Raw genomic sequence first — 72,089 nt, forward strand, 5'->3', positions numbered from 1 at the left:
ATAACTGATGAGTATCTGAGGGATCGTCTCTCCATCTATGAACCTGCCCAATTACTTAAATCAGCAGGAGAGACCCTTTTGAAGATTCCCCCTCTGCTAGGAACTTGTCTATCTGGCATGTGGAAGAGGCCTTCTCCTATGTGGCTCCCAGGAGATGCATTTGGCCTCTGCTCTCTCATATTTAGGAAAATGGCAAAAACCCCTATCTTCCATCAAGCTTTAATTGTTAGCTGAACTGATTTGAATGGCAGTGGTTTTAATTTTGATTGTTTTTAATTGTATTGTTTTATGTTTATGCTTTATAATCTGTATTTTAATTGTTGTAAGCCACTTTGAGTGTTATATGACTAAAAGGTTAAATTAAAATAATTTATCCTGCATACTTTGCTACCTACTCGCAATGCTCAGACAACACACCTAACCAGATTAGTTAAAAATCTAGCCGCTGTATGCATACAACTTGCTAAATTTGCCTAGTTTTTTTTCTGCTTCAGCCCAGTGTGACTATAAATCTAGGCTTTCCAGACTCTCAACTCCTTATTTTGAAAAGGGCTTATTTGGCAACAGACTGTCAGACATGACGTGGCTAAAATAAACACTATATTGTGGACAAGATTGAAGTTACTCATAACAGCACACTTGCCTACTGAAGTACATAGCAATCACCATTTTATATAGGTTTATGCTCCTAGGTTTAAACCCTAGGCTTTTTGTTCCCATACAGTTTTCCAAAATTATTTGGCTATTCTTTTCAAGGTCACAAAAAGTGGATAGGATCTGTTGATATAACATTTCTCTCAAGCCTAGGGACTACTGGTTCCTGCTTTACCAGTTTTATTCCTGACACTCTTCTGACACTTCCCTCCAAAGGTCAGTTGGAGCAATGGAGTGCGGGGTGGCAAGGGCCTTGGAGTACAGGGTGGTGAGGGCAACTGTGTCTGGAACTGGGCTGGGGAAGCTGAGACTTCTAGGGGCAGCTTTGCACTGTGCTGCAGCGCAGGGGCTTCTTGGAGCCTCAGAGCACCCAGAAGCCCCTGAGCTGCAGTGTGGTAAGCAGCCCCAGAGCCGTGTGGTTCTAGGGCTGCTTGCTGCCCTGCAAGGCAGGGTATAGGGCGAACAAAAGGGCAGAGATGGAGGGGAGATAGGCAGGTGGGGGGAGTTGAGCCCCCTTGTGATTATAAGTACAGGCAGGCTGCCAAACAACTGAATTTTGATCATGTGACCATAGGGCCGCTGCAGCAGCCGTAACTTTGGGGACCAGTTGTAAGTCCATTTTTTCAGCACTGCTGTATCTTCGAACAATTACTGAACAAATGGTCGTAAGTCGAGGACTACCTGTATATAATATATAAAATATTATATTAGAAATACTAGAAAATATGTATATTATAATATTTAATATAATAATAAATATATTTATAGTATTATAAAATATATAAATAATATAAAAGAGAGAGTCAGTTTGGTGTAGTGATTAAGGTGCTAGGCTAGAAACCAGGAAACTGAGTTCTAGGCCTCCCTTAGTCATGAAAGTTGGCTGGTTGACTTTGAGCCAGTTGCTCTCTCTCTGCCCAACCTACCTCACAGGGCTGTTGTGGGGAAAATAGGAGGAGGAAGGAGTATTAGGTATGTTTACTGTCTTGAGTTACATGTAAAAAAAGGTGGGATAAAAGTCTAACAACAACTAGTTATACCTCACTCTTTCTTTGAGGAAATAAGTGTTACAGCTCTGCCATGATAGCCAGACAGTGGAGCATTTTGGAGTAATTAAAGTGACTCATCTTTCTCTTTTGGTGGCCTTTTGGATGTTGATGTGAGGTTTCAGCTGACTTCTGACTCAGTAAACAAAACTCTTTCTGAGTCAGAAGGGGAAACAGAAACTTAACAGGTAGAAACCGGGAAAGCAAAATCCAGAAGTGACTCAGCAGCACGGGAGAAGTTACAGACGCTCATTGGCCAGTCTTTGGAGGAGGATTTGAATCCTCCAATCAGCGCTCAGGAAAGGCGTGCAGAAAAGCGCATGAAGGAGAAGGCAGCCTGATAGGCTGCAGAGGGGAATAGGCGCACAAGGGATCAGCATAAAAGGCAGACATGTGAAGAGCAAGCTGCCGGAGACAACCGATCCTTCGAGCTCACAGCCCCAGTGGAACTGTCCTTACCTGCATCGGAAACCTCATCTGTAGCTGGAGGGTAATCAGTGCCTGCGTTTCCTATCGTAGAGGACCTGTATCCTGCACACGCTGCCACAGAGGATATTCTCCCTGCCAAATCCAGCAACCTCAGCCTCACGTCCAGCTTTGGACCTTGCCACCACCATTCTGTGCATTTCACGTGTGTTCCCAGCCTTGTTCCTAGCTGTCAGCCGAGCCCAGGATCTCCAGTCCAGTTTCATCATGTTCCAAGCTTCCAGCCTTGCCCAGAATCTCCAGTCCAGTTTTCGTCATGCTCCAAGCCCCCAGCCTTGCCCAGGATCTCCAGTCCAGTTTTATCGTGCTTCCAGCTTCCAGCCTTGCCCAAGATTTCCAGTCCAGTCTAGTCGTGTTTCGGTCGCTCAGCCTTGTTCAGGAACTTCAGACCAATCTTTCATTCTCTGGATTCTCAACCTTGTCCAGGATCTGCAGTCCAGTCCAGTTGTGTTTCAAGCTCCCAGCCTAGTCAAGAGCCTCCAGCCCAGTCTAGTTGTGCACCAAGCTCCCAGCCTAGCCCAGAATCTCCAGCCAAGTCCAGCCTTGTTTCAAGTTATCAGCCTTGTCCTGAGTCTTCAGCCCAGTGTACCCAGTCCAGCCTGAATTGCCCAGTTCAATCCAGTCCTGCCTCCAGAGCCAAGCCTTGTCCGGTGGTTCCAGTTCAGTCTCACTTAGCCTCCAGTGCCGGCCTAGTTCAGGTAGCGTTTCAGATCGTGGACACTTGCCTCCAGTACCAGTTCTGCCACGTACCCTAGCTATGTCCAGTTTCCCAGCTCCAGTCAATGAATCTTGCCTGTTTTGCCACAGTCTCCTGCAACCTTGCTGGTTCTCCTGTTGTTGCCTGGGTGGTCTACCCAGCCTACCTCATTTATCACAAGGACTTATTATTGTAAATAGTTGTATTAATAAAGAGTGGTTTTGATAATTACCCTGTCTGGCCACCTCATAGTCTGAACAGGACAGTTGAGGCATATGCTATTGTTACAGTGCCAAGCTTGTAACCAGCAAACCATATAGATCCTTTCATCCCTTCCTCACAGAGCACTTGGATACAATTGTCTTGGACTATAACTGAGCTACCATGTGTCAAGGGTCAGGATTCTATTCTGGTAGTAGTTGATTTCTTTTCTAAGATGTATCATTTCATGTCATCCGTCCATCCCTGATCGTGCTTCATTCAATGTGCTTTACAAAACCATGATTTTGCCCAATCATATAATTTCTGAAAGTGGCCCACAATTTGTGGCAGATTTTTGAAAGCAGTTTCAACTGCTGAAAGTTCTATTTCAATTAATTTTCCCCCTGTCCATGCCCGTCATCCACAGTCAGATAGAGAAACAGAGAGAATTAAAAGCCACTTTTTAACCATATCTTTGTTGCTATGTGAACTGCCAACTGGACAACTGGCCTGATGTGGCTGAGCTTGTTTATAATAAGTCAGCTCATGTATCCATTCAGGTCGATCACACCTACCACCTGCACTTGCTGCCAAATGTTTCCTAGCCTTGCCTCCATTCCAAAGGCATCCTGTTATCTCTTGGAACTTCAAGCTACTTAATTGCTCCTCAAGGATTTATTAGATTGTGCTAAGAAGACCTCCTATTGGAAACCACATCTGGCCTTCTACCATATTTCTACCTTCCACACAACATCTAAAAAGCTGGATACCACATTTATCAGACCAGTTCCTATAATTGCATCAATCAATTCCATGGTCTTTCATCTGCAGCCTTCAGCCACAGTGGAAGTGCATCTGATTTCCCACTGTCCCACTTGGAATGACCTCCTTATCTACTTCTGTCCCACAACAGAGGAAGATGAATTCAAGATGGAACATATTTACATTTTCAGTGCAGGAGGGCAGACTGGAATATTTGATTTATTGAAAGGTCACTGGACATACATAGGAAGTAGCAGAAACTGTGCATGCCACATGTTTCCTTCAGCAGTTCAATCTGTAATACTCTCACAGACTCAAGTTACCTGACTGGTCACACAATTAGACTTTTGTTCTTGCCAGCAGTTCTTAGGGGAAGGGGGACTTGTTTGGGGAGGGAGGCATTCATACAACTAACAAGAGAGAGACAGAGACAGACCAACCAAAGATGTGAGGGAGAGTTCTGGAATGAAGGAAGTTCCTCATGAAGTTGTGAAAAGACTGAAATGCCATTTTTCCTGCTTTCTGATATTGGGAGGTTGGAAGAGTAGAGAAGCCAAAAGAGAGGGACAATGAGATCTCACCAGTTTCAGCTGAAGAAGATATGAAATTTTCCTCTCTCATCCTCAGAAGAAAGGAGAAGCACAGAGGACTGAAGGGAAGACATGTAATTGACTTTGTACAACAAGGAGATAGGATATAATGTTGTCCAGACATCCATGATCAAGAGTAGGCAAACAACCCCAGAGCCATGCGGTTCTGGGGCTGCTTGCCGCCCTGCAAGGCAGGGTGCAGGGCAGCCAAAAGGACAGAGATGGGGGAGAGATAAATGTGGAGGGGAGGAGTTGGAAGCAGTCCCTTACCTTACTGGAGGCTCAGGGTTGGGAGGGACCAAGCCTGGAATGACTCAGATTGGAGTGGGTCCTTGGCTAATGACCGGTGGAATTCACTTAAACAATGGCAATGGGGAGTGTTGGGATTGTTGTAGCTAAGCAATGCAGTCACGTGACATTGCACTTTATGACTACATCGCTTAGTGATGGAAATTCTGGTCCCAATTGTGGTTGTAAGCTGAGGAGTATCTCTATATAATATAGTTGGTGTGGCAGCATTTTCCCTGTACCCAAGAAAAAGGGAAAGGGAAAGGGTCTTGTCTAAAGATCACCTATCTCAGCCTGTGTGTGTGTGTGTGTGTGTGTGTGTGTGTGTCCTGCTATTGTGGAGTACACACTCGATCTGTTAGAGGAGATTTTCCTGTCCTACCCCAAGAAGTCAGCTTGGGGGAGTTTTCGAGATGCAAAATGGTGGCTGGAAGAGGGTCATAGGGTAAGAAATACTGTAGCTTATGTGATAAAGTAACTCACACCCTTATTACCATACGGCTGGTTTATCCAATGTGCTCCATATGGAGCTGCCTTTGAGACCACCCACATACTTGCTTGTTGTTTATTCGTTTAGTCGCTTCCGACTCTTCGTGACTTCATGGACCAGCCCACGCCAGAGCTTCCTGTCGGTCGTCAACATCCCCAGCTCCCCCAGGGACGAGTCCGTCACCTCTAGAATATCATCCATCCATCTTGCCCTTGGTCGGCCCCTCTTCCTTTTGCCTTCCACTCTCCCTAGCATCAGCATCTTCTCCAGGGTGTCCTGTCTTCTCATTATGTGGCCAAAGTATTTCAGTTTTGCCTTTAATATCATTCCCTCAAGTGAGCAGTCTGGCTTTATTTCCTGGAGGATGGACTGGTTTGATCTTCTTGCAGTCCAAGGCACTCTCAGGATTTTCCTCCAACACCACAGTTCAAAAGCATCGATCTTCCTTCGCTCAGCCTTCCTTATGGTCCAGCTCTCGCAGCCATATGTTACTACAGGGAACACCATTGCTTTAACTATGCGGGCCTTTGTTGTCAGTGTGATGTCTCTGCTCTTAACTATTTTATCGAGATTTCTCATTGCTCTTCTCCCAAGGATTAAGCGTCTTCTGATTTCCTGACTGCAGTCAGCATCTGCAGTAATCTTTGCACCTAGGAATACAAAGTCTTTCACTGCTTCTACATTTTCTCCCTCTATTTGCCAGTTATCAATCAAGCTGGTTGCCATAATCTTGGTTTTTTTGAGGTTAAGCTGCAAGCCAGCTTTTGCACTTTCTTCTTTCACCTTCATCATAAGGCTCCTCAGTTCCTCTTCACTTTCAGCCATCAAAGTGGTATCATCTGCATATCTGAGATTGTTAATGTTTCTTCCAGAGATTTTAACTCCAGCCTTGGATTCCTCAAGACCAGCTTGTCGCATGATGTGTTCTGCATACAAGTTGAATAGGTAGGGTGAGAGTATACAGCCCTGCCGTACTCCTTTCCCAATCTTAAACCAGTCCGTTGTTCCGTGGTCTGTTCTTACTGTTGCTACTTGGTCGTTATACAGATTCTTCAGGAGGCATACAAGATGACTTGGTATCCCCATACTACTAAGAACTTGCCACAATTTGTTATGGTCCACACAGTCAAAGGCTTTAGAATAGTCAATAAAACAGAAATAGATGTTTTTCTGAAACTCCCTGGCTTTTTCCATTATCCAGTGGATATTGGCAATTTGGTCTCTAGTTCCTCTGCCTTTTCTAAACCCAGCCTGTACATCTGGCAATTCTCGCTCCATGAACTGCTGAAGTCTACCTTGCAGGATCTTGAGCATTACCTTACTGGCATGTGAAATGAGTGCCACTGTTCGATAGTTTGAACATTCTTTCGTGTTTCCCTTTTTTGGTATGGGGATATAAGTTGATTTTTTCCAATCTGATGGCCATTCTTGTGTTTTCCAAATTTGCTGGCATATAGCATGCATTACCTTGACAGCATCATCTTGCAAGATTTTGAACAGTTCAGCTGGGATGCCGTCTTCTCCTGCTGCCTTGTTATTAGCAATGCTTCTTAAGGCCCACTCAACCTCACTCTTCAGGATGTCTGGCTCTAGCTCACTGACCACACCGTCAAAGCTATCCCCAATATTGTTATCCTTCCTATACAGGTCTTCTGTATATTCTTGCCACCTTTTCTTGATCTCTTCTTCTTCTGTTAGGTCCTTGCCATCTTTGTTTTTGATCATACCCATTTTTGCCTGGAATTTACCTCCAATGTTTCTAATTTTCTGGAAGAGGTCTCTTGTCCTTCCTATTCTATTGTCTTCTTCCACTTCCACGCATTGCTTGTTTAAAAATAATTCCTTATCTCTTCTGGCTAACCTCTGGAATTTTGCATTTAATTGGGCATATCTCCCCCTATCACTGTTGCCTTTTGCTTTCCTTCTTTCTTGGGCTACTTCTAGTGTCTCAGCAGACAGCCATTTTGCCTTCTTGGTTTTCTCTTTCTTTGGGATGTATTTTGTTGCCGCCTCCTGAACAATGCTGCCAACTTCTGTCCAGAGTTCTTCCGGGACCCTATCTACTAAGTCCAGTCCCTTAAATCTATTCTTCACCTCCACTGCATATTCCTGAGGAATATTCGTGAGCTCATATCTAGCTGATCTGTGGGTCTTCCCTAATCTCTTGAGTCTGATCCTAAATTGTGCAAGAAGAAGTTCATGGTCTGAACTACAGTCAGCTCCAGGCCTAGTTTTTACCGACTGTACAGATGTCCGCCACCTTTGGCTGCAAAGGATGTAATCAATCTGATTTCGGTGTTGTCCATCTGGTGAAGTCCATGTGTAAAGCCGTCTCTTAGGTTGTTGGAAGAGAGTGTTTGTTATGCAGAGTGAGTTGTCTTGGCAAAATTCTATCAGCCTATGTCCTGCTTCGTTTTGTTCTCCCAGGCCATACTTACCTGTAATTCGAGGTGTCATTTGACTGCCCACCTTAGCATTCCAGTCTCCTGTGATGAAAATAACATCTCTTTTAGGCGTGTTGTCCAGTAGGTGCTGCAGATCCTCATAGAACTGCTCTACTTCAGCTTCTTCAGCATTTGTGGTTGGGGCGTATATTTGGATCACTGTGATGTTAGATGGCTTGCCCTGAATTCGAATTGAGATCATTCTGTCGTTTTTGGGGTTGTATCCAAGCACTGCTTTAGCCACTTTACTATTAATTATGAAGGCTACTCCATTTCTTCTGTGGTCCTCTTGTCCACAGTAGTAGATCTGGTGGTCATTTGATGTGAAGTGGCCCATTCCAGTCCATTTCAGTTCACTGACGCCCAGAATGTCTATCTTTAATCTTGACATCTCACCAATAACTACATCCAATTTGCCCTGGCTCATAGATCTTACATTCCAGGTTCCAATGGTGTGTTGATCCTTAGAACATCGGATTCGCCGTTCACCGCCAGCACCGTCGGCCGCTAGCCGTCCTTTCGGCTTTGAGCTAGCTGCGTCATCACGACTGGGGCTAGTTGAACTCATCCTCTGTTCCTCCCCAGTAGCATTTTGACCATCTTCCGACCTGGGGGTCTCATCTTCCGATGGTATACCGACATATCTCTGGTTGTACTGATCCATTTAGTTTTCACGGCAAGAATACTGGGGTGGGTTGCCATTACCTTCCCCAGGGATCGCATTTAGTCTGACCTCTCTGTCATGACCTTCCCGTCTTGGGTGGCCCTTCACGGTTTAGCTCATGGCATCATTGAGGTGCTCAAGCTCCAGCACCACGACAAGGTAACGATCCTTTGCGGAGCACATACTTGCTACTATGAATATATTGCGCCTACAGTATGAGCCCCACACTAACCTCTAGTAAGCTTCTGAGTACAATTCAAATATAAAACCTGAAGTATTTCCAAGACCATATTCGCCAACTAAAATTGATCCATCCCGTTGTTTGTCCTGGGAGAAACTGCTGATAGTTCGCCAGTTCCATGAGATACTGTATATGCTATCTTGTAGGCAATGCTTTTTTTTGGCAGTGCCTGTATTTTGGAACTGACTCCCACTTCAAGTGAGGTTGGCCCACCAGTTTTTTTTTAAAGAATTTTATTGAGTTTAAAGCAAAGATAAAAACTACACAAAAGCAACTACCGAAAACTACAAAAAGAAAAAAAAAGAAAAACTAAAAAAGTGAAACACAAGAAAAAAGGATTTTGAAGATTACATAGAAAGGTGCCTTCTGACTTTCAACAGGAAGAATATACAACGATTTCCATGCTCAATCCCTTACTCTGTATCAAACCAAGATCACATTATTTCTATAAATCCTTCTGTTAACACATATACAAATCACTAATGCAATTGCTCCTTCCCCTTATAACAACATTTATTTAATTGTTTCCTTCCCACCACTATTCTATATATTTCTGTCCATTATAATAAAAATCAAATTGTAAAAACATATAAATTGTCTTTTATTATCGGAAGGTCGGCGGTTCGAAACCGCGCGGCGGGGTGAGCTCCCGTTGCTCGTCCCAGCTTCTGCACACCAAGCAGTTCGAAAACATGCAAATGTGAGTAGATTAATTGGTACCGCTTCGGCGGGAAGGTAACGGCGTTCCGTGAGTCATGCTGGCCACATGACCCGGAAGTGTCCTATGGACAACGCCGGCTCCAAGGCTTTGAAACGGAGATGAGCACCGCCCCCTAGAGTCGGACTCGACTGGACTTTACGTCAAGGGAAACCTTTACCTTTACCTTACAGCAATCTTAATCCTATTAAACCTAAAAAACCAAGCAGTTGTTATTATACCTTATGAATACCTTATAAATCTTACAAATCAAACAAACCTTTAAAAAACCAATAAATCTTAGTCCAAATCATTAAAGAGAAATGAACTCGTAATAGCCTCATTATCAATCCAATTACACATTCTTAATTTTACCCCACCTCAAAGTATACCAAAGCATTTACATATCTCCCTATTATACTCAAGACTGCCCCCCTTAAAAACTCAGACTTCTCAGCAAAATTTTCTTTGCAAAAATCAAACAGCCCAACTGTCCCCCTTAAAAACTCAAACTTGTCAACAAAAAAAACTCCCACAAAGCAGATTCTCTTCTCTCCCATGACAATCTCCCAGAAAGCTATAACAATCCCTCAGAAAAGCTCTCCTTGTAATCTGCAGCTCAGACTGTCACTTCAACCCCTTCACTTCAGTCTTGTTGTCTCTGTCCTTATCAAAATCTTCATCTTCCTCCATAACAACTTCAGCCAGATGACACAGCTTAGAAATAATTTCTTCCCCAAAGTCCTGAATAGTCTGCAGAATATGTTGACAGCACTCCAAAAAGATGTCTTTGAAGGACTACTCAGGCTCATAACAGGACTCTGAAAAGTCCTCTTTGAAATCTAGGTTGGCCCCCAAGTTTTAGCCTTCTAGGTACTATTGAAAAAGTTGTTCCAGAGAGCCTGTAGTGATGCATGACGCCTAGGATGGATGATTTTAAATATGGTTTTATTGATTTTAAAATTATATAATTTTAATTATTACTGATGGTGATTTGTTTTTCTGTCTTCATTACTATAAACCACCAAGAGGATTGACTATTTAGATATGAAATTGAAACTGAACATCAGTTTGACAATTATCACTAGAATTAAGTTTGCACTCCTTAAGGCTACTTAAGCACTAGGGTTCAGTGGAGACTCCCTTGTGAAGAAATACAGTAAGAAGAAAATCTTCAAAGATCCCCTTCCATTTTGTTCCTAAAATGGAGCCAAACTTCCAGAGCAGTTTTTCAAGTGGCAAAGAGGTCTATGTCAGCTCTTCAAGGCAGTCCAGACCAGGAAACCAAAACTAAGAATACTAATACTACCTGTACTGTAAGGTTACAGTAACAGAATTTTGCAAGTCTGAAAGCGCTTCCCTATTTTACCTCTCTAACCTACAGGTAGTCCTCATTTACTGACCAGTCACTTAAAGGCCATTTGAAGTTATGACAGTACCCCCAAAGTAGATTTCCAACTGGGCCCAAGATTACGACCCTCACAAGGCCTCTGCAATCATGAGCCTGGACTCACTTAACAAGTATTACGACTTACACCCTAAAATCTGGGCTCAATTGTGGTTGTTAAGTGAGGACTACCTGTATAAGCAAATCAAAGATAAAAATGGGTTGTTCCTACAGTTATATATTGTATATAAATATACACAATCAATATAAATTTACACAAACCAATACAGAGTTTCCTAGGAGTGAGTCTTGGGGGGAGGGAATGTTTAAATACCAACATGCATAGAATGACATGGCATTTAACACTTAGTCATTGATCAGATCTAATACAGGAGAAGTATAAGTCCTGATAATATTCCTCAATGTATCATTGCAAAATAAAAAATATCATAGGGATCAAATCTGCTTTATAGAGGAAAATTGTTACCATAGAACTTGGCACATGCTGTACTTGCATTTCTTGGTTTGAAAGCAATTTTGTTTGCTTTCTGTGTCAAGGTTCAATCAAGTCTCTTTAGGCCAGGCATATGTGGAAAAGGTCAGTAGTGTGGTCAGCTTCACCTTTAATATTACTGAGTTGCATTTCCTCTAATGCCCTTTATGGAGGAGGCACAGTTTTCCACAGCTGAGTAGCAATAATGTGGAACAGACTCAAAACATGACTTTCAACATGAAGTCATTCAGACTAAGTAATAAACATATTTACAAAGGTATAATATCCCTTGAACTCAATTAAATTTACTTCTGTGTAAATAAATACGTATGAGTTTGCATTGTATTCTCTACAGTAACTGCATTCTAGCTCAAGAAGTAAGCTTGCTCCAGTGAAGTATCACTATTTTCCTATTAATATAATTGTCCTCTCTCACTGCTGCAAGCAATAGGGAAAACATAATAAAGACGTATAAACCCAAAGACCTCCTTATTATTTTCTTTCTAGTGCAGAGCAACCTGTTTTCAAGCAGATCCTAGTACATTGTATATCTTCACAGTCAGAACTCTCGCATAAATGCATTTTCCTTTCAAAAGCAGAAATTAGGGAGAAAGGATATAAGATGCAGCTGCAAAGCACCAATATAATTTATCAGACAAAGCCTATGAGGATGCAATAGCAGGTCTGCTATCAAAGGGGAAAAAAACCTTCCGGCATTTTACATCCCTTAATCCCAATGACAGCCTGTTTCTGCAGATACCCTGCAGTTCATGAATCACTGGCTATAGCATACAAAATCCCTATTTAGGTAATTACAATACAATACACAAATCTGCACTTTGGCTAATGTCACTGAAAAATATTCCAAGCAATCTTTTCCTTGAAATAACATAGCAACCTACCAGTTTCGTGCAATCTTGACCATGCCTCTGAGAACAATCTCATACAGCGGAGAGGTAGCCGAATACAATTTTGTCAGGCATGTACTTCGTACTACTCTATGCATTTCACATTCAGATAAATGGAACATGCTTAACATGGTAGCCTGAGAAGCCCACTGGTGGCAATGGACAAGGTTGTCCTCTGAACTGGTATTTCCTAATTGGCGAAATAAAAAAAAGTAGACTGAATAAGGCTGAAAAATTTAGGATGATGCTCAAACTGAAAAGGGTTCATTCCTCACTTTGGACGTACAGTTCAATGAAGTTCTGATCCATTATATTGCGCTATTAGTATTCTGGTCTGTTGGTTTGCTTTGCAGTGGTTTAAAAATGATTAAAAGTTTATTTTCTTACATCTTAGCAGCAGATGAATGTTTCCTTGATTTGCATAGGTTGGAATGTAATTGTAATTTTTCCTTGCTGGGGCCAAAGCATCACTGTAAAGCTGCCTAGGTAACTTCTGGTGTTACTTCTCTTGTGTAGCATCTAGCAAATATAACTTGGCAAGCCTGATTGCTGTTTCGCCTCCATCTTCTTTAGCTGTCTTGGTGTTGGTCCTAGTGCCCACCACCACTGCCAGAGCAGCCAACACTGTAGGACTCAGGGAAAAATTCTAGGTTGTGAAGACAGCGCTGCCTTTGCTGGCTGCATCCGAAACCTAGAGAAAGCAGGAAGCCCCTTTCCCCCAGGGATTTTGTGAAGGCTGGGTTCAGTGCCTTCAGCGTCCAGAGTTTCTTTACCAATCCAAAGCAGTAGTTACTCAGGAAAGTTTGGTAAATACCAGTTTGTGATATCCATTGCCTCTCTTTTCAAATAGGGCTTTTTAAGCAGTCTTCAGCACTTCTCTTACGCAAATTGCATCATAAACTGTACTGGGCACTTTTGTATAATCTTTAGAAACCCATGTTTGTTAACAAGCAAACACTGATTTTTAAAAACTGGATTTTTGAATGGCAAAAGAGAAGACCAACAAACTTTGTTTAGTGCTGGCATCTGTATTGAATGAATTGTGCTTTGACAGGCTGGATACCTCACTTTAAAATAAATTCCAGTTACTGACTCACGTAAGGGCTAATATTAAATCTATAGTGACTTGAGTAAGCAATCACACCATACTATCGAATACCTACTGTTTATGTCTGGCATATTTGAGATCCTTGATGATAAACCTAACTTAATAAGAATAACAATTGTGTACTAACAAGGCAGTACTAATGCCCTGGCTTGGAATAAAATAGTTTCCTAAATATTTATATCCTTATCTTGCTAACACAATAACCTAGAAACTAGAAAGGGCTCAGGCACAGAATGTGATGCTTGATTTTTGTCCCAAATTGTATATTCCACATCTCTATCTTCCAACATTATTCTCTTTGACCTAGGAAAAATTCTAGATCAGTGTTTCTCAAACTTGGCAACTTGAAGATGTATGGGCTTCAGCTCCCAGAATTCCTCAGCCAGCCAGCTAGCCAGCCTCGGCTCTGGGTGTCCACACATCTTGAAGTTGCCAAGGTTGGGAAACACTGTTCTAGATTATATCGCTTCAGTCTAGGGCAATAACCTTCTAGAATCTTTTTCAATGGCAATGAAGGTTTTCCAGTTCCTCCACCACAGTTCTACCAGTTTATAATTTAATTGCACTAGTTCTATAAATTTTACCCTGCTTATCTGCTTTAATCATTCCTTTTGCTAACTCAGCCTTCTGTTTGCCCTAATGAGCTCTCAGTCACACTCACATAATACAAATGAAATTAGCAATGGCTTTACTTGGCAGTCCCTCTGGGGATACATTGTCCTTCCCTAAAGAAGTAAAAGTCAGCTTAAATCTCCTTGAGTAGAACTTGCTAGATTTTATCAGTCTATATCACTGATGTTTATACAATGGCAGTTTAAGCACTTGTGAGTTTTCATCCACCACTTTACTGTTCTGCATTATTCTGTTACATTGTGCTCTAAACTGTTATCTTAACTGTCTTTATTCAAAGACTGAACCTTTAGTACATCTGGTCACCATCATTTCCATAGGTCTTGAGATCAACCATTCACAGAGTCACTTTTTTCTTGATTGACTTCTCAGCCCCTTAGGTGAGTCAGTGCTGGTTACAGGTATGTCTCCTTCCATTTGTATTCTTGATCTTGCCTAATTATTTGCCATCATTATGGACTCAGAGGGAAATTAGGAAAGGCTATCACTGTTTCTCTGTACTCCTGTCATCGCTCACATTCAGAGACAGTGAGTAAATAGGCAATGGTTGTAAAATGGTGAAGTTGGACAACCTTCATAAGCACCCAACAATGCTAGTCATTTAATGAATGTCCATGTTTGCCTCAAGTTGCCAGGAGCTTGACAACTCAAAACATGAATATTCAGATTCTTCAGAGAAATTCCAACATGGCAAGGGTAGGAATCCCTGCAGCAAAATCAACTTTCTACAGGTATCTGAGTTGTTTGTTAATTCTCAAATACAAGCAGTTTGTGATCTATGTTATATTTGTTTTTCCCTCCTTTCAAAGCTTGGAGAAATGAAATGGCCCAACACGATACTTCCTTAAAAATCAGGAAATACCCAAGTTTCTTTTCCTCATCTCAGCCCTTCTCACTGGTGATGATCAAAGCCATAAGAACAGATTTCCTTCACATGCAAACGTTAGCTAGAGAGATGAGATTTTCATCTGGTCACAGCAGGGAAGGGAAGGTTAAATTCCCTCAACATACCTTCTCTGATTCCATGATGCATACAGTTTGCATTTTTAAGCACCTGCTGCATCTTCGTTAGATGCAGAAACAGTGCATTAAATCTAATCTCCGTATTAGTTACACAAAGCATTCAGTTTGGGACAGGTTACTTTAAAGAAGGTCTCCATTTAGAGCAACCTCCCTTATACCTCTGATCTTCAAAAATGGACATCCAACCTAATGTCCATCAGAACTTGTAGCAACAACTGTTGCTTGGCATCAGTGGTTTCCATCTCTAATTATACTAGCCTATAGCATTGTAAGGACCTAAAATAATCTACTTTTTCTTTGTTAGAATTCCGTGCTCACTAATACTAATATTTGTGGCATAGAAATATGCTTGCAATTGTGTGTATTATATAGCTCTCAATAGTTTCTGTCAGAGCCCACTATTCACAGAACCCACAAAATCTGAAGTGCCTCAGGAAGCAAATGTTTCTTCCTCACCATCCTCCTACAGATCCCCAAATGCCGCCAGGAATTTGGCCATAACCACATAATGGCACAGGAGCCTATTGTGATACGTTAAGTGATTTCACAAAATGAGACTGAAAGGTAAATCAAAGATGGGCTTAGCCGGATTGTGGAGCAGAAGGACAAAAAGAAAAGAAAAAAAAAGCCTTCACCCAGTTGTCATTAGCAAAGGAGGGGACACTCTTAGAGAGTCTGAGGAGGTCAATAAATCACCACCCTTATCTTGCAAACAGAGCTTGCGACTTCAAAAATTAGCTCATTTATTCTGCACAATTAAATTTATTGAAGTGTGACAGAAAAAGTTTAACAAGCATTGAAGCAGAAAGCCAGCAACAACGGAGGCAAGCATCTGAGTGAAAGGCACAATTAGTTGATTTTCATTTTATTTATCAATATAATTATTGAATTGTATTTATCATATTTCACAGATTTTGACTATTATTGCTTGCTGAACTCAGGGGAAAAGTATTAGCTTGAAATTGGTTTGCCCTTTTTTTTAGCTTCATTTAATATGATTATAGGGTAACTAATAAAAGAAAACTTCTCTAAAATACCTCACAATTTTGCTTTCAATGAGTGGCACATTGTTTGGCTCAGATATCAAGTCATTGTCTTGTAAAATAAGTAAACAGAATATGAAATGCGAATAAATTTCCTAAAAGGAGATTCAACATGTGTCAAATCAGTGCCAACTGTGCTGTTTATGTGAGTGGCTTTTCTTTTAAACTTTAATATATTTCACTTGTACTTCAGTAATACCTACCTAAAAGTCTCTTGGTGGTTCATAGTTTTGAGTAAGCATTGTAAGATTGCCATCAGACAGATTTAAAATAAGATAGAACAAATTGTTATAGATAAGCATTCCTGTTGACCTTATTAGAATATATTATAATGTAGTAATACTGACATCCTTTATTTCTTTACTACGTTTTTTCTGGAGGGGTGTGTGTGTGTGTGTGTGATTGTGAACTCTTGATACTCCTAGAAATTAAGAAAAGAGGGTAGTTCAAGGTGCAGAGGAGCCAATCCCTCCTCTCCTTGCTGAAGGGAATTTGCTGATTGATTTTTTTTCCCTTTGCTTGAAATGTACCAATTGCTGAAATCTCAGTCTCTTCAGATTTCACATTCAGTGAAATCCAGTGAAAAATATGAGAGATTCCTGAGAAATTGTATTACTCTCACAGACAATATTTCGGTTTTCTTCCTAATTGCTACAGCATTCATGAGCAGTGGCAGATCAGCAGCATCCCAATTTGCTTCAAGTTCACTTTTGATGAAATCTGACAACTACTGTAATTGAAAAGGATATCACTGGGCAGCCTTCTCTTACTCTGGCATCTGCCACAGGAGCTGGACTACTATCCCCATCACTTCCAGCCAACAGCCATCTGAATGGGGAATTATGGGAGCTGCAGCCCAAATAGCTGGCAGGCAGAGTCTGGTTGGAAACGGCTGCCAGTGTTATCCAGAACTACTGCTGTGTGGGAGGCCACAGATACTTTATAGGAAAGCAGTTACTGCTGCACATTTTTCAGGGGTCTTTCCCTATTTATCAGTCTATGTTGGAGCTAGTCATTATAAAAACTTGAAGATCAGCTTGTCTGGGAAGAATTCTGACAAGTCCTTCTTGATCAGTTATGTTTTTCTCTCATTTTACTTAACTTCTGGAATAAATTTGCACCTGTAGGCATGCCCATTCACCTTCATCATCCACAAAACTATTCCTTAGTGCCTATTACCTTGCAACTTAATGATTCTATCTCTAGACCTTTTTTGCATAATAATTTAATTCTATTTCATTATTGATTGATTGATTGATTGATTGATTATGTGCCATCAAGTCATTTTCGACTCCTAGCAACCACATAGATTGATTTTCTCCATGACGATCTGTCCCTAAAGTGGTCTTTCAGGTGTTCCAAAACTGTACCCATTGCCACTGGAACAGAGTCCATCCACCTTGCTGCTGGTCATGCTCTTTTCTTCTCTTTCCTTCCACCATTCCCAGCATTAGAGCCTTTTCCAGAGAGCTTCTCGTAATGTGCCTGAAGTAGGATAATTTGAATTTAGTCAATTTATTTAACTTATTTGTAGCCCATATATTATCCAGAAAATCTCATCCAGTAGTTTTGTTGGGACACGCTGAAATGCAACAGAACAGCACCATTATCCAAATTAAGCATTATTTAAGGGAGTTGCAGATGGAAGATGCACATGTGGTTGGGGAATGTATGAAGATCTGCAATGTGGCCATGAAGGACAGAACTGAAGTTAAGCTAGCATCATTTGCATTTCAATGTGGGAGTAAGGTCCACTGAGCACAGTGGAATTGGAAGTGAGTTTCAAGAGCAAGTTTTCAGTTAAGGAGACAGCCCCTGTAAGTTGCTATCAAGATTTTCTAAGGAACAGCTCTGTGTGGACAGGATCCCCCTTTAATTAATTAATTAATTAATTAATTCAATTTGTATACTGCCTAACAAATCTGAGTGGATCACAAAAGAATTATAATTGATGCAATAAAGAAATCAGGAGATTTGTGGAATATTGGGTTTTATCTTCTTTAGATCAGGACTAAGTGGTTTTCTGTGATTTTTTTTTCTTTCTACCATGAGATTTTACCTTCCAAGTGAGATGCATTTTCATCTTGAGTACTAAAGCCTTCTGTACCCAATGACCCCCCAAATGATAAAGTGGGGAGGGCTTTAATCCCCAGCACTGGCAGATTCTGAAGAATTCAAAGACTGAAAGCCTCCCAGGTTGTGGGTGGGTGGGTAACTGGTTGCTAGAGAGGAGGAAGAAAGGGCAGACCAATGTGTGAACCCAGTTACAGGACGGAGAAAGCAGTAAGTGAAAATATTGGAAGTACATATACAACTGTGTAATCTAAATATACTTGCCTTGCTTTTATCTATGTTAAAAAGCTGAATACGACATTATATGATACTGCTTTACATTTATATACAGCTTTCAAACAGTCAAAGCACTTCATTTATCATTATTTGATTACTGTCCTTAAAAGATTAGTGTTTGTGTAGCCATCCCACCTGCTCTTCCCTCCCTGAAACCTCATTCTTAGGGTCAGATTGCTCTATGCTTCTCTGTGCACAGAGAAAAATACTGTCTATTTAACCATGCTCTGAGAGATCCAACAACCAGATACTTTTAATTAAAATGACAAAAGCAGCATCATGCCATCATGCAAGCTTTGCACATTTTGTAGATGCAAATGATGTCATGATATATATACAAAAGATACAATGGAGGATCTATCTGTTTCTCCACTGCCAGTTGCTAACTCTGAAAGTTTCAAACACGGGAGTTGGGAAGGAGAAGGATAAAGGAAAAACCTCACCCAATGGCATTATCCAGTCCACAGAGACATTTTGGGTGGAAATATGACCTATGGAGCAATAAAAGTTTCCTATTCCTGCCTTGGGATGACTTCGTAAAGTAAGTGAAACTTTGTCCAGCCCATACTGCGGATGGGGGCTTTGAGACAAAGGAGAGCCTAAGACCACCTATTCAAATTACTACAGTTGTGAAATTTGAGTAGAGATATCTTGATTTGTTGTTCTCTTTCCTAGCTATTCCCTAAACCAATTATCATGTATAGTGAACAGTGTTTTCCTTCCATTTATACAAGTCGAGGAAATTAGGTCAAATGGAGGTAGACGTACTTGACTTTTTCAGACTGTTTGTCTGATTGCAAATAGGTCACTTTGTCCTAACCTCCATTTCCATTTGACAGAATTTAATTTCTCTACACAAGGGAAGTGTACCATTTTTGTAACCTTCAGGTGAAACTAAGAATGGGTATTTCTCTTCAGAGTATACAGGAGTGATGACAATTATTCACTTACAGTAAACAGTAATCAAGTGGTGAACTTGTGCAAAATGGTATGTAGTTAAGTCCAAAAAGAAACATGAATATTGCTTCTGGTAACTGAAATAACAGAATTAAAAATGCATATATTTGATTGATTGATCAAAAATATGTCCCTTATGGTGGATGGACAGGTTTAAAGAACTGTGTTCTGCACAGAAGCAGATAGTCTGTTCATATCAAGAGACAGCATATTCACACTAATTACTCAAGATTGAGGCAAATAAATAATTACAGCAGGGGGCAAGATATATTGGCAATACTTTTTCCTAATGGAATAAATGGAGCTAAATGGAGCTTTTGATAGTTCAGAATGGGGATTTAGCCTTAGTTTGATTTTTGTTGTCACAGAAATATCCTTTTTCTTCATGATCTTTTCTACATTTATCATTGCCTTCCTCCCTAGGCTTAATATCCTTTTTACTTCTCTAGTACACTGTCTATATTTATCCAAGAAAACAAAACTATCTATTTCCTTCACTTTGTCACATCAATTATAAGTTCATTAAGTAGTTTAGTGGCTGTCATTACTTTTGCCTTCTTAATATTTAACAGCTTTAAACCAGCTTTATCTGTTTTTATTTTCCTAACAATGAGCTCTTTTAAGTCCCTTTTACTTTCAACTAACAAAATTGTGTTGTCTGTATATTGTTAGTATTTAGATTTCTAATTTCTATTTCAGTTGTCAACTTTTCCAATCCAGCTATTTTTCTAATAGATTAGATAACTGGTAGCATCTATCCTTTCCCTATTGTGAATCACTGTTTCTCCTAATTCAGTTCTTAGAGTAGTTTTTTATTCACTATAGAAGTTCCTCTAAAGAATAATCAGGTGTTCTGGCTCACTACAATATGTTGCATAATAATCAAGGGCCTTGATCTAGTCAATAAAATAAAAGTAAACATTAAATTCTCTTTCTGTTATCTACCTTAAAGTTAGCTATATAGTCTTATATTTCTGCTTTTTCTGAAATCTACCTATTAATTGGTCATTTTCCTTTCCACATATGGCTTTTTTCTTTGTAAGTTCTTAAGCAAAACTTTGCTGATATGAGGAATTAGTGGAGTGGTTGAATAATTTGCAATTTTTCTTGCAATTTCCTTTTTTGGTACAGGTATGCACACGCATCTTTACCAATCTTTTAAGTGGTGCAAACCTCTTCCGTATTTGTTGATATAGAACTGTCAGCACTTTTACTGCCTCTTTTCCTGAAATGTTAAACAGTCCAGTTGGTATTTCACCTGTGCCTGGTATTTTTCTGTTTGTGAGCTAGTTTATTACCTCTCATATTTCACTTCCTAGTGGGAAAAAAAGTGCTATTCAATTCCAAGGCCTCTTCCAGGTATGAAGCTCTATATCCATGATTGGTTGGCTTGTTAGTAGAGTCCAACCTGCTTTCAGTCCCTCTTCACCTCTACCCTTTCAACCTTACAGCAAGGGTGAGCTTAATAGGTACTCAATATCTGTCTGCTGTCTATCTGCCTTTCTGATTGGATATATGTAATCTCCAAGAGTCCATTTCAATTCATGGGAATTTTGGGCTATTGATCTTTGCAGATCTGGGCTGCAAAATCCTGAGAGACACTACATGGCAGCAAAGCGTTAAAGTTTTCTGTGTATTTTTGTCACCATCTAATGGTCATCCTGATTTTTGTAACCCAGTTATGGTAACCCTAATTTCATAGAGACAAAAAGACAGAGTAAACATTGTATATTTCTACCTTCCTTATAAAAAAAAACACTCTGTAATGTTATCACTTTTTAAATGGTTTTACCTTCTATTATATGAATAGTAGCAGTTTTAATTGAACTTCTCTGTTAGGGGAAGGCTTATTAGTATACCTGCTATATCATCTACCCAGATAACTAGTAGATAAAAGAGGACATCAGTGGCATATCTAGTCCAGCCTTTATACTGGGCATCCAGATGTCTATGGGAAATCTACTAGAAAATTTTGTTGTTTTGTTGTTGCTCTGATATGAAAGTTTATGTTGCCACAGTCAAGTAATTAATCAATGAAAACTCGTAATTAATCAACTAGGGTTCTTTTCATCAGGCGATGGCTTTAGAATTAGCATATTTCTATTGGTAGTTTCCTACATACGTCTCATTTTCCATAAATTTTCTAGGCCACGAACAATGCTGCCGATCTCCACAAAACTCTAAAAGGGATTGAATGTTGCCAGATTCTCATTTGTAGTCCTGATGTTTCACAGTAGTAGGTCTTCAAGCTGTCAATTCTCCTGCACTGTATCATCATGGGGCAAAAGTTGCAGTCATGGGGGTTGGACAGTAATTAAGCTTCCTGGGTGAGAGCTGGGAAATTCTTGTGAGGCTTCTCTTGGAAGGTGCTAAGGGGTTTGAATTGTCTAAGCAAGCTGTAGAGGAGATGCATGAAGAAGCAGAGGGCAAGTGCAGCGCTATTATCATTTATCATGAGGCACTAATATACAGAATATATATATACTCAGAAGAGTAGTACAGAGTTGCGAGAAGACCCTAGCTTCCCACTTCTGACAGGATTATACCTAAGGAGACTTGAACGGTTTGGGTTTGGGTCCTAAAAGTATTAGGGGGAGCACAGAAAACGTTGACTGGCAAGGAGAGAAGTGGAGAAAGGCAGCAATGGGAACTAGGGGCTCAAGGAAGGAGAAGGTAGGAAGGCATGGGAGATACTTACACTTCCTCTGACAAACTTGGTGACACATTATGGTGTAGGGACTATTCACTGGGCCAAACCTGGTGTATAGCAATGGTTCTGGATGTAGATAACAACAGTATTTTCTAGTGTTGAGAAAATGGATTATGGATTGTCAGATTATTATATTTCTGGACTATGGGATGCTGCTTTATGCTGTGTCTGTCTAGTTGTCCAGCTAGCCCAGTCTTTCCTGTTCTGACTGGCAAGAGCAGTTTTTCCCATCAGTTCCTGTTTGAGCCTTTTTACTGGAGAGGCTGGGCACGCAAACTGCACGCATTGCAAGATTTGCTCTACTACCTAAGACAGTCCTTCCCTACTTGGTTAACATATTATAATCAAATAAATTGCCCTCCATTTAATTAGGCCGCAGTTCTATAAGCAGCTAATTGTTTTTAATGTAAACAGGTACAAATCCAAGACGCAAGCAACTTTTCAGAAGATTTTGTTCTTTTCTTAAAGAAAACTATCAATCATCTGAACCAACTTTTGTTCAGAAGGATTGTTTATTGATATGTAAATGTATGTAGATCAGATATTTTAATTGATTAAAACCTTTTATGATTAATTGATTTAGGCTGCAATTCTATAATACATTTACCTGGGATAAAATCCCATTGAATTAATTGGAACTGGGTTTGAGCAATGCATAGGTCTGTCAGATTTCTGTAACTAAATCATAGCCAAAATAGCTTTTTTTGTGTTCACACACTCACCAGTAGATTTGATTTATTTCTTTCCCCAGATTCTTTACAAACTTTCAGCTGTGGGGGTCAAAAGATTCTGGCAGTTACAAAATGCAACATAGAAGCAAAATAAAACAGCATAATTTAGAATAAATATTATTTTCAATGGAATGTTCCCCCCTTCCTCTAACACCCACATACACACAAGAGACACAAACTCTCACATGCTTATTTTTAGATCAATAGTAAAACAGAAGAAGCTTCAACATTTTTCACATGTCTCCACTGCTCTGGTGATTTAATATATTTCTTTAATTTGTTTTATAACCTTACAAAAAAGTTGTTCTTTTGAGACTGTCTCCTATCCTATGTTTTGCATATATTATTTGCTGTAAAAGATTAATGAGCTAGCAGAAGCAATTTCTAATGGATTCCCTTGCAAAGTGTTCTTGGCATTAAGGACGGGGAAAAAGAAAGTTATGAAATGCAAACCTTTTTAAACAATTTCTCTTCCCCTTACTTTGCCAGTCAGATAGAATGTGCTAACTAATTCAGTACATGGACCTCAAATGTATTTGTCAAACTTTTGTGGAAAACTTACCATTTTCAGGAGTTACCCAAATAGCCCTGTACATATTTCCAAGGTAAGAGCAGTAAAAAAAAAAAGTGCTTCCAATCTGGCCTGCAAAAATGGAGAAGATCACTAGGTGGCATTAAGTAGATCTTCTTGCATCTATGTCCATTCAGATATTTTTAATGCAGATCTTGGAGCCTTAAATAAAGGCACCTTCTTCAGACCTTCTGTAAAGTTCTGACACAGTTGACTCAATAAAATTCTGACTCATGCATCCAGATAAAATGCAGATTTCAGTTATTGATGATGTGTACAGATGTTAAGCAAAAAGCCACGACTAAAAAAGTTCTCACACAGCTCCCTGATAAAAGACAAATAGGCACGTCCAAACCTCCTCCACACTCCCCCCACCTTTCTCTTAACAGTCCAGCATTCCACTCCTGGCTGGCTGGTACGACCTTGGATTTCTTCTCACTCTCAACAACTCCCCCCTCCCCCCGGAGCTTGAGATTTGTTGCTTCAATGGCAGAGAACACAATCAACAGATCTAACAACATCTTTGATTGTGGGCTCTGACACCTTCTTTGTATGGTTTGGGATGAAGTCCTCTGAATACCGCTAGGGCAATTAGCAAAATTTGAGGATATTACCTATTTCTAGTTTACCCTAGAAGTACATAATCCGGGTACTCGAAGATTATACCATTATCTCACTTCTTGTTGACAGAAACTATATAAAGCAATTCTCCTCCCAAGTATTAAAAGGAGATGAAAGATGAAGGAGTGGCATAATTAACCAAGGTAAATTAATCTTTTCCATTCCTCAAGCCAACTGACGCTCTGCATGAAAAGATGGGAGGAAGCTGTTGCTAAAGTTGGCAGGCAAGGAAAATGGTGGGAAGTGATAAACAAAACCCATGCAAATCCTAGAGGAAGTTGGCAGATTTTTTTTTAATAAGGACTCAAAATAAGGAGAATTCTGGGGGACACAGCAATATTTATTGGTTATTATTTATTTGATAGGTATCTTGCATTTCCATTAAAAATTTTGCCCACAATAGTGAGTGATAAGATACCATAAAAATTATAATGAAGATCTTAAAATTCATTAAACTTCTTTAAAGAAGAACATAGTAGTGCTCACTGAATTAAAACCTAATTCAGTAACTGTTCACTGGAATGCCAAACCCTGTCTAAATAAAATGTTTCCTTGCTGGCAGAAGGAATTATAACTGCCTTATGGCATGTCATATATAGAACTGTTTCCAATTGTCATACTGCAATAGAAAAGCTTATAAACTGGAAAACTCAGGTGTTTTTACTGCCAGATCCAAAAGGGAGCCTATTATAGAACTTAGCGAAAGGTAGTGAGTTTTAAAGCAGTGATTCTCAATGTGGGCCATATGCCCCCCTCCAGGGGGCCATGTCATATTTCTAGGGGGCCACAGTAAGTTTCTGAGGGGGTCACCCAAACGTAACTGCCAGGCATATGGTCAATTTGTCACAATCCTCACATCTCATTCTTTGTGCTAATTTCAGCAGCTTAAATATTGAAAATTACTACAGTTTACAATAAATATCTATCCGCTAACAGTGACTATGGGGGAAGGGCTGTCACAGAGGAAAATGAGGCTCAGAAGGGGGCCATAAGCAAAACAAGGTTGGGAACCCCTGTGTTAAAGATGATGCGTTAAACTTGAACAGGGATACTTATCACTGAAATCCCTATTCAGCAAAGGGCATTCTTTGAGCCCTAACAGTCCAACCTACATTACACAAGCATTGTGAGGATACAGAACGGAGATCATGATTTCTTCCTTCATTCCTGAGAAGAAAGATGAGATAAAAACTGAATTATAATCATCATAATCACTTTAAAATATGAAATAAAGCTGTGACAATTTATCTAAATGAATATGTTTCTGTCTTCCCAACTTCTTCTGGAGAAGTTCAAAGTTTGAAGGCTATAAATAAGCCCAATTTGTGGCAATCACTGTGCCAACCTGTTGTATGAAAGGAACAAACAAGACTGATTTCTCATGCTGCAGATTTTGAGCACTGTCAAGGACTGCTAAGTTGGAAATCTGACATGCATGGAACAGCTTTTATTCCTATGCTAACAAATAATAAGAGTACAGGTCAGCCTGGGATGAGAGGATGGCTCCTCCTGGATGGGATACCAACTGCTTGGACTTTGGGATGTTCCTAGGCAGTCAACTGGCAGGAGTGGCCAAGGATGCCCAACTCCATAATACAATATTTGCACATTTTCCTGGGAAAGGAAGATTTGGCCATGGAGATTTATCAAAAAATGTTCACCTATGTTATTGCCATACCTTGTACTTGAGACTGCCCCTGAAAAATATTAGGAAATTACAACTAGTGAAAAATGTTGTGGCCAGATTCTTGACAAGTAGACAAGTAATATCATACCTAGATCAATTTCTTGCTTCTATATTGTTTCCTAGACCAGTTCAGGGTGCTTATTTTTACCTATGGTGCCCTAATATTTTAAAGCCAGAATATTTAAAGAAATGTCTTTCCTCAAATCAACTTGTTCATAATCTGTAGTTGTTACCTGAGTTCTGTTATATATTCCCCCTCCTAGTGATGTTAGATCTGTAGTTCATTGAGACAGGGTCTTATCTGCATTGGCATCCTTATTATGAAATGTGTTCCCTAAGGAGATTAAATTGGTCCTCTTTCTTATGCTTTAGGCAGTCAGTGAAAAGTGTTCTGTTTCAGTGAACTTTGAATGGTTTCAATATGGTTCTTTAGTTACACTGAATATATTTGCTGCTGTGTGAATTTATTTCTGAAATATGTGAATTTTTATTTTTATTTATAATTTAGTCAATTGTGTATCCACTTGAGCATCTGGTAGATGGAAAGGCAATTCATAAACAGGACTATAAATAAATTATAAATAATAAAATGGAAATGCCTAATTCTGCTCTCTTTTATTGCTACACTGCTTCTCCCATGTTGAGGCAGCTTGGAAAATTAATAAAATACAATAATAAAATCCAATTAAAAATGAAACTACAGATCATTTCACTAAAATTGCAATGCAAACACATCCAATTAAAGCAAGGTCATAATCAGCCGGTACTACATTAGCTTCCAAATATCTTTCTAACAAAGGTGGGTTTTGTTTTACATGGTTTTTGGATAACTGTGTATTGTGCACAAAATGAATTGACACCTGAAAATTCATCCTGCAGTCTAGCAATAGCAATTGAGGTGACCCTTCTGCAGTCACAGACAAACTGAAATGCCCCCATCTCCAAAGAGAAGACAAAGGGAAATGTAATTTGCATAACGTTTGCATGTGCTGATTTATATGTAGATGTGCAAAGTTAGAAATAATGACTATAATTTGAATAGAAATGAAATGCTAGCATGTGTATTCAGCCCTCTATCCAGGTACTAATAAAATCACAGAATGTAAGGGACCTTAGAAATAATCTAGTCCAGTCCCCTGCCCGGTGCAAGAATTCACTGCTACAATTAACAGATGGTAATCCACCTCTGTTTAAAAACCTTCTGTGGAAGAGAGTTCATCACCTCCCAAGACAGTCTGTTCGATTGTTGAGCAGCTCCTACTGTTAGAAACAACTTTCTGATGTCCAACTGAAATCTGCTTCCTTGCAGTTTAAACCCATTGTTTCTAATCTTTTCTTCTGAAACAGCTCCAACATTCTTCTACATGATAGTCTGCCAGATATTTAAGATAGCTTTCATGTATTCCCACAGTCTTCTCCAGGCTAACCATATCCAACAGTTCCAATCATTTCTTATGCTTTTCATTCCAGAGCTGTTATCATCTTGGTTGTTCTCTTTTGGACATGCTCCAGTTTGTCAATAACCATTCAGAATTATTTGCCCAAATCTGGACACAATTATCTAGGTGTGATCTTGCCAACTCAGAACAGAGAAGAATGATCTTGACATTATATTTCTGTTGATGCAGCCTAAGATTGCAGCAGCAGCAGCAGCAGCAGCAGCTGCTGCTGCTGCTGCTGCTTCTTCTTTTGCAGCTGCATCACACTGTTGGCTTATGTTCAGCTTGCTATCCACCAAGAACCTTTCTTGCATTACTCCTGCCCAGTATGGCATCCATCCACCCAACCCCCCACCTGCCATCACTTACTTATGTCTTTTATTTTTCCTACCGAAATGCAGGGCTTGACATACGTCCCTGTAGAAATTCATCTTGCTGGTTTTCACCTAACATTCCAATTTCAAGTTTCTCTGAATCTTGATACTATCATTTAAGGGGTTTACTGTCTCCTCTGTTTTTGTGTTGTCTACAAAGTTGATAATATTTTTTTAACGTCACATCCAAGTCATTTATAAATATATTGAACAACAACAAGGCCAAGAATGGCACTTCTGTCCAGGCTGATGAGGAGTCATTGACATACACTCATTGGATACAACCATTCAACTACTTCTGTATGCAAGCATAGTCCAACCCGGATTTTGCCATCTTTTTTTTTTGTTATAAAATTTCACAGGAGATTTTTATTGAGTACTTTGCTGAAGTCATAGTACCCTAGGTACACTGCATTCCTGGGGACAACTATCACTATCAAAAAAGTTGACCAGATTGGTTTAGCATGGGTTATTCTTAATATACCTGTGCTGGCTCCTGTGAAGCAATGCTTCCCCCACCCCCACCCCCACCCCAATGCTCATAAACTAACTGCTTAATAATTATTCCAGAAATTATTTCTTAACAGTAAGGTAGATTACAGCGCCCTCTAGTGCCTCAGTAAGGTAAAAGTCATTAACACTGTAATTGAACACTCTCTCCAGCCTTTTTATCTCTGGTATGGCCAATTATTATTTTGCCTGGTATCAACCTCAAGCTGACTGGTTTGTACTTACTCAAGCTTAAGATTAACTTTTCGAATAAAAAGATTATCTCCTAACAAACCTTTGGAAATTAAATTACACATTCATCCTTGCAACGAAAAGATTTAACTCCTAACTGCTTTGGGTTGAATTTCTTAGACTCAGTGTTCCTCTAACATTGCCCTTTCTTCAAATCTTCATTGTCTACTACTCTTGGGATGGATATTATTTTATTTTAAAAAGTGGCATACATTTTTCAGGAGATAAGAGAGACCAGGAGTTTTACTCAATCTGGGGGCAGATATTTTCTGTGCAGGTGTGTTTAATATTTGACTTACTTTCTACAGCTGATAGTTCCTAGTTTTCTTGCAGTTTCTATAAAATATGGGGCAGCTTGATACAGCACTAAGGTTTTTTTGTTTGAATTTTACCTAAGAGAGGCTTTCTACAACAAAGAAATGTGGAATCTCTTGGTGACTCTCATTATTTTTGAAAATTATTAACTTGGTAATTTGGCTTTTTATATATAATTTGTTAAATTGAGATTTAAAGAATTTTGTTTTTTTTATTGCTTTTTTATTAAAGTGATTTTTTGAGGAATATAAAACTCTTTTTGTTGAATCTGCAGACTGGAGTTCTGATCTATTTGCTTTCACTTTCCCATGGAAATGCTGTTTGTTATTACTTTCTATTTTCCTGATTGACCATACCAGAGATAAAAAGGCTGGAGAGAGTGTTCAATTACAGTGTTAATGACTTTACCTTCCTGAGGCACTAGAGGGCGCCATAATCTACCTTACTGTTAAGAAATATGGAGGAAATTAATTTGATATTTAAAGATCTCTACAATGCTGTTATTCAAGTCTTGGAGCATTTCTCAGAATTTGTGGAGTCCAAATTGTCATAAGAATTAAGAGAAACTGATAAGGCTGAAAACTACCTTAAGAGTAAAGTGGTTTCTCCAAAGAAAAAGATGAGAATTGGTGACTTATGTTTGAATAGTCAAAGGAAAATTGAGTTGTTGAAAGTTGAAGATAAGAAGACAAAAGTTGCCACCACACCATGATCAAGAAAGAGAATTAAACTCTAGAGGCTGGAAGATTTTGGACAAATATCTGGGCTTTTTAAAGCAGGTTTTAGAATTGACAAGAAGAAAGCTCTGTAGGTAATACTGAGACATGTAAATGCCTTGGTTTACTTTGAAGTGGGATAATTGTCTAAACGTGTTTGTCAGGATGGTTTCTTAAAGGTTTGGATAAATGGTTATGCTGTTTTGAAAATTCTTACATTTTTGGTAGATGCCTAGGTTATTGTTTAAATGTGGTTATCAGCATGGTTTTTTAAGGGTTTAGAAAAATGTTTATGCTGTTTGGATAATTTCTATATTTTTGGTTAATGTTAGTTAAGTTGGCAGATAGGAGCAAATTAATAGTGAAGAAGGGTAGCATTCGTTGCTATATTAGGTTCCAAATTATGTTTGAAGGGTTTTATTTGCTTTCTTTAATTGGGAGAGTAACTTTGTTTTAGAAGGGAATGTAACAATGAGAATTTAAATGCTTTATAGAAATAATGTTTACTATAATACGAATTGGAGTAAGAGATTTATATTGATTTATGTATATCTTTGTTATAGAAAGTTGGAAGTCACTTTGTAGTAGTTTGTTTTGTCTTTTTTCACACCTTTTTAGTTCTGTTTCGTTTTCTTTGTAGGCTTCTTTGTTTCAATCTTTTTAGTTTTTATGTATATTTTGAAAATGCTTTAATAAAGTTTTCTAAAAGAAAAAACCAAATAAAATCCTTGTGGTTTCATATTGGGAACACTTTTGAATCCAGAACACTGTAAATATGTTATTGTAGGAGTGAAGTTGTAATTTTTGGACTGAAAAGTATTTGAAAGGTATGCATTACACATGATTCCAGAAAAACGCTTTGGGCAGAAACAACTGACCATGTCTCACCAGGATTTTCTTCCTGCTTCTTTTTGTGAAAATCCTCAAACTGGTTTGAGGAATGATTACTTCTGCTAATGCTGAAAGCAGGCTAGCAATTGCAAAGGTGTACCGTAGGTCTTCCACAGAGAATTTTCAAGGTGATTAATAAGATTGGTCCAGCTGATCTCAGTATTCACATGGAGAACTCTGTCTAGAGATATGTAATCTCTAAGGTAACCAGATCCCAAGCCATGCAGGGCTTCTCAGATAGTGTTACACAAATATAACTGAAGAATTTCCTACTGTAACAAGAGAAACACTACAGGGCATGTCCTTTCTATGGCTCCTTCTGGTTAGAGAGTAGACAACCATCATTCTGCATTAGATGGATGCCTCTGGTTGACATCCCTGAATATAATTCTGGGTTCACAGGAAGGCAGTCCTGATGGATGTCACAAGATTCTGATGACTTGCTTAACTCCACTGTGTTTGGCTTATTTAAAAAGTTGCTGGCTGGCAGAGCAGGAGAGAACAAAGTGAGCAGGTGTGCTAGGCAGTCTCTGTAGACCGCTAAGCACTTGGGGAAGCCTCCACTTAGATATGCGAAGTAGAACACTCTTTTTCAGAGGTGAACTGTCTGGATACAGAGCTTTGTTTTGCTGTTTCTTTATTTCCAGTAGCAGCTAGTAATCAAATGAAAGATGTTTCTTGTGTTCATATTTTACTTTTTCTCTAGATGCTCAAGGAGGTGAGCATAGTATCCCCTTCCCGTTTTATCCTTACAACAGTCCTATGAAGTAATTTAGATTGAGTAGGTATTTGAACCTGGATCTCCCCAGTCAGTCCAATGCTTTAACCCAGGGCTTTGCAATCTGAGACCTTAGCCTGCCACAATAGCTGAGCTATAGCAGTATCCTTTCCATGTGACATAATGGAAACATTATTAAATACATAAGAAATCCTTATGGTAACTCTATGTTTGTCAGCCTTTCCAGGTCAGGAAACAAGAGTTGCTAGGAGTCTTAGATTGTTTAAAGCAGTAAAGGTATTGCAAGATAATCTTTACAGCTTGCCAAAGCCCATCTCTACATTCACCTATGCCTGACATAATCAAGGCAGAGTTGGTTTGAATTTCCTTCTCGTGCTTTCTACTTTCCCGGGACTCAGGTATCTTTTCTGTAATGGCTTGGCATTCCCCTCCCCTTCTCTGAGTCAAACCCACACTCCATCACAGTGTTGTACATTTAATGTACATGAAACTCAATTTAAAGTATATCATATCTATTTTTATCCTGGTCCTGCCTAGTTTTTGGGATATGGGCTCCAGCCTGTCACTCAAAGATCAAGTACAGTTCTTGAGCCTTCAATATTTTGTACCCCTCTTCATAGGTATCTGCAGGGAAGGCAAGTGATGAAATGTTTCATGATATCCTATGCAAACCCCACAACTTAGGTATTTGCATCCAGTGTCAAGTATGTAAGGGCAAGATGCATTGTGAAGTCCCCACATGCGTGTCATTTTCCAATCATTTTGGGTTACTGGGAATGCCTATGCCCCTGCTTTAATTAGTACCCTATATTTAAACCCTATATTACAGATCTTGATTGTACTATATGAGAAGAGCCATCGAATTATAAGGGAGGCATTTTACAGAGGGAATATTTCTCCGGGGGTTTTATTTTCCTTCCCTTAACAATGTTTTACATATCCAAAGAACTGAAGAATGCAAGGCTTGCCTTATTCCTGTTCATAAACCTACCAATTGGTGTCCTAGGTGGGAGAAAGTTTGTGTGGTTGTGTGTGTGTGTGTGTGTGTGTAAACATGAAGATTTTTTGTACATTCCAGAAATGGATGCATTGGAAGCTGATTCATGTACAAGTAGACAATTTCTCCTTCTATCCCAGGATTTCCTCCTCTGATGGGTAGATGGGGTCCCACTGGCATGACTGGAGATGCCAGGATCTAAATCAGAGAACTTTGGCATATACGGTATGTGCCAGATGTACCACAGAGATCACTGGGACCCCAGAACTCTAAATAAGACTTGTACAGTAATACAGGCATCACTGAATTGCCCATGGTACTGGTACAGTGTTTATTTTATACATTTATGTATTTAACCTGATTTAGATGCGGTGTACACCGCTCAGAGTCAGTAATGATTGGAGTGGTCTACATGCCAAGTAAGTAAATAAAACTAACACCACAACTGCCAGTCAAGCTTTTGCTGGCAAAAGAATCCCATAATTTCCAGCAACAGCATCTGGTAATTTAAATATGAGCTGGGCATGCTTTTTCTTCTAGAACAGAGGAGACCGAATCATGGCAAGCCTGGATAATCCTTGTAAGAAAGCCACTGCAGCTGGAAAGTACAGTGATGTAGATTATCCATACTGCATACTAGCAGAGAAAGGGTAGAGAATGTGATGCAGCAAGTAATGAACTCATTTTTCAGATACAAGCATGTAGTTGTTATATCTGTGATCATCAGCTTTAACATATGTAAAGCATAACCAGCCTTCTCACATGCATCTGTGCTAGTAGACTGAAAACATGATTGCTTCTTGAAGGGAAACAATCATAGACAACGCTTTTAAAAGAAATGCATGGTACAAGGAACAGATGATAAAGGGGACAGATAATTTTTATTTTTCAGAAATTGGAGCAATGCCTTATCCTTGGACAGATACCCTTTTGTTCCAAATACACACCGATGCTAAAGACATAAAATATAAAAATAAATCAAGATCCACACTAAGCATTGTTTATACCCTTATGTCTTGCTGTTTGTATAACTGTTGGAATGTTACTAAGCACCATAAAAAAGAGAGAGAGAGAGATCTGAGAAAGAGACAAGACAACAAAACATTATGAGGAATGGGCAGCTGGCAGTTCTTCACAAAGAAGAAAAACCAAATGTGGGTGGACAATGTCTGCAAATATATCTTTTCTCTTTCATAAAACAAAATGTGTATCTAGTGGCACATTCCTTCATTACATCATTTAAAACATCAAAACTATAATTTCAAACGGGATTAAAAATAATAAAATGAAGATTTAGATTAATTAGTTGATTAATAAGAGAAAAGGAAAGAGTATTTCATGTTGAATGAACTATTAACATTCCAAGAGTATTTTTTTCAAGACAAGGGGTTCTCCTTTATTACATTTGGTATGATAATTTTATTTTGCCACCGCCCATCTCCCCCCAAAAGAGGGACTCTGGGCAGTTTACAAACATACATATATATGTACACACACACACACACACACCATCTAGAAAAATGGATAATGCATCTGGTTTCTGGGCTTAGTTCGCACACCACACAAAGCAATACCTAGGTTTTGACTTCAAGGTCTATGCACAACCAGCCATTATGTATTATAAATCATGATTTATGGCTTACTGTATTGCATGAATCCACCAATTGTGGTTTATTCAATATATCAGGTCATAGTGTGATACATGAATGCAGTCTGAATCTCATCACAACAGGAAGTGATTCAGCACCTAAACAGCACTGAGTTGGCCCTAGTCAATGGACAACATGAGAAGCATCTGTAACTGAACAGCCTCTGAATGTAGAGGACAAGGTAATTTTCAAAGAGCATTGTCACCAAATGTTGAGCTCCCCCATCACAAACATCTGAGTAAGTTAATCCCAAGAGATGGAGAACCTTACTATTTGGGAGCACTGAGGGCCGCAGAGGGAGTAGGACCAAATCATACCTGTTGGTAAGTCTGGTTTTGGGAAGAATTTGGGGTATTATTTTTAAAATTGTGATATGCTTAATTTAAGGCTTACAAATAAAAAAACAAAACCAGTCACTGGGGCAATCCAACCAGCAAGAACACACACCAAATGAGCTTGACCACTTTCTCTTTCTCTTTCTCTTTCTCATCTCATCTACTCTATCATCCAGATTGTGGTAAGAATATAATGTGCACAGGACAATCACACTTATTGGTCCAAACTCCTTTGGGGGAAGATGAGACTAAAATAATTATTATAATTTATTTTATTCCACATATCTTAATGTTTGTTTTTGAAACAAGTAGTTTATTTATAAAACAGTACATTGCATTCACAGATAAAGCCATGAAGTACTCAAGTCCAAGCAAGGGTAAATCCATTCCCTATGTTCTGTCATATTGCTAAGGTCATACTGTATTTTATTCACTCTTGGTTTACAGTCTATTACTTGTAGTTTTAAAGAGTTCCTCTGTTATTGGAGCTGGGTCCCTGGCACTGTCATAGCATGTCCTTCCACACATCAGTGCTGGCACTTCACGCACACTAACTTGGAAGAGATGTGGTTTCAGTGCAACATCTTCCATACAGCAGTCAGCTATTGGCAAAAACAGTCCACAGTGGCTTTAGGTAAGTCATAGTTCTTCCCTGGGGTTCAAAACCTTAGGAGCATTGATACCTTGTTTACATCAGCAGGGAATATTGTTTGCAAGACAGTTATTCCAGAGATATTTGCTGAATAATAAAAGCTTTAAAAGGGATTCTTTAAATACTTTTTTTTTAAATGCTTGGGCATTATTTCCATTCACTATACAAGTCTGAAGTGAGCTTGCTCAATAGTTTATCAACCTGAAATGAAGCAGCAGTGAACAGAAGCTCTGGTGAATCAGTGCTAGGAATGGGTGATTCCTCCAAGGCTCTTCTTGCATTGGCTTGGGATTTTTCCAGGACTGATGAAGAGCCCATCTTCTCTATAGGTTAGAACAAACTAAAGGAATTCCCTGCATACAGTTTTCTCATTAGCATCTGCTATTATTGAGCTATCTTTGTAATGCTGAAAACAGAGAAATTCAGGCCTCTAGTATTTACTTAGGGAGAAGGGGCAGACTATTAGCAGTTCCTCTTTAACTAAAGAAGTGAGGACACAAGAATCTGTGTCATTCAAGTAACTGAAAATATTTCTTCTGGGTTCAAGAAAGAGAAATCATAAACCACATTAAAAAATAATCATTGATGAGTAATTCTAAATAATTCTAACCTCCAACCCTCCTATAATTTGATTTTTGTAGCTTAAAAAAAGTGCATTATTCTTCAACATGTCTCAGGCACAGGACCTGTTCTAGAAGGGAACAAACAACATCCTGTTCTTGTCAAAAAACTTAACCCTTCAGTCTTCTACACCAGGGCCTTTCCAGCTGTGTTCCACAGAACTCTACCTGGAGAGATTGAGGCAAAAAAAAAAAACCTCATTCAAATGCACCAGGGACATCCCTAACAATTCTTCTAAGATACAGCAGAAAGGGGGGAAATGGTGGTCATAATCATTACCTAGGAAAATGATTAGCTGGGTAGCATTCTTCTGTGAAAAAATTACCATGGCCGCCATTTTGTGGATGCCTGCCCTCCCTTCTTCAAAGTCTTCCTGCTCCAATCCTGCCTCCCTCCCCCTTCCCCCAAGCAAGGTCAACCAGGAGGGTTTGGGTGGACAGGGAAGACGTTTCTCTCTAGGCGGCAATTCGTAATCATCCCCTTTGTTATGGACTGGCAACCATTAACTGGCAATGGACACATTTCATTTTATGGCCAATTTTCAATCACTACAGCTCTTGATGAGAGGCCTGGAAATTTATTAATTTTTAAACTAATTCTGTGGTCTGAAAAAGTTTGAAAAGCCCCGTGCTACAATAGTTCCATCTCACATGACCAGGCAGCCATTCAAAGTGATGCTACTGCTTGGACATCCTGAACTTTGGCTGTGCCACTGGAGAGAAAAACCAGCCCCACCTGTTACTTCAGCCCCATGTGGGAAAGAGCCCCCAACCTAGGAAGTCAGGGACTTCCATCTTACTGCTAATCTGCCAGCCAAAACAGATACTTATTACCCTATTTTAAATACTCACAGGACTGGACTCCAAGCTTCTTTCTACAGGACAATCAATATACTTTATACTTTACAAGAAATACACATTTCCCAATTTCCAAAGCCATTTCCCAGAAAGGTGTGAAGCATTGTTCCCTTCCCTGATTCCATTCAAATCTGTTGGATTTCAATGCTCATGGTCCCTCAAACAGCAAAAATTGTTACTACCTAAGGATCAAGACAGCTGGAAAACCAACATATCTCAAAGACATCAAGTTGGAGAAGAATGGTATAAAAAATCTGTTTCTTTACAATAGTGTATTTTCACACATGGCAAAGCTGCAGTATGGAAGAACATGCTGACAAAATATCCCTGAATGTTCTCCTCTTGATGCAAATGTCAAGCCTGATTGGTGAGCACATTATGTACGCATTACAGTACATGTTAAGGCTGACATCCTCCCAGCCCAGCTGCCTTCATCCTCTTGCAGAAAAGAAAGAAATGCCAAGTTATTCCACAAAGCTTAATACTTCCTTCAGGTAAAGGCACCAGGCCAGAAGCATGGCATTTTTTTGTTTCCATTTCTTCTATTCGTTTTTTTTTTAAAAATATTGCTTTTCTGTTGTGGATGCTGTTGTTCCTGTTGTAAAACTCAAGTGTTGATCAAGACGAAGAGCTTGGCAGCCTTCCCACAACTCTCAGCATGTGGGAATAGCAAGTAACAAAGTGTTAACACCTGCCAACTGTTGGTTAGGTGTAAATATCTTTGTTAACAACAAACACTGCTGCTGGCAGTCATTGGAGCAAAGCAGCAAATCTGTTCTCTTCTCCAATCTGGGAAACACCAAAGGATGACAACAAAAAGCTATCTAATTGCTCGATTAAGATGTCTCAGACTGAGGAACTGTTGATCTAGAACACTGCATCATTGACAAACACTTCTCTCATGGTTATGCAGAATTGTTAGAGGCCCAGCTACACTACTAACATCTCATAAGTGCCAGCACCCCTCTGCTGAAGTTGCAGTGGTGAATTTTTTTACAGAACCAAGTGCATGATACAGCACTGACCCTGGTGGGAAAAAAATAGGAGAAATGTTATTTTGGCTATTAAGGTGGCAAAAATAAAGTAAACATGCAAAGCATAAAGTAATGAATGCTCAGTGCTCAATGATTCTTTCAGTTGTAATCTTTATAAGGCTCTTCTCTGTCCTCGCCTTTAGGACATCTCGGCAGTGTTAAAGCCCCCCTTATTCCAGCCTGAGATATGAATGCAATACTGTTGTCCATTCTTTGATTATGATTAATGCATATACTGAAAGAAGTTTTCAGGCCAAGCTACTTGCTACCAAGTAGTTCCCTAGCACCTATATTTCAATTTTATGGATTCTGGTAAGGGTATCAGCATAGATACAGTGAAGAAGCTATAAGAATAGGGAGATAAGATGGAACAGTTTTAATATAATTCCCAATGTTTAGCAATGTCTGAATGGAGATCTCTGGAACATTCTCCCTATTCCTTGATTAGGCTCCTACTATTAGGCATTACATTTCAGGTGCCTAATGAAGATTTATCTTTTCATTCAGGTCTTCCCCTGTAGGGTTACTGGGCAAAGCCTCCACTGCCATCAAACAGTAGCCATAAATCCATGTGGTAAAATTCGTATCAAACACAAATGCTTCAAAGTATTGGGTATGGGGAGGAGGCTACCATGGAAGCCCTTATTGTCACTGTTGTTCTTATTTTGTTCATCTTTAAGTACTTAACTAGAAGTGCCAACATCTCTTTTTTCTGTCTGTATGTGTTCTAGCTTACCTAGCATCACTTGGTAAGAAAATGGCTGCAATTAGAAACTGCTTAGTTAATATGAAGCACTTTCCATATTAAGCTTCCATACACTGATTTTGATACTGGAGACTGAAGAGAAGAACCCCTAAAATTAGTATTCTAGAAGTATGTGTTTCTATACACGTAATATAAATGTAAGAGCATCTGAGATACTTCTCTATAATGTTTTGACAACATCTGTACTGCTATAACAACCATTTTGACTCATTATTTCATTTGGCTGCTTGCACAGTTGAAACACAAATCCTTTCCACAACGTATTCTCAACCTTTGGAGTTTCAGATGAGGTGATCTCAGGAGAAGGTAAATCATTCCTTCTTCAAGGGATAAAACTTCAGCAGAACTTCCATCTCCTGAGCCTTGCAAAGATTTCAGACTACTGATAAATGGTAAGTCTTCAAAAGTTGAGACAACTGCTTCAGAGAATGCAGAGCCAATCACAATATAGAGTTTGGCTATATAGACCAAATTTCAACCCTGAAATACAAGATTCATTTGGTTTTAGAATATTACAGCAATAGTATTCTTTTGTTATCCTAAGAGGACAAGGATGAGGAGACTCCCCCACTGCTGAACTACATCACCCAACATCCTTTTCTTTTTAAAATTTATATTTAATAAGAATTTTACATAAGGTAGAAGACAAATCTAAAGAAAAAGAAAGGAAAAAAAAAGAAATTAAAGTTATGAAATATGACTTCCGACCTTCTGTTCAACAGATAATTACAATCTCATGATCCCTCCTCCCTCTTAGATGTTATACAGGTCCCTTACCCAACATCCTTTTCTACTGGCTGGAATTGCAGGGATTTGGAGGGCCCTGGGTTCCTACCTCTTGCAGGAAAAGCACTCAAGAACAACACACTTTGCAACCATCCATGGTCCTATAGTGTATAGTTTTCCCCCCTAAGAGGCAGCAGCTGCTGCTGCTGCTTTTCCTTCTCCTCCTAATGCCTTCTGATACCTTCCCTGGACTTTCCTCTGAAATCATTAGTGGCCTGCTAGAACCACCTAATGGAGCAGAGCTTATCACAGCAGAGGAGCTGTGCACAGAAAAATATTATCTTAGCTTTAATGAGCACATCAGAGAAACACAGGTTATTGATCTTACACATTCAGCCCTCCCAAGCATAAAGAATCATATGCTTAGAGTAGGTTTTAAAAGTAAAAAGATTCTTACTAACTTTTATTCTTGGTTCAGTTACATCCATCTTTGGTGGAAAGATGAAGTTTCTTTCTTCATTTGTTCTTTCTAAATTTAATTCACCCTAAACTCTCAGCTCTAATTGCTGCCAAGAGCTGTGTGGAAGAAAGTGGGAATTCCAGGCCCACCACATGGAGCCCAGAGATAGAGCAGCACACAGCTGTCCGCTTAGCTCCCGATGGAAGGAGGAGGAAGAGAGAGAGAGGAAGTGGGAGTGGCAACAAACTGCTTCCTCAATAGCACAGAAAGTTTGCATCCTAGAACAACCATCCATATGCTAATGAGGCATGCTGGATTTGCCAGGACTTCCAACACCTTCCTTACCTCTATTCACAGTTTCCTCCTTAGTGATCAGTATTAGACACTTTAATTATTGTCCTAACAATTTCTTTCTTAAGAAATTATTGGATTTTTCATAGTTCTGATTCCGATTAGGAAAATAAGTTGATTTGAAAATACTGTGGGACTTGTTGCCCACAATGATTGCAACTCAACATTTTATTTCATGTTATTTCACTGTGAAAATGAAGGGTTTCTTTATGGAAGAAAGGATGATATACAAGATACTGTGATTATCAAATTGCCCAAGTGTTAGGACTAGAGCTTCCAAAATTCCTAACCAGCATTTCCTTTGATCATGCTGGTTGAAAATTCTGGGAAATACATCTAGAGGTCATCACATTGTTAAGTTAGCCACTGTGGAAATCCCAAAATTAAGATGTGTCATTTGTCTAACTTTCTATTTTTCTATATATTGTCCACAACCAATTTAATTGGTTTAATTTGGAGAATCAGTAATAATATAAAATGCTTTATTTCCAAGGGACAAGGCACCCCATTAAATTTCTTAGATTTACTGCACAGATTAGTACAACATCAGAAGAGTAACTAGGAGTTTTTAGGTATGTTGTGGAAATGGCTTGAATTCATGCTAAAATGCTATGGTATAATTTTCATGCTCATTAGTCTCTATATTCTCATCTACTCTTGAAGATTCCAACCCTATTCCACATTTCTGAGAGTAAGTTTCCCTGAATTCAGTGCAATTTACATTTGAATAGACATGCTTAACTAATTTGTTATACACTTTTTCAGCTATATATTCATGTTAAATGCTCTCTTCAGACTTCTAGTTTGTTTTGTCTTCTTGCAGTATACATAACTGTACTTTAGTCAAATAAGATGATGACCTTTATATTCATCAAGCAGCAGAAAGTAATAGGCAGAAGAGCTAACACATTGCTATTAAATAACTACGAAAATACATTTCTAAAGGCTTTTTAAATTTTTCATATGTTTTCCAATGTCATCAGAGAGATTTTCTAAAGTGTAACTCAGTGTATTAATTTAATTACAAGGACACTGATCCAAAGAGATATGAAGGGAGCAGTGTGCAGTCTGTGTATTATTGTGTGCTGCTTGCCACCCAACAGATGGTTCATGATGTTAGTTTTAGCCTTTTGGCAGATTATGGTCCCTTTATGTACCTCAACCAATATAGAGTTTTGTATTTACTTTTCATCACTTTTTTCCTCCAATCCTCTAGGGAAAACGGTGAATATTGATAGTAATTTATCATTATTGGTATATTGTTATTTTTATTAGTGGATATTTCTGGTAAGAAAAAAAATGTCCATATTTAGCTTGACCTATAACGTCCTCAGCAGCTTGGGCCCAACATACTTAAGAGCCTGCCTCTTCCCCTATATCCCATTACAACTCTGAAGATCAGCTGAGAATGCCTTCTTGATTATACCATCTGTGCACCCCATTTGTACACAAGAACGCATAAAGAGGCATTTTGGATATTGCCCCACAATTGCAGAATTTCCTTTCCTTTAGAGACTTATAAAAACTGGAGCCAATGCAATGTTTTGAAATCCTTTAAGATGTTTTCTTTTTTCTTTTTCATAAAAAAGGAATATTGGCTGATTTTTTATAGTTATGGCTGAACTTTAAGGATAATAGGGCTTGAATAGATATCCAAGTTTGAAATTTAATATAAGAACATGTTTTCTTGAGTCAGGATAAGTCCCCATGGTCTTGTATTCTGTCTGCAACAGTAACTAGTCCATTAAAATTTAAACTATTTCAGGAATGCTGTTTAGAAGGGGGAAATTAGAAATGTAATATTGGTGATAAAAGCAAAAAAGAAACCAAACTGAAAAGTAACTATTGAATTTGGAATCTTATAATAGATAAAAAATACCCCTTATCAGCCTTTAAGCTACAAGCCTTAGCCATTGGTTAAACTACTCTGATGTCATAGTGTGTTAGTGGACATTCTAACTGTAATATGAAAAGATTATGACAATTCACTGACAATGCAGCTTTTGTTCACAAAATTAAAATATCTGTTTTGATATGAGAAAATCTTTTCACAATGCCAGTGAAGAGGAAGAGTGTTCATAGGAATAGGGAGAATCAGAACTGTTAATTATTAAAGTGGCCATGGGAGAATAAATTATCATAGACTGAACAGGACAATGATATAAGTAGAGAAAATGGAAGTGTAAGGGAAAGAATGATAAGAGAAAGAAAACTTGGAGAGAAGGACAAGCAAAATGAAAAGAAGGGTAGGGCCCAGACCAACATATATCATTGATATGAAGTGGCTGGGGACAGAGATACAGAGCTGCATCAATGTGCGTTCCTCCAATCCTTGAATCAGGCCCAAAATATGCTGGCATAATTTATGCAGCCCCAATGCCAAGCTCTAATTTGCCTCAATAAAATGCAAACTGTCCTATCCCGAGGGATAATTTAAGGGCAGCTATTGATTGATTCCCCTAGCTTTATTTACCCTCTAACTCAGTGTCAATGGCTGGCTGGAAATACTACCCCCAGTTGTTCTCATGAAAGTATGGCCAAGTGGGCTTCCACAAGTGTAGGTGGTTGCCTAAGATGGAGACTTTAGCTACTTTTCAAATTGCCCAAATGACAGGTTACCATGTAGAGAAATTCCATGTCACTTGGGCTATTTCTGAGCCTGGATCTAACCCAACCTGCCACTTGGGCTATTTCTGAGCCTGGATCTGTTGATCTTTTGGAAGACCAGTAGACCTATCTCCAAAGCTAGCCAGCTGATAGATTGCTGCAGGATGAAACTAGAAGATGCTTCCACAACTTAACAAGAAAGCTCCCTCCTACTTCATCCAGCCCATGTGTCTACTAGGCTATTTTTGGCCAGAGGTCTTCCAGAATACCAGTAGAATGATAGAAAGAAAAACTGGCAGGATCTCTTATCAATTTCAGCCCAGCTCTCAAGTATCCCTGATCTATAAATGCTGGAAAACCTTTTAACACACTTGTTTGGGACAAAACCAGGAGTACCTCTCTTTCCCAGTAAGTTTTGTTTTGTTTTTACAAACAGGTCTTTTGAAAGACCACTGAACACATAACTGGTCTAGTGGTCTTCCAGAGGACTGGTATGCCAGCATATATAAGAAGCCCAGGTAATGCTTGAATGGGCTTTGTGAAGCATGGGTCAACCATTATATAGGCAGTTGCCTTTCTGGAAACTAGGTGCCTGTTTAGTCCTGCAGCTCAGGCCAAAATGGCTATGGAAAACAGGGTGCAGTGACCAGAGGGGTGTCCACAACAGCCTCAACTGGCCAATAGGAGCTCAGCAGATACCAGCCCTTGACCATGCCATCCCCATATCATGAAGGAGGTACTGTGGATCATTCATTCACCACAACTGTCTCTGGAGAAGACTGAAAGTGTTAAAAATGGAACAGCTAAGGACAAATTTAAGCTGCTTCCATGGTAGGCTGGGATGAGACAGAATGAACTCCACTGCAGCATAGTATTGGCACTAAACAGAATATAACTTTCCTTGGTCAATAATGCACCCTCTCTCTGCCTCCCCTTTTTTAGGATTGTGGATGAAAAAGAATGCATGTTTCTGAAAGGGCAGTCATGTTGAAAACATGCTTACAGCTAGGAAATTAGCATTAATAAAGAACAGCATCAGAGACATGTACATTTAAAAAAGGATATATTGGGTGACTGTCTGTTAAAAACTTCACACGGTGGGCCACAGTGACTCTCCAGATGCTGGCCATTGAGCTCAGCAACTTCTGGTAGGTCACAGGCTCTCCTCCTTAAATTAGGGCAGCAAAAAAAGGTGGAAATGAAAATAGATTATCTTTTGCTGATAATTTTAAACACATCTATAACACATTTCCTTCCTCCACAGACTGGAATATTAACCTATTAACATGAACAACAAAATAAATGAGATTTTTACTGATCTGTGAATCCCTACTCAGTAGCAGAGAAGCTGAAGAAAGGTGCAACCAGCAAAAAGCAGGGTGAGAAACAGAAGCAGAAGACAGGACTTAATGAAAGTGATGGTGACTGAAAGGCACCGAAGCAGACCCAGTGAAGTAACCAGAGATACAATAATGCTTGTGACTTTTGACAGTGATGGCCCTGGGAGACAGCAGGGAGGCCAAAGGAGGGAGTGGGAAGGCAGGGCTGCATTATATATAGCAATGTGAACAATCAGCCGCATATTTTATTATTAGACAGAAATATGGCAGGAGGAAAAAACAAAAACTTAAAAATAAATTTTGGAGAATGGGCACAGCTGTGGAAGCTGAAGCCAGTTCTCAAGGAAGCAAACAATCTGTAGGCCGAGAAGCAGGCCCAACATGCCATAATGGTTGTCTGAGCTATAATTCGAGGATCCATGTATATACATACTAATGCTCTAGTGCTGGATCGTTCATAGTCTCATGTCAGCTGTTTGTATTGTTTCCGAAAGACCACGTAAAGCAGGCTCTTTAGCAGAAAGCAACTCTCTGTAATTTGGAGTCCTTTTCAATGTACCCCATGGGAGTACAGCTGGCAGCAAAACCAGTTAACACCCGCTGACTTGGGGTGAAGTCCAAATCCTCGTGATACAGAATCCTATAGCCCCAATCAGCAGGCCTTGTAACTCACCACGGCTTTCCCATCCTGCCGTTCTCATTACACCCAAGCTTGGGTAGGTAGCTGGACATGCCCTGAAGAATTTTATGGGAGAATATAAAGGAAGTCATTTTTCCTGTAAAAGCCTCCCTAGCGACGCTCTTAACATAAGTAATTTCATTATAATTTTGGCCAGTGCCTTTTCAGAAACACTGGCAGGCGGTTGTCACACAGCTATTATGGAGAAACCATACTGTGAAGTGAAAAGATTTCCTGCCCTCTGGGACAAGCAGCACAGAGCCAGCCTAGTTTATTCGCTGTGGGAGATTTTGAAAAGCAGGAGGGAGGAAAAGCACTCACATGCATGTGTGTGTGTGTGCACGCACACACACACACCACACACACCTCTCAACCGTTTTGCAAGCATTCAGAAAAAGGTAGCTCTGCGTGCAACACAGTTTGCAAACAATGAACATCTTTTGTGTTCGGTGTTGGCAGAGCAATCGATTCTAGTTAGAGATTGGACCTGTGCCATCACAGAAGCCGTTTGTCTTCTCCATTCTGAAAAGTACAGTAATGAAGAGCTTCCAGTGGGGCTTTGCTGTTATTATACAAAGAATAGGATTTCATTCAGCCTTTCTCTCCCTTTCCTTTCACGTTACAAAATATAACATGGAAGCCATCATTTCACTGTATGAGGCAATAACGTAACTCATTGGAGGACCTCACAACCAATGCTGTTTGTGTTCTTAATATTGTTACCTTGTCTCTGGGTTGGTTTGTTTATTTGTTTGGAGCAAGGGCTTCTTCTTCCACCTTATTTGGGTAGGGGTCTTTGACCAAGGCAAACCTGTACTTCCTTTATATATCCATATCCATCCATCCATATATACACCCATATATTTTGGATCAGGCGGCCTTCCAAACAGTCATTCATGCCTTCGTTATCACACTGTGTGGCTATTGCAAGGCGCTGTCCATGGGGCTGCCCTTGAAGACCACTCGGAAGCTTCAACTGGTCCACATGACACCCCTCCTTTGTGAGCTGCTCAGGTTGTCATTGTGCTCCCATTGTGATTCAAGGTGCTGGTTATAAAGCCCTATATGGCATAATTTGAGGGACTGCCTGATCAGTACGAGCTGACAAAGTGGGAGCACTCCAGTTCCCTCAATTAAGCAGTGTAATCTCTTGGGACCAAGGAAGCATACCTTCTCTGTCATGGCACCTGCCCTCTGGAATGAGGTTCCCCTGAAATCCATGGGGCTCCCACCCTGATGGCATTCTGGAAGGCCTTAAAGACTGGCTGTTCTCCCAGGCCTTGAAGTAGGATGGATGGAACCCGCCTTGTTGGAAGTGCTTGAGATACATTGCATATGTTTGGGGTGCGTTGGCCAGATTTTCCATTTTGTTTATTTATTTCACTGTATTTTTATTTACTTGATCATATTTCTGTTCTTTTTTATGTATATTGTGAGCTGTCCAGAATTGTTTTGGAGTGGGCAGCACCGAATTCAAATCAAAATAAAGAAATACAGAAATATATAACTAATCACTCATTCAGTGGGGTTGATGAGCTCATATTAATTTTATATGTTAACTATATTTATTTTAAATTTATTTATTCTAAGATTATTGAGGCTGCATTTGGGGGCAAAACTTTCCCAAGGCAGTTTGCATAAGAGGAATAAAATACAGTAAAAATAATATTCAAGAGAAAGGGCTATCGAACATAAAATACCACACGCCAAATTAAAACTCTTATTTCTCCCACAAAATTCAAGAAAATAACTTTTTCCTAGTTTTATCTTACGGTGCTGCCATTATTTTGTCTCCACAGTTTCTCCTCCCTGCCCATAATACCATAACTTTCCTCATCCTCTATGCATATATCATTATTAACCCAACTGACTGTACTATGATTGCTATTTCTGGAGGACTTCAGTCAAATGAGGTTTTGAGAATTTAAAAATAGTGAGAAACAACATGCCAGAAAGCTATGAAAACACAGATGAAAGGTTCCTGATAAGAGGCTAAATCCCTCTATTATTTAATAGGAGTAAGAAACTTGTGTTCTTCTGAATGGTCCCAGCATTCTTCATCATTGGCCATATTGTCTGAGATGCTGGTAGTTGTAGTTCTGCCTTTACAGAAATATAGATTTATGCTCTACATCCTTCACTGAAAACAGCCATGCTATATGTGAATTAGTAAGTTTGCCTTGTAAAATAGGTATGCCTAAGTGTACAGTACATTGTAGCTGTATAAAATGAGATCTATAAAAATGGAGGATACTTCATTTTTGGGATGCATACTGAGCTGCATCCTATATTGTGAAATCATTTGTTTACAATCATAATACTATTTAAAACATCAAGGATTTATTTTTATCCTGTTTCCCTAGTGGGAAAAAACTATTAAGCATCACAGGACTATGCTGAATAAAATTGCTGTTAAGGCTGATCCTCTCCTTCTCTCTCCTCTCCTCTCTTTTGCTGATGAAAGAAACTGTTAATTGTGCCGTATCAATAACTTTCTCAGTTTGGAAATTTGCTCACATAATTATTCTAGCTAGTATCATTACAACAAGCCTACATTATATGGCTTAGGTCTAATTGGCATTGGAAGCATCAGGGAGGTTGGATGTTTTTTCACAGGTTAGGCTGTCGTCCCTCGAGAGGGACTTTTCATCTCACAAAAGAGGCTTTCCTGTAGTCATTGCAACGTGTAAATCAAATTCTCTGTAACGGCTGTTTTCATGTGTTGCCTGTGACCTGGAACTAAATCTCTTATGTACTGTCCTACAGTTTGGATCACTCTTGGGATCTCAAATGGTTCACAAGAAATAATTGAATACTTACATAGAAGGTGAAATTAGTGAGCTATTTGGCAAAATAGATAAAGATTAAAATAAGCAAATCTTCATAACATTTTATGGTGGAGAAATAATCTAACAAAATAGATTATTTAGAGCATTGGAAAGCTTTGATAAATGTACTATTGGGGACTGTAATGACAAGATTGCTTAAGCATAGCAGCCAGAAAAAAAATATTTAAAAAACCCACTAGTTGTTCTTTTTACTCAATCTTGTCTGACAGATAGGAAAAGACATTTCCATCACAAGGAGTTACTGGACCTATCCAGGATCATAGAATCTCCATTGTCCAACATGGAGACAACCATTACTCCATTATCTATCTACTTTTCTTCATATGTGGGGAAAGCCCAGAGAAATGGACTGTACTTGATTTCAAACATACTTCAAACTACCTGACCTTTTATGCAAATATTAAGAGTATTCAAGGTATTAACTTGCAAGAAATATAACAACCTCTTAGTTACCAAAAGAGTAGTAGGGGTGGTGTTCTTTTTGGGAATTGCAGTCCCAATTTATTATTCCTTTAATTAATGTATACCTTGTCTTGGCAATTAAAAGGATGACCAAGACAGCCAGAAGTACAGAACCAATTTTTTTTAAAAAAAATCTGACTCCATTGTTTGCAAATGGATTTCTGGGAACAAGACATCTGGAGGGCCCCTGGTTGGGGAAGACAATATTACAAGATATCAAGAGCTGATCAGTGTAGAAGTAAAGGAATGCCTGAGCACTCCAATCCTTTCTTTACAGCTCTGCATTTCAACTCAGGAGTGTGAACAGTGATAGGAAGCATGCACACTACTTGTTATGTGGACTTCCAAGCATACAGCTCTAATTCTTGGCTTTTTTTCTTGTGTATGTGTGTGTGAGAGTGAGCGTGCATGTGTGTATGCTAATGGTTTCATACCTTTGATTAAACCCTGCATGGTGCATTAAAGACTAAAACAGATGATAAATGCCACACAGTACTTTACATTAGATCAGTGTTGATTAGAATTTTTGATGATCCAGCAACTAGAGGAAGAAACTGCATGAACAGCAAGTGAAAAAAAAAAAATCAGCTGTTACCTTTGTGTGAGTAAATGGCTTTTGTGCAGTCAAAGAGACAAAGAAGAACTAACTGGGTGATATTTCCTCTAAGGCAACTAGTAGTTTTCAATGGCTTTTTTTTTTTTGGTAATTTATACTTGGGATATTTAATTGCTCTGGTGGCATAATTCGGTCTTTTCAGAGACAGTAGGCAGAGCTGTATTGGCATGAGTGGTGCACTGGTTTTGCATGAGCCACACCCCTGACAGACTTGGTGCTAAAAAAAATATGCAGCTGCGCTGGCATACAACACAAAAGAATATTGGAGGGATGTAGCAATAAGAGACAAAATTGGAAAGAGACTGACTGGGTCTGGGGTTTGTGTCATTGCTGGAATGAGAAGACAGACTTGGATCCTATGGAGATCTCACCTTAATATAGGTTTTCTTATCTGGTCAAACATGCTTGGACCACAAGTCTCAAAATTTGGGTTGGAGATTCCAGGAACTAGAACAGTCCAGTGTGGGGAAGGTTGCCTTAACACAACAAGGATTTTAATCTCAGATTCCCTTTCCATCTGCAGATCTCCCACACAACCACCTACAGACCTTTTTCTTTTGGAAAATTTCAAATGGCTTGGGAACAGAAGATTCACTTCAATCTCTCTTCCACTTTCTTATCGCTGCATCCCGTCTCAATGTTTTCTTCTACAGTTTTTTTATAGTCCACACCACTGTAAGTAAGTCAGTGTGAGGAAACCCCACATAATTATTGGGATTATAATTTTACTGTTTTGAGGGGAGAGTATTGATCTAGCTAGGACCATCTGGAGGCTGTGGTCAAAAAAGGACAAGGCAGCCATGAGGTTGCAATCAAAGCTCCGCTCGTTTTTTTTGTGTGTGTTGCATACACTTTGGATCTAGCTGAGCATTTCAGATACTGAATTGTACTTTGGATAGGGCCCTTTCCATGTGTAGAGCCCAAAGCAGTTGTTCCCGCTGTTTTTTTCCTCCTCCCGTCTCAAAAAGATTCTGCTCACAACGTATCCCTGTAAAGTAAGGTGGTGCTTCAGGCTCTGGAACCTGTCGAGGAAGGCAGGAATGTGTCCCCTGATTGAATGCTCAAGATGCATTTCTGTAAATAAATTGCATCAGGAAAACAGTGAATCATTTAAAAGCCCATCACTGCTATACTGTATGCTCTTTTTGCTATGTACAATGATTATTACACAAAACAGCATTAATTTACCCAAGAGGGGAGAAAATCTGTCTCTTCTACCTGAAATTTAAAATTTAAAAAAATGCTTGTTATTTTGATTGATTAATTGATTGATTATGTGCCATCAAGCCATTGTCAACTCTTAGTGACCACATACATATATTTTCTCCATGACAACCTGTCCCTAGCCTGGTCCTTCAGCTCTTCCAATGGTGCACTCATCACCACTGTAACCGAGTCAGTCCACCTAATGGTCATCCTCTTCTTCTCTTTCCTTCCATCTTTCCCAGCATTACAGCCTTCTCCAGAGAGCTGAGTCTTCTCATGAAATTAGAAATAAAGGGGCAAGATGAAGGAATTTAAAATGAAATTAGTTAAGAAGATAGAAAAGATGGGTGGGAACGTTAGGGGAGAGAAGAGAAGCAAGCAGGAAAACATCCTGTATTGTAATAAAACCTACTATTGAATTGTACATTTCAAAACAAAACTTTCACTTAATGGTTAAGACTGTATCCGTCCACCACCCCCACCACCCCGCTTCCCCACTATCTTACCTGTGGAGGTTAGTAAGGCTGCTCTATTCTCTTTCTCATTCTCTTTGCTTTTCATAAACATTTTGTTAGAATTAGCATTCACAGAGCAATTTATTTTGATTGTTAAAGTATAATTGTGGAATTATTTTGAATATAAAGTGTGGTCTTTTGTGTGATTTAAAATGTTTCAGTCATATTCGGAGAGAAGGCTTTAATTTTTTTTAAATATGCCATGCTATTAAATTGGGGAAGGAAAGGCAGGATCAAGACATTTTGCAAGATGACCCAGTTTATAGGACCTTTTTGTTCTGCTTGCCAGAACCAGTGAAGGAAAATAAATGTGACAAAGTAATGCTTTCACTAAATGCAATATATGATCATGTAAGAGATGGATGAACACGGAAGAATTTGAGGGACTCTAAGGATAAAGAAGTTTAGCCTTAGCCAATCACCCTTCATTATAAAGATGCAAGTTAGCTGAAACAACATATAATAGATAAGCAAATGATTGCTAGGTTTACGCAGGTGCAAGGGTGCAGTTCAGATGTGGTAGAACTGCACGCTGTGTCACGAAACAGCTGCTGTGGATAACAGAACAAACCCTATAGTAAGTTGCTATGGAAATGCCACTATTATATGCATGTGCAAAGGTAAGCTTAGAAATGTCAACATGACCAAATATGAATCAGTCAGTGTGACTGCACCGTTCGTAATGCCTTGTGTGAAACTGACTATACAGTATAAGCCTGCATGTATGTGTATTCAGGATCTTTCACCTGGGAACATTACGTAATGTGTCCTTGCTTGTTTGACCAAAACTCTATAGGTTCTTAATAAAGTTTTGGAGACTTTAATCCATGTCCTGATTGAGTAGAAGGACAGACCTGAACCTCACCACCAAGGTAGCAGAGAAGGAAGACAAGTGCTGGGGGTTTTTTCTCAGAGGACTTCACAACAGTCCCAAATACTGAAATCAGTGGGACCTCTAAGTAGTGTCTTCAAGAATATCCATGTGGGGAAGAGGGATAAAACAATAATGGCTGCAACTATGCAGTTTAAACCCTGCTGCTTTATGTTGTGGCTGCCATCTTGACTTTTTTGACTCTCCTAGACACCCCTGGCTGTCTTTTACAAAGTCTGACATATGGAAACTCTGATTTCTCTGCTTAACATTTTCCTGAAAGAGTTTGGATTGGTTTGAATGGAATATTGTGTGATGATAAATAATTCCTTTTTCAAATTCATTTAATACAATTCCAGCCTCTAACATCTCCTAAAGTTTGCTATATTTTCTGTGTATGCCTCTAAATAGTGTTATATGTTACTTAATTATTAATACTTTTGCTACATTACCTAAATTCATGTAACTTCTTCTGTTGTTTTTTGAAACAAAATTCTGACTCAAGCTGCTTCTATTATTCTCACATAATTCAGAGAAAATGTTTTTCATTACTTCAAAATTATGAAATGCTATAAGGGTTTTTCACTGGAATTTGGATTTATTTTACTTAAAATATTTATATACTGCCTTTCCCTTATATAGCTCTTTGTTGCTTATTGGGTTATAATATATGCATGTTTATATATATAAATCTGTGTCAGAAGACTCAGACTTCCCAGTACTATTACAGGCCTAATAATCATATGTCAACACATGCATTGTACTCAAAATTGTGCATGCAGATTATGTTCCACATTTGTCTAGCTGATTCTTCCACTGGCAGTGAAAGAATGAATAAATCCATATTTCCCCTACTTCTTGATAACTGGCTGTATTTGAAATACAGCAGTGAGAAGCTGTTAATTAAGGGAAAAAGGATTTGCAGATTCCATAAAAGATTAGATTCTGATACAGATCCTAAGGGTCACTTCTAAAAATCATGACATTTCAACAGGATTGCAGTTTGAAAGAAATACCTTAGAAGAATTTTTCCCAAGTCATATTAGCAGAAGCCTGGGAAGGGAAAAAAGTGAGTGGATGTATAATGTTGGCAACACATTAAGAAAGAATCAGTGCCACTGTCTGATTTTTTCATCTTTATTCCCAATCTCTTTATCTTTTGTTTTATAACTACTATGTATAAATAATTTGTTCACAAAAACACATTTGTAGGAGCTTTGTTGGCCTGCAGAATCAATAAAAATATTCGAACAAGTACAAATCAGCCAAGATCTGTATTGAACTGAGATTTGAGATTCAGAAGAGGCATGATTCCATCTAAATGTGATATCTACAGGCAAGAAGATTTGATTTAGGCCGATTTGACATTGTGTTGGATAAACTATCTGATTCTAGCCTAAAGAAAAAACAACCACAACTGTTTTGTTTCGTCTTGTTTCGTTTCATTTCCTTTACAATGGAAAGGAATGTAAATGAGATTGTAGACCTTTATTACACTTACAAAGTTTGAGCAGAAGTTTCAGCGGTTTCACTGAAGTAAACACTTGAAATAGTCCCCCAAGTCTCTTCTAAGGCAGGGATAGGAGGGATGAGGAAAAGACAGAAACACAGCCTCTAAACCAGTGTTTCTCAACCTTAGCAACTTTAAGATGTGTGGACTTCAACTCCTAGAATTCCCCAGCTAGCTTACTAAGGCTGCCCACCCCCCACCCCCTGTTATGCAAACCTAAAGACATTTCAGTAGAAGAGTCAGATATTAACAGATGAGCAGCACTTCCACAAATGTTTTGATAGGTAGAGAAGAAGAAGGTGATAAAACTCATTGGCCAGCTACTTATATCTATATCAGAAAGCCCATTATATCACTTCCCCCAGTTTTGCCTTATATAGAAGGAAAACTGCAATAGGGAATGAGAAAATCCATCAAATCTTCAAATGTCTCCAGCTCTCTCTACATCAGCTCAAAGGCACTTGATCCAATTCAATGTCACAGATTGATCTGAAGATTCAATAAGGTGATTGACTCAATCTCCTTTGAATTGAATCACCCCTTCAGTGCTTCACAAAGCCTGACAAACAAGTAGAAGTATACATGAATTGAAAGAAAAAGACAAATGATCAATGTGAGATAATATGATATTTGGCTAATGTTATTTAATCTGTGAGTTCATCCCTGCAGATTGCAGTCATGAAGAAAATGCATATAGGAACAAATTCTTAGCCTTCTAGTACATCTTTGTCAGCATATGTTTCCATTTATTGCCACATAAATTTACCCTTATGGAAGTAGTACATTGAAATATTATATAATTATCTGAATATGTGGGAAATCTCTTGTCAGTCAAATAAATTAGGTTTAACAGTAAATATTCCCCATTTCTGAAACTACAGCTGAGTTCCTTGGTTACAGCACAGAATGTTCCCCACAAAATATGTGAGAGTAAGCTGGGAGGATACCCTTAAGGCTGACATTACTCAGTATATTGTTAGTCTACACTGTCTGTCTGTGGCCATTCTAAACCTCCCTGTAAGGGGGAAAAAGCCTAAAATTTTATCTTCCTTTGTTTGGGAAAAAGCTGATGTTCAGGCTAGCTAGGAACTCTCACCATCCAAAAGCACTGATTACATTTCAAATCACATTCAACATGCTTCGTCAGAAAGAAGATCAGCCCAGTTGACTTACACCCACAGCAGAAAATGTCAACCTAGCAGCAAAATATTTAGAACATCCTTTCCCAACCTTGTGACTTTCCAATGTGTTCCCCAAAGCTCCAGCCACGTCAGTTAGAAGTTATTGGACTTGACACATCTGACAACCTGAAGGGTATCTGGTTGGGGGAGGCAACAATTTCTAATCTATTTAATATATCAAACATAGGTAACCCTAAGTTTGAAAGCCAAATCTTTGACAATATTCCACCTCATGCAAATATATGGCAGCCCTTTTTTGAACAAGTGGTCAAAATAGATGATATGATATTTCTTTATTGTGGTCATTAACCAGCACAACTTCAGCAAAGGATCGTTACCTTGTCGTGGTGCTGGAGCTTGAGCACCTCAATGATGCCATGAGCTAAACCGTGAAGGGCCACCCAAGACGGGAAGGTCATGACAGAGAGGTCAGACTAAATGCGATCCCTGGGGAAGGTAATGGCAACCCACCCCAGTATTCTTGCCGTGAAAACTAAATGGATCAGTACAACCAGAGATATGTCGGTATACCATCAGAAGATGAGACCCCCAGGTCGGAAGATGGTCAAAATGCTACTGGGGAGGAACAGAGGATGAGCTCAACTAGCCCCAGACGTGATGACGCAGCTAGCTCAAAGCCGAAAGGACGGCTAGCGGCCGACGGTGCTGGTGGTGAACGGTGAATCCGATGTTCTAAGGATCAACACACCATTGGAACCTGGAATGTAAGATCTATGAGCCAGGGCAAATTGGATGTGGTTATTGGTGAGATGTCAAGATTAAAGATAGACATTCTGGGCGTCAGTGAACTGAAATGGACTGGAATGGGCCACTTCACATCAAATGACCACCAGATCTACTACTGTGGACAAGAGGACCACAGAGGAAATGGAGTAGCCTTCATAATTAATAGTAAAGTCGCTAAAGCAGTGCTTGGATACAATCCAAAAAACGACAGAATGATCTCAATTCGAATTCAGGGCAAGCCATCTAACATCACAGTGATCCAAATATACGCCCCAACCACAGATGCTGAAGAAGCTGAAGTAGAGCAGTTCTATGAGGATCTGCAGCACCTACTGGACAACACGCCTAAAAGAGATGTTATTTTCATCACAGGAGACTGGAATGCTAAGGTGGGCAGTCAAATGACACCTCGAATTACAGGTAAGTATGGCCTGGGAGAACAAAATGAAGCAGGACATAGGCTGATAGAATTTTGCCAAGACAATTCACTCTGCATAACAAACACTCTCTTCCAACAACCTAAGAGACGGCTTTATACATGGACTTCACCAGATCGACAACACCGAAATCAGATTGATTACATCCTTTGCAGCCAAAGGTGGCGGACATCTGTACAGTCGGTAAAAACAAGGCCTGGAGCTGAGTGTAGTTCAGATCACGAACTTCTTCTTGCACAATTTAGGATCAGACTAAAGAGATTAGGGAAGACCCACAGATCAGCTAGATATGAGCTCACTAATATCTCTCAGGAATATGCAGTGGAGGTAAAGAATCGATTTAAGGGACTGGACTTAGTAGATAGGGTCCCGGAAGAACTCTGGACAGAAGTTCGCAGCATTGTTCAGGAGGCGGCAACAAAATACATCCCAAAGAAAGAGAAAACCAAGAAGGCAAAATGGCTGTCTGCTGAGACACTAGAAGTAGCCCAAGAAAGAAGGAAAGCAAAAGGCAACAGTGATAGGGGGAGATATGCCCAATTAAATGCAAAATTCCAGAGGTTAGCCAGAAGAGATAAGGAATTATTTTTAAACAAGCAATGCGCGGAAGTGGAAGAAGACAATAGAATAGGAAGGACAAGAGACCTCTTCCAGAAAATTAAAAACATTGGAGGTAAATTCCAGGCAAAAATGGGTATGATCAAAAACAAAGATGGCAAGGACCTAACAGAAGAAGAAGAGATCAAGAAAAGGTGGCAAGAATATACAGAAGACCTGTATAGGAAGGATAACAATATCGGGGATAGCTTTGATGGTGTGGTCAGTGAGCTAGAGCCAGACATCCTGAAGAGTGAGGTTGAGTGGGCCTTAAGAAGCATTGCTAATCACAAGGCAGCAGGAGACGACGGCATCCCAGTTGAACTGTTCAAAATCTTGCAAGATGATGCTGTCAAGGTAATGCATTCTATATGCCAGCAAATTTGGAAAACACAAGAATGGCCATCAGATTGGAAAAAATCAACTTATATCCCCATACCAAAAAAGGGAAACACTAAAGAATGTTCAAACTATCGAACAGTGGAACTCATTTCACATGCCAGTAAGGTAATGCTCAAGATCCTGCAAGGTAGACTTCAGCAGTTCATGGAGCGAGAATTGCCAGATGTACAAGCTGGGTTTAGAAAAGGCAGAGGAACTAGAGACCAAATTGCCAATATCCGCTGGATAATGGAAAAAGCCAGGGAGTTTCAGAAAAACATCTATTTCTGTTTTATTGACGATTCTAAAGCCTTTGGCTGTGTGGACCATAACAAATTGTGGCAAGTTCTTAGTGGTATGGGGATACCAAGTCATCTTGTCTGCCTCCTGAAGAATCTGTATAACGACCAAGTAGCAACAGTAAGAACAGACCACGTAACAACGGACTGGTTTAAGATTGGGAAAGGAGTACAGCAGGGCTGTATACTCTCACCCTACCTATTCAACTTGTATGCAGAACACATCATGCGACAAGCTGGGCTTGAGGAATCCAAGGCTGGAGTTAAAATCGCTGGAAGAAACATTAACAATCTCAGATATGCAGATGATACCACTTTGATGGCTGAAAGCAAAGAGGAACTGAGGAGCCTTATGATGAAGGTGAAAGAATAAAGTGCAAAAGCTGGTTTGCAGCTAAACCTCAAAAAAACCAAGATTATGGCAACCAGCTTGATTGATAACTGGCAAATAGAGGGAGAAAATGTAGAGGCAGTGAAAGACTTTGTATTCCTAGGTGCAAAGATTACTGCAGATGCTGACTGCAGTCAGGAAATCAGAAGACGCTTAATCCTTGGGAGAAGAGCAATGACAAATCTCGATAAAATAGTTAAGAGCAGAGACATCGCACTGACAACAAAGGCCCGCATAGTTAAAGCAATGGTGTTCCCTGTAGTAACATATGGCTGCGAGAGCTGGACCATAAGGAAGGCTGAGCGAAGGAAGATCGATGCTTTTGAACTGTGGTGTTGGAGGAAAATTCTGAGAGTGCCTTGGACTGCAAGAAGATCAAACCAGTCCATCCTCCAGGAAATAAAGCCAGACTGCTCACTTGAGGGAATGATATTAAAGGCAAAACTGAAATACTTTGGCCACATAATGAGAAAACAGGACACCCTGGAGAAGATGCTGATGCTAGGGAGAGTGGAAGGCAAAAGGAAGAGGGGCCGACCCAGGGCAAGATGGATGGATGATATTCTAGAGGTGACGGACTCGTCCCTGGGGGAGCTGGGGGTGTTGACGACCGACAGGAAGCTCTGGCGTGGGCTGGTCCATGAAGTCACGAAGAGTCGGAAGCGACTAAACGAATAAACAACAACAACCAGCACAAGGAAATTAGTATTCAAATATCCAAAAATAAATTGACAATATCAAGGTAATTAGGAAAAGTATGTAATTTTGGAGTGGTCAAAATAATACACTGAACCACATTTATTATTCTGCTACTGTGTGTTGAATACCTAAGTGACACCATTCTTTTGATTCAAATTCTCTCATTAAATAGTCTCCATATGATACCACAGTTTATAAAAGCTAAGAATGGGCAGAAAAACTATTTTGGATTTTTTTTTTTTTTAAATCTGCTTTAGATTTTCTTTTTTCCCCAGAGGAGAAGAGTCACTTTTGGACTGTGGTGATCCTGCACTGCTTTATTTATGAGGTGGCAGAGGAAGGTGGGGAGGCATAGAAATGTCTAATTTTACTAGATAATTCTATAATCATCTCTCCAGTCCTCTCCAGCCCTCCGGGCTTCCCAAACTTCAAATAAATCTCAAAGGAAGATATTATGAGAAAACTCCCCTCACTCTGGACTTTTTTCAGTGGAGGTGCTACAATCACTGTTAAGGGGCAGTCTGACCTTTGAGAAATTGTGAGACAATCCCCAAGAAAGTGTCCACCCAATTTTTATGCTCACTTATTTGATGGAGTTTTTTCAAAAGCCTTCCGTACCCAGCTCAACTGAAAACTGACCCATTGAGGCCATTGTATATGTTCCAGTGAATGTGGATGGCCAGACTGCTTCCTGAATCAACAAGTGCAAAAGTGTTCTTGTCTTTAGCCACACAACCCTTCCTCTCAACCACAGATAACAGGCCAACGAGAGGAATGCTCACCCATCTGCAATTCTGCATATGACTGCTTTAATTGAAGCATTTGGTTGCTCATAGGATTGCAATTATTTGAAATAGTTTTCTACATCTGGAATAGCTGTCATGCATTGCTTAGTGGCACACTTTCTTTACTTGGTAGGCTAATGGCTTCTATCAGGAGCCTGTTATTCCATCAAAACTTGCAATTGTCTATGTAACTCCATTACATTGCAGTATAATTACCTTTCAGAGCTACTACTTTAAAAGCCTGGAAATGAGCATCTTTTTGAGATACGGCATCATAAAAAGTGAGAAGATTAGTTATTTTAATGCCATTACATCCTCTAGAAAGAGCTAAGTGCCATCTTCATGGCATTTTTCCCCCATCTCCATTTAAGTAATTTTTAAAATAAATCCCAACTTGAAAAAATTGCTTCTAATAACACAGAATTCTTACTTCATTTTGAGACAGCCTCCTCTCTGATCTCCTCTCTGTGTTACAGACAAAGAATAGCAAAGTTCAATCAAATTGTATCATCAAAAATTGAGCATTGTGCTATAATTGTTAGTAAGTTGTTCAGTAAATGAGATTTACAAGTCAATCTCCACACACTTCTCACTTTCCTGCCCTTGACCTGGTGTGGCTGCAAGGAGGAAATTGAAAACATTCACTTTGATTTTCAATTATTCACAATTAAGTGTTAAGACTGAATCTGGAACTGTGATTAATCTTAATAAAAGTGTGCTGCCCAAATTTGTGGGCAAAACACTGAAATCCACCAGTGAATTGCAGATATTTAGGGCTTTTCCCTTTACAGGAATATGAAGAAAATATATTAAATCTCCAATAAGCTTAATAAACTATTTTATTTAAACAATTCCCAACACTGTCTCTCCTCCGCATTACACTTTACTAATCCATACTCCTATATTAGATGCAGTGTGATTGCAATTTTTTTATATGAAAGGGCAGGCATGTAAGTAACAGATTAAGCTACTCAAATATATCCATTTTATTCTCATTCTATCTATATCTATATAACTATATCTATATCATCTATATCTAATCTATCCATTTCAAACCTATGCTTTAGGATCCAGACAATTGCCCCTCTCCAAAAAAAAAAAAAAATCCATGCATTTAATCCCAAGAGTTATTGCAGTATTTGGGTTTTTTCCCACACTGCTATATATGGGGCTCCTGAAATTTCTTGCGAATTCATTTCCTTTATCAGCCAGCAGAACTCAAACAATCCCAGGATAGATCCTTGGAGGCAGACTTTCCCGATCTCCATCCAGCTGAAGGACAGTGGCAAGACCTGTGTTACTGTACTAGGGTTACCAGACGTCTGGCAAAAGGAGGACATGTCCTCCATTTTGCCTTCATGTCCTCTTTCCATAGCCTTAACATCAAATATTGTCTGACCTTTTGAGAAACTTGGAGGTTTTTTGGGAGAGGGACTGTTTTCACAACAGTAGTCATTCAGACTTTTGTGTATTGTGATATTGTAAATTGTCAGCTTCTTTCTTTCCCTCATCTGTTGACAGACTCAAAAGCCTAGATTTACGTTATTTAATTTATTTCCTGATTCCAGCAGTCAGCTTGAATCCAGCTCCTTCAAATCTATGATCCCTGTAGTCTGTAGATCACATGACTTGTCATAAGTTTCTATAATGGAATATGAAAAGCATGTCTGTAGATCACATGACTCGTACATTTCTATAGTGAAATACGAAAAGCGTGTCATGTTATTGCTAGTGTAGGTTCTTGAAAATAAAGATTTTCTGGAAAAAAAAATTGCAGTTGAAAGACCAGGCTTTTTGATACTGGAAAAAGTACAGGTAGTTCTCGTTTGGTGTCTGCCTCATACAGTGACCATGTCCTCCTTTGCCTATTCAGATACCTGGTAATCCTATGCGTTACATACACTGTCTGATTACCCAAACTCCTATATGTCTGCTAAAGAGGAAAAAGGATTGTCTTTGAAAAGACCACAGGAAACTTGGGGAGAAAAAGAGCAAGTTGATAAGCAGAAGGATCTCTTCAGCCTCTGATAAAAAGGGAGAAAAAAACCTACCAGAAACTGTGGATGGGTATGAGTGTGTTTCTGCATATTTTTTTTACTGGGGGTCCTTTTCAGGTGCTGTCTGGGTTCTGACAGCTCTATACTTCTATCTCCTTTGCCACTGAAATTTTAATTGGCAGATAAAGTTAAAAAGGAATGTTTATATTCAGTCTTTTCGTCCTTTTTTTAATATAATTTTTATTAAAGATTTTCAAAAAGGAGGATAAAAGCTAATACAAACTAATATAAAGTAAGAAAAAAGGAAAGAAAAAGAAAAATCAAAGAGAAAGCTAAGTGCAAGAAAGGGGGAAAAAGTGAAAGAAAAATAGAAAAGAAAGAAAAAAGATAAAAAGAAGTGGCTTCCGATCTTCTTTACAGCAGTTACAAGTACAATTATAAATTTATCTTTAATTCTGTGGTTACAACATAACTGTCTTCTTTCTATAATCTAATCATCAAAACCATAAATCATAAATTCATTTTTTTTCTGTTGTACGCAAAAATCCATAAGGGGTCTCCAGTCAACATGCCTCTCTTCTTTCTATAATCTATCCTTTCCCTCCTTTTCAAAAATAAAGTTTGATTGTCTGTTTCCACAGAGAGGAGTAGAGTGAAGAAGGACTGACTTCCCTATTCCACACCTATTTCACACCTCAGGAGATGGCCTTATAGGATTTATTTCCCTTTTATAATTTTCCCCCTTTTATTTGCCAATAAGGTGCAAAGGCTGTGAGAGCCGTTTGTCTCTCACACGGGACCCCAGCTCAAGACATTACTCAGGTAGGGGGATGATTGCAGCCGTAATTAGCAAGCTGCACATTAAGGCAAGAGGTGAAGTTAAGGTGCAAAGCCGCAGATGGCTTCTAGGAGAGCAGGTTTCAGACCTCCAGCCTTTCACTTTTCAGGCCTGACACTATGACATCAGTGGACAAGACCCACACAATGCTGTGAGAAGGAGGGACATTCTGACTCCTGGCTTCTCTGACTCTTTAAGGGGCCCTGCCTCACAACATCTGTTTCTGCTCTTGCATTCACCTAATTCTTAAATATAATATGCTAGTAAGTAAGTGCTTTTATAATAGACTTAAACCAGTGTAAAAACATGTTAAGGAATCAAGAGAGGTATGTAGACCTCTCTACATACCTCTCTTGAAAGGTATTTCTTTTCTCTAGAAAGCAAGAATTCAGATGAGCAGAAAGAATCTAACAGAAAGCATGCAAAAAATATTTTAAAGTAAATCTAGCAATGTTGTAAATTATGGAAGTGAGTTGTTTTGATCCCACAAAGTATATCAAATCCTGAATGGGTGTCCACTGTTTCATGGTTTAAAAAAAAAATCCCCCCCTTTGCAGTTGAAAGGGTATGCATTTAATGGCATGGGATGAAGATTACATGGGTGTATTATGTGTTTCATGATAGGAACATCCCACTTTGGTTTCTGCAGAGGATACAAGGCAGCAAAAGATAATCTGTTAATTGATGTACACAAAGGAAAATTGTATGAGCTTTCTCGGAAATTTCTTTGGGCTGGATTTTTCTCTTGTCAAGTGTTTCATTTCAACTATAAATAGAACGTGAAATCACATGGGAAGCAATGGTGACATAGTGTGCCATTTATAATCTGTATGCCCATTTTAGAATTCTCCTGTTAAAAATGCCACGTAGCAACTATGATGATTTTAATGCATTTAATATAACAGATGCAACTCAAAAGTAGCTAATACGCCTGCAAAGCATATTCCATGTTTCTATTTCATGATCTAAAGTTGCCTCCGATAAATATATCTGTATGTATAATGGGGAAAAAAGCGGGTAAGCTTTGAATAAACACTCTGGGATGACTGTTTCCTTAGGTCTCTGCTTTTTATAACAAAACTGTGCTTTTAAAATATATGGATAAATATTTGACCTTTGCTGAATTTGCCATCTAACTTTATGCTGAAATTATCATATATGCAGATGGTGACTTATTCCTGATCAACATTTCTGAGAATATATAGTAAGAAAATTGTAACCCTAAAATGGTATAAAAAACAATGTTACTTTTCCGGAACATATTGTGATAGAGGTTAGTCAAACACTTCCTTTCTAAAAATGGTTCAGCCAGGCATCCTTGAGGAACCCATAAGCATAATAAGATGGAAATAATCATCCCAAATTGCTTGTCTCCAGCAACTGGCAATCATGAAAGTTCCCTATTTTCCTAATATTAGTAGATTATTGTCAGTGACTGTGATTAATTGGGCATGTGTATGTGTGTAATCTTTAAAGATAACAGACAGCACATTATGCAAATCTATCCAGTTGGGCAATCCCAAATTACAACACTAGAAGAACACTTCCTCTTACTTAAACTTTCCACACAGTTCACTCTTCACGTAGAATGGTTGTAAAAGAAGCTCCAAAGTCAAACATCTGAAGTTAAGCTTTTTGGTTATAGGAAATACAGTTCGAGGAAGTATTCTTAGGAATCACCGCCCAGAGTCCCCCTTTTCAGGGGGAGATGGGCGGTGATAGAAATTGGAATAATAAATAAATCATAAATAACTTGCCTGGGACTAAGCTTCATTAAACCCACTTTTCTTATGAAGAGAGTATTCTAGCATAGCCCTGGTAACTTCCTAATAACTATAATCACTCTGTTTAGAACAACCTCCACTTTTACCTACTGCTGTCACTTGGAGGAGATCAGAGCTACTGATTTAAGGGAGAACAGCTCATTGCTGAGGCAGGAATGAGCTTTCGAGTCTGAGACAACCCTCATGGAAGTTCTAAAGCTTGAAGACCAAGCTGGGTAGACAGGCAGTCACATTGTAAGGATGTGATTTATTGCAAGTCTGAAAATGGTCTGTAGCTTATACATTACTCATATTTCTACAATTACTGGTACTTTTAAGTACTTTCTAAATGAGATAGAACAATTAGGAATATTGTATCTTTTTTATTTAGCTTTTATAGAGTTAATATTTGTTTAGTATAAAGATTTTCTTCTAAATTTTCTCCAAGTTTGGTGAAAGGACACGTTCAAGGGTCAATTAACCAAGAGGGAGTTTTCATTTAGAGCAGATGTGCTAGCTGGGGAGAGGGAGATGGAAACATTGTGGTACCAAGTCACCCATCAGGTCCTCAAGAGACATTCCAAATCCCGAACAATAACAGGAAGCAACAACGTTTACATGATAAATGCTGATTTTTGATTGAGGACTGATGCGAGGAGGCTGAGAAAGTAATGTCCAGCTAGACATGAACAACCAATAGATGAAATAAGAGTTCATGAGTAGCTTATCTCAGTCCAGGCTGCCGAAAGCCTGAAACAAATAGATTGAAAATCTCTTCAAAGAGACTCTGCCTTAATGAACTCCCTATTAAAAAGAGGAATGAGGTTCCTATTGCAGTTTCCAAGTTTTGATACCCCTAATTCTTGCCTTAACTCTCCTTATTGAAGTCTGTGTGATTCCTGCTTCTTTGATCATGCCCTGCTGTATGGGTTTGACAACTAGTCTATGTGTAGCCAACATCTGCAGGTAACATGCAGCAGACAGACAGCACATAGTCATTGATCCCTTCAGGTTTGTGAATTCGTCTTTAATTTTGCATTCCACTTTCCACCTTGTAATTGTAGGAGTTCACATTTGCCCTGTCCTTCCCCACATGCAACCAGGGGCACAAAATCTCCTTTTTGGTGGTGAATGTCATACCATGCCTCTGAGTAATTTGTCAAATGCATGCTGCCCATGCCTGCCTACAGTGGACTAGCCGTGCCAAAGAAATGGGTAGGGATAATTTATTTAGTAACATCAGATTACTAAATTACATTAGTAACATCAGATTACTAAATAAATTATTTTGGAAAGGAGAGTCTCATGACTGTATTGCCTTTTATCCTGCAAAAAATTACTGCTCACTGGCAACTTCTGGAAAGTCACTGAAAGCTGCGCCCAAGGCTTGAGATGGGGCACATGACTCTACAAGTTGTATGCTCCTGTTTTTATATTAAGAGGAGCAGTGGCAGTGTTTATGATGCAACAGAATGACCGCACATCAGGATAAAATCTGGGAATAACCAGAAGATGTGCAGGGCCACTGGTAGAATGTTTAGCTAACTGACGTCCATGAGATGATAGGAGAAAAGAATTGAAGACCTTGTGACTAGAATTTGGAAGACATTATTTTAAATACTAGCTCAAATATTGATTTTTACATGGAATGGAATGGAATGGAATGGAATGGAGTGCCAAAAACAAAAGAGAGGTCTGCCCTGTGCTGACAAGGTTTATCAAAGGATCTCCTGTCCTTGGAAATACTGTATTCCCAAGACTTTTGACTAATGAGCTTGCTGTGAGCAGCTGGGTTGAACAGGATGAGTATCTATTGCAGTGTTTCTCAACCATGCTGGCTGGGGAATTCTGGGAGCTGAAGTCCACGTATCTTAAAGTTGCCAAGGTTGAGAAACACTGATCTATTCTTTCCATCTGCCTTCGATTTTTACAGCTCCTCTGAGGCAGAGCACTTAGACAGCCATTTACCACAGAGAAGGATACTGTATATTAAGCAGAAAATACAAAGGGAAATCTTCCCCCCTCCCCAAAGAATCGAGAAGTGAAAATATTTTAATGCAATGCATTTTTCTTACCAAAATTAGGCCTTGAGCACTTATTTATATTTCATCTCAATATGACAAAGTTTTAGTCATCTAATTTCTATTTGAAACATTCCTATTTTGTTGCAGGGACTTGGGCACCACCTGGCAATATTCTCAAAAAAAGAAAACAACAACAATGGGTTTTTGGTTGGCTACTTTGTGATTCCATTTGTGATGTGAATATAGCCAATATTTTGCAAATGTTGATCTCCAATCCAATATCCAAAGCTAATGTTTAGTGAGAAAAATTGGGAAGATGGAATTGTTGGATCAGAAGGCAAAATATTTGGGAAAGTTACAGGATAAAAACAGAATTGTGACTCCAAGGATCTTATACCTTCTTTGATTTTATTTAATTCCAGTTACACTACTTAGCATATTTCAGTAACTTTCTGCCTTCGCTTTGAAAAAAGAATGGATTTCTCAGGAACATAAGTTAAATCCTGCTGGATCAAATCAAATCTGGAGTCCCCTACTCTAGTATTCTGCTGCCAAATGGCCAACAGATGCCTTTTGGAAGATCACAACCAGTGAAGCAGAACAAAATTGTTAGCATTCAGCTCCGTACATTTACCAGTATCTGGTATTCAGAGGCAAACTGAGAGGCTCCTTAATGTAGTTCCTTTGGCACTTCTACAGTTTTATTTCTGTGTATTCCATTATGAATCTCAAGCTTTGCTAGTTCATCTTTAACCCTTTTTCTCTATTTTTACTTCAACTAACTTTTCCGATCTCCACTGTAAACACTGATCAGTCTTCCAGTACTGCCAAGACTCATCTGAAGTCACAGGGACCTATCTTAAGTGGATCTCTACTTAGACAGGTAGATTTTTTAACTTTTCCTTTCATTCTTAATTTGGGGGTAGATCATGACAAACTATAGCAAGTTATGTCTGGATGTGCATCTGTCTTATCAAAGGCTAGAGAAATACAGGGTGTCATAAATATCTACATGCATCTAATTTTTATGTTATAAATTGTGTATGCAAGAATTGTTTTGTTTGTTGCATGGTTTAATACAGATTGAACCATGGTTTATTTTTCATTTAGTCACTTCACTTTTTGTAGTTGATTTTTATCACACTTTTATGCTTGGTCAACTCAAAGCAACATACCTACTTAATGCTCCCATCTCCTGTTTTGGCAACAACAAGCCTGCAAGGTGGTATAGGCTGAGAGAGGGGCTAGACCAAAGTCACCCAGGCTAAGGGATAACTAGAACTCACAGTCTCCTGGTTTCTAGCCCAACTCCTTAGCCATTACACCAAACTGTCTCTTTCTCTTTTATTTTCTTCTATGTTGCACTTTCATCTTATAAATCTGATTGTTTCATTTACTGCAATTTTAATACATTTTTCAATTTTAGTGTAACTTGAATCTAACACTAGTTTTTTCTGTTTTTCATTGGAGAATGCAGTCTATTTTGGCACTGAAATTCTTGGATTGAACTTCCCTTTTCAATCTTCCCAGAACACTAAAATTAAAAAGTTCAGTTCCATTATTTTTAACAGATTTTCTATGCTGGGTTCTACAGTCCAAAACAACACAACAAAACATTGAAATCTGAATCACATATAGGTTAGTGCTTAGAGTTTTGTACACAATCATTTATTATTATATGCTATTATTTTAATTTGTTTACTTTGCATTTTATATTTCATTGGTCTAAAAATTATCTTGTAAATTGCTTTGAGGACATATAAGAGGACAAATTTACTATTTTATAAAAACAACAATAATAATTTTAATAAACTGATTAACATAACACATAACATTATATAGTTTGTTACAAATACAGTGCAAATGAATTAAAAATTTACAGAGCAAGCCTATAGATCAGTGTTTCTCAACCTTAGCAAATTTAAGATGTGTGGACTTCAACTTCCAGAATTCCCCAGCCAACAAGGCTGGCTGGGGAATTTTGGAAGTTGAAGTCCACACATCTTAAAGTTGGCGAAGTTGAGAAACACTGCTGTAGTTGTTCAGTCAGAAGCAGTCCCATCAAGTTCACATGATATTTGTAGAGACTTGCCCTGTGGCACACTTCCTTGGGATTATTGACTTCTCTATTGATCAAACAAATGAAACTAGGAGTAACAGGTTTTTCTGATGGTTACTTTACTGAAACTTCTATAATAAATTCCAGTTAGTTTGCAAGGGCTACAACATATGGAGGCAGCCCAAAATAATCAAGCAATAATACTAGATCACAGACACACTTAATAGAGTAATAGTAACAGTGCAACACACTACTAGTTTTATTTTGTTTTACTTTATGCTAAAATTCTGATTTTGCTGACTGCACATTCTTTCTGTTCAGCTGTATATGAACCTGGGAAAAACATTCCAAATACCTATGTGCTCTTCTAGTACAGAGAATTTTGTACACAATTTTCCCATTATGCATAGTATTTGCATGCAGTTTTTCCACAGTAAACTGCAAACATTCTTGTGTATTTCCCCTATAATGCCAATTGTTTGCAGCTTCCCTAACAGCTAGAAAATATTAACTATAGTAATTTGTGTATGTGTGTTTTAATTTGAAAAATATTTCTCCACTTGGCAGATCAAGATATTCTGGTATATCATCAAGGTAGGAGAAGTAGTCTTACTGCCAATAAGTAAGGACAATTCCTGTCCCTTAAGTATATCTGCTTTTTCCTCCTTTCCAAATCTCATGTGAAGAACTTCAGAATACTAATTGCTGTGTGGTGTTTACGGGAGAGAAGGGACAATGAGAGCATAGGAGGTGAAAGCAGAGTTTACACCGGGGAATGCATATTATTTGCTATAAACAAAACTATATCATACATCCTAAAATTCAGCTCTGGGCCAACATGCTGTTAATTTGTTTTGATGTTAAGAACCATCCAGCCATATTTAAGCACTTAACTCTAAGCCCACTGATTTTGCTAGGTGAGATTTGGGTGCTCCCACACTTCCCTTGTGCCACTCACTAAACTCACTTTACTTTGCTTCTTCACAAATTCACGAACAGTACACAATGGCAAAGGAAAAGGAAAAAGAAATAAACATCATGCCACAAATTTCCAGGAAATGGTTATTTATTGCCTACTTCACCAAGCAATTGAAAGTCATAGTATTAGATGGACAATCCCTAAATCTGATTTATACCTAATACATTTCTTTGGAACCTTGTTTTAAGGAAGAGTGATACCTTCTTGGTGTCAGCCACTTTTCTTAGTCTACAGTGATGTCTACTTTTTGGTGGACAGATGAATTTGGATTCTTTGCTATTTTATTCTTGCCTCCATGAGCAAACAACTAACACGTGTTGCAAAGAGATTCCTGATGTAATGAAAGGAGGGCTTTTTACTGAGCTGCCTTTATTTGATAGCTGTTTTTCCCCTTTCCCCTTCACTCCACTTTCAAGGGTGTGTCAGTTCTGAGTTCTGTGCTAGATTTTTACACCTTATCACTCAAACTGAAGAGCACCAACTGGAGTATCTTAGGAATTTATTAGAGATCATTGGTGTAATCTATGATTCAGCCCCTTTAAAGCTGCCATCCCCTAACCTTGTGCCATCCAGGTGTATTGGTCTACTGCTCTAACATGGAGAACACTAGAGAAGAAGACAATTCTACAGCCCTTAAAACGAGACACCTTATGCTTACAATAGCCACACTTTTGCATTCTAAACTGGTTTATTTGATTTTCTAGAATTAATATTGGAAGCAAAAGAGAATGAGGCATCAGGGACAGAGACAATTAATAGCAATGAAACATTAGATTTTCAGAGCCAGCATTTGGAATATTAAAATTAAATGCCTTGACAATAAAACAGCTATTGGGACAATGTGGCATAGCTCGGGTGCTGTGATTACTGAGTAGGCTTGGCCAGGAGTAAGCAACATTTTCAGGTCAGTGAGCACCTTCTGAATGTTGAGAGCAAGTCACAAGCACTCCTACAAGCCTGCTACAGAATACCCATTTGTCAGGAAACAAATTGGTGACATTGTTGCCCACCATCCCCTCTAACCTTGAAGATGTCCCCATCACATCAATTTAATATTTTTGGTAATGCGGGGTAGGGTGGAGAAGGCAGGCACACTTTCAAACAAAGCACTGGCCTGCAACCCACCCACCATTTTTATTTTCTAAGAATGTCTAAGGGCCCAGAGACATTACTATAAATAAAAACAACATTGGCAGCTGGTATCCTTTCTTTGGTGGCACTTTTTATTTTGGTGCCTTTGAGTCAATCTTGACTCCTGTGGACACCAGTTTCCTAAAGATGCCCTCATGAACTCATATCATGACGACTGCATCCATACTATTTTCTTGGTCATTCTGCTGAAGTGCCCTGACAGCCCTGGAATTCTGCCCATCCAAGTACTAAGCAGAACTAACCCTGCTTCATTTCTCAGATCAGCCAAAATCTCAGTTCTGCTACCTCATGAGGCTTCCTTTAAAAGGCTCTTAAAAAGTTAATGAGGGAGAAGCTTTACAAGGTGAAGCTGTCTTGGACACCATGTTGATATCCCTATTTATGGTCCATCCCTTGTTATTCCAGTCATTGTGGAGCCTCTCTTCAAGTGGCTGTAAATTGAGCATTGAGGAGTTTTTGTAGTAATATGATATTATTATGTTAGCAACACTTTTAACGGTGTGTCTATATAGAGCAAAGAACTTTTGTTTTCCACATCTGACAACAGTATTTCTAAATGACTTTTTTCTAACTTTTCAGTTTAAAAATATAAAGCAGGAAAGAGTTCTCTGAGCTAGAAAATACTAGATTTTAAGGACACATTGGGTTAACATAGCCTAAAACTAAACAGCTGCTAGAGTGTCCTAATAATTCCTAGCACCCATAATTTCTACCCAAAGCAGAGGAATATGGAAAGTGACAGCAGACATTCTTCACCAAATCAGGCACAAGCTCCTATCTGAAAATGCAAGTTAATGGGATGCTAAATTCTAGCCATCATAAATTTCAGAAGGCTTAACCATAACGGCAAATAAATTAAAGGTCATTCACAAATGTTTTCTTTCTGCTTGAGAGATGTCAGTTTAAGTTAGGATTTTGCTTGAACATTCTCATAAGATGAAAGTACAGTGGGCCCTTTCTTCCTCCCTGTTGATGACTTTCTGGAGAACGTTGTGGTGCTGAGCCACTATGATACATGGCACATCATGGATATAACTCCTCACTCAAGCTTTACATGCTTAGATATGGAAGATGTCACTGTAATGAAGTTGAATCTCACTGACATTAAGGCTCATATTTATTTTACAAAGCTAGGATTCCATATTAAATGACAATGCTGTGTGTCCAGAATTTTTTTAAAATGTGTATTTATAAATATTTCAACTCTCTCTACTTGTATTGTGTCACATTTCTTTCTTCCTGTTTATTTCACCTACATTATAGCTCTAAGTAAATAAATGACAGGGTTTGGTCCATCAGCAGCAGCCAGATCATCCTGCATGAGCTCTAAGAAAATGGGAGAACTTGTTACCTGTCTGGTTCTCTTCACATTCTCTGTCAGCTTTACTGCATCTGGGCTGCATGTCACAGTCATCTGAACAAGCTGAATGTAACAGTGAAAACATCAGCTTGGGAGTCAAATCAATCAAAATGGCCAACTGTAGCCACAAGGAGGGCTTGTGCTCAAGAAACAGATGCTGAAGGAGGCTTGTCTTCCCTTGCCATCCAGCCTGCTGCTGCCATTGCTGGGACTGACAACTCAAGCTTATTACCTTCTCATTTGAATTCTTTCCTTGCTTTGTTGGGGTTTATCTCTTGGTGGCAAAATGGGAAAGGGAAAATTAAACAGCTGTTAAATCTGGGAATGAAGATGGCTGTGACTAAGCTTGTTCTGAGGCCAGGTCCTGTCATTTTATGTTAAGCTTCTGAATTCTAGTGCAGGAGAAGTTGAAAAAGTGCGTGAAATTGCAGAAATCATTATGTTGAGTAACTCAAAACTTTGCCAGTGGACTGGAGGACTAACATAAATCTGGTCAACCAAAACCATCATGAGTTCCAGTGAGGTGGCATGGAAAAGGGATTTTGATAATTTGTTGCTCAGTCCAGATCACTCATGTTGGCTCATATCTAGTCTAGTCTAGTGGGCAACATCCGACTCATTGCTCCTGAGGTCTCTGAAGTTAACTTTCAGCCGATCTACACTTACAGATCAACTATATTTACTCATGTAGAACATTTGTTTTCTAAATAACCACAAAACTGTGCTAGGAGGGTTATGAAATTAATTATTAATACATAAATACATAATACAGATTGTATATTGTTATCACTTAGGCAGAAACATTTTTAAATGCCTCTCAATTTTTTTTAGGGACAGTTGCTTGCACTTAGTGTACAGCACTAATGCAAAATATTTCCTTTGCTATTCCATTCTTCTCTCTTTTAGGGAATTTTTATCTGTTTGCTTTAATACAGTGTTTCTCAATCCTGGCAGCTTGAAGTTCTGTGGACTTCAGCTCCCAGAATTCCCCAGCCAGCATTCTGGGGAAATTTGGGAGTTGAAATCCACACATCTTCAAGCTGCCAAGGTTAAGAAACACCACTTTTATATACAAAATCAACATTCCTCATCCAAGGCCTGTAGTGGTACAGCCCAGTTTACTCAATTAAATGGGGGAAAGGGGTGGGAGAAGTGATCATTTTAGTAGAAGAAAGGTGGAACACATGCAGTCAGGTATTTTGTGGTGGAAAGAGTTGGGCTTCAATGGGATGCTGTGGCAGCTGAAACACTAGGGAAAGAGAAGGCTTAGGAACTGGATAATAGATGAAGCAACAGTTCTCACCAATTAATGGTCCACTAACAAGCTCAATATCTTTCAAATTGTCAGGTTGCCTTCTATATGATTTTAAATATCCGGTAGATGTGCAGAAAATAAATTGGCTTACCTGCCAAACAGAGATCGTGCAAGAACCTATGTGGAAGTACCCTACATATTACTATGTGAAAGAACGTAGATGTTGTAAACCTCCATGGTTTGGTTTTTAAATTGATTTTCCTATCCAAGTGATAGATATGATCTCTAATATTAATGTTGGTGTATACCTGAGTAGTGATCACTTCCCATTAAAACTGTGTTGAGCTTTAAAAGGAAGGATTACAAACACAAAAATGTTAGTGCCCAGAGTTCCCCCAAAACTTCCAACTATATTCATGTAAAATGGGCAGAGGAGATGGAGAGAATAAAGCAGCTTGTATATAAATCTGTCAATGTACATAGTTTTATATTTTCTGAATTAATGAAGTGTCTCCAGAAAGGATCTGTAATTTGTACCATAGTCTAAGCACTATCTTCAACAAGGCACTAACTGGTAAAACTAAACATGGAACAAGTAAAAAAAGATCTTTTACATTGTTACATTGATACATTGATTCCACTGAGACTTGATTAGGCCAAAGCATCTTTCAGGCAACGTGTCAGAGGTATTGCCCTGCACAACAATCTCAGGCAGGTGCCACCTTATATAATTCCAATGGACTCAGGAAAAAGTGTTGCTCCTGCTCATTACCTCTACAATATCCCCTAAAAATACTAGAAGAGCTTTTACACTTGTTGGCTGCAATGCCCACCCCTCCGCCCTTTTGGAAGGAGGGTTCTGTAACATACCTAAAGGACCAGGATTCTTCCCTTGTGATGAGCGGGAAATTGAAACTTTGGGTCATGTGTTGCTGTGCTGCCTTTTTTATAGAGATCCCTAAGACACTTAGGTTTTTCCATTCATAACACAATACCCAGGTTGATTACCTTAGCCTCTTGCTAGCTGACCAGGAGGGAGGACTTCAGATGGTGTAGTTTAGTTCTGTATCTGAGCTATGATGGAACACAAATGACTCCTCCATGGAGGTGATGCTATGCCCTGTCTAGGTTAGTATAACTCAATGTATCTCAATCTTTTCTCTTGTTGTTTAGAATGAATGAATGAATGAATGAATGAATGAATGAATACACACACAAATACACACATGCCATTCCAATTATGCTACGTTTTATCTTGTTATCTCACTTCTAATTGGTTGGATTATGACAATCATATCCTAGTAGGTCTACAGAAAATGTTAAGCTGACCACAAGTCAGGATAGTTTTA

This window comes from Candoia aspera, chromosome 3, assembly GCF_035149785.1.
Source record: "Candoia aspera isolate rCanAsp1 chromosome 3, rCanAsp1.hap2, whole genome shotgun sequence".
NCBI classification, from domain to species: Eukaryota; Metazoa; Chordata; class Lepidosauria; order Squamata; family Boidae; genus Candoia; species Candoia aspera.